We start from the raw sequence: 71,873 nt of genomic DNA on the forward strand, positions 1-71,873 counted from the left end.
GATTACAACGATTCGATTGTGAGTAGAACGGTCAGTGCATCACGTGATCAACTGCTAAATTCAAATGTGCTTTCGCAGTTGGCTGAGCCAGAGACGGACGCGCTCAGCGCTGTCATATTATCACAATTATTCAGTGTTTTCAAATATATGTAAAATACACACTGATGTCTATGGAAGCGGCAATAATAATAAGTCACATTAGACGACACGTTTTATTCATATCATACACATTGTGTAAGTAACTTTAAAGTTAACTCTATTCTTCTCCCAGTTCACCGGCCACTACTTTCATGTATTTCAGGAGAGGTAGATGAATTCACGAGTTGTAAATCCAACAGATCCGATTCTCTGAACAGTGGCAAAAACTAACATGGCGGCGCACCTTGCTCAACTAGCTTATAAAGGTGTTTAACCAACAAAACACTTCCACTTGCACATATTTGACAATCTTAACATCAGATATTTCATGCCATAGCTAACAAATTAGTGAATATTTTGAATAAAAATGGAAATAAAAGCAGATCATCATTCATCAGTCGTTCAGCGCTATTGTGGTGTCACGTGGCCATGGAAACAATAAAATGATCCGTTCTAAATAACGCTCGCCTTGAAAAACTCACGGGGTCAGCCAGAATATTTTAAATGTAGTAGACTACGTTTGTTTTATTAAGTACAGTACTTTTTAAACTTAATATGTTAAGTTCAGTAGGCTACAGTTTTTATTTATTTTTTTGTTTCAATACATTTTAATTTAATCATTATTTAAGTTTTTTATTTACCTGTATGTAAGCAGCACAGTGCAGTGTTAATATTCAAACTGTGTTTTTACAATGTTTAAAGTGGATGACAATAATACATTCTTATTAGAAATAAAACTGCCTCATTTTTGAGCTGTGCATAACAGTAGCTGAATAGTTAAACTTACTACGCTACTGTATTTTCAAAGTTTGAGAACCACTAATTAATATTATCTGCTCCTAAGAAGAAACATTAGGTTATGATATGTTCTCAACAATCTCAATGTTTGAGATATGAAGATGAATCATTTTCCCTCAATAAGTCTTTGGATTCCCCATATTACAACACCATTAGGCTACCTGTCACATCACACTTACTGAGCAATCTCCTTCAGCTGTTTGGGTAACAGGAAGTGACGAAATTGCACAAGAATCATGTCGCTTTATAGAGGTCGGCGGATGGTTGGAGAACATTAGTGGCAGCCCAATTTCATTGATAAAGGTTCATATATTCGTCCGCTCATCTCTGTCTTTCATATAGGGAAGTTACTCCGATCACCTGAGACTATTTTACAAACGGACAGACCTCGGACCAAACAGAGGCTAATTACCGCAGGAAAAGTATTTCAAATAAAGAAACTCGACCTCATCATTGCAATACACTGATCGGAGTTCCAAATAAAGCACCGGGATAAGGACACATAAGGTTTGTGAATTTAACCTTGAGATATGTTGATGTTTTTTTCGGTTTGCTATGAAAACGAGATGAAAAACATGATGTCAAAACCTAGTTTCGCGCCTATGATGCCCAAATGTTTAGGCAGGCAGCTCATAGGATATACGAGACACGGACACAGTGTCTTCGGGGATCACTGGAGCGCCTTTTCAAAAACAACAGAGATCAACAGCAGCAGAGTTTTTAATGAAAATTGTAGGCAGAAATAAATAAATGTTTAATACTAATAATTTTACAAAAGACAAACGTTTTGACTCACTGTACCAGCAGCCGCATAATTTCTCTTGACATCTAAAAGTTTTGATCAGATTTCCGATATAATTCTAAACGATTTTACGTTAGTGTTAAATGGTAGCCTTTAATGGTTTAAGTATAGTTTTGGTCTGGTTTTTTTTTTTTAAGACTGCTGCTTTCATTTCGCCCAGTTGACTAACAATAACAACAGAATGGTAAGATATCAGTGTTACATGCAAATGTCAAATAGCCTAGGTTATTTTATGTGTGCAAATAACTGACGTATGTAGGTGAAACGATTAGTCACCGGAATTTAGTAGAATGTTCTTGACTTTCCAGTACATTCCATGTCTTCTCACACCTGTAAAACATGCTGCATTAAAAGGTCACATATGAACCTGAGTCGAGACGTGCTTGAGATTATTTCCACGATTAGTTTTGATAGTGTTCAAAGAGTTTAACTCTTTAAGACACCACGTTGCTCTTCAAGTACTTTTATTCTTGCAGAACAACATTAGGACAGGGACAAATCTAGAAAAGGAGTTGAAGATTGCTCATGCATGTTTGGCAGAAAGTTTTTCTTTCGGTTTTCTTTTTTATAGAAAGTACCAGCGTTTCTCTTTCTCAGGCTTCCGTTTACATCTGCTATGGATGTGGAAGTGATACTAGCATTCTTATTACATTGAGATAATTAATTACATGTTGATGATGTTAATTAAATGCATTGTTGGTTATTTTGTGAGCTGTTGTTTAAGTGTTGGTCTGCAATTTCAAACTGACATTTTCATATTTATTCATGGTATGGTTAATATTTCTGTCTCATTTTTATTTGAGATCAGAGTTGACAGCATAAGTCTTACATTTCAGTAGAATGGAGAGTAGCCCAAGTGGTGTTTGTTAATGGTCTGGCTTCACTTTCATTTAGAAGTGAATTGCATCACTTTAAATTGTTCAAATCTTTTCATCAGGGATGCAATGCATAAGGTTAGTAGCAAGTTTTGAAATGGCATAATCTGGCAGCCTTCATCTTCAAGTGGCCCGACCAAATTCCCCTTTAATTTTCTGCATGTGCTTTGTCAATGTATCCCAGTGTTTTGAGATTAATGCTATTAAAGGTACTCATCGGTGTAGTTTTTACTTTGAAGAGGTGCCAGTGTTTCATTAACTTCGTCTATCTATAAGCCGTAACTCTATCCACCTTGATTTAAACGCAAGAACAGCCTCAGTTGGTTTTAAACTTTTTGTGTAAGGCTTCTGGTCATCCACTTCCAGTTATTTTAGTTGTAAAAAATACTTAATTAGACTGTTTGTTTTGCGGCTGAGTCTGACAGACAATATTTAGGCCTAGTATATTATATCATCATTATTATCATAAACACATTGGTTTAGTCCATAATATAGTTAGTGTATGGCAGATTTTAATGTTCTGCCAGAATGATCAAATGTAAGATTTTACAGGAAGTTAATATAGCCTCAGCCTTATTTGTTACAGTCCCTCTTTTGGACAAACAAGTTACTCGAGTCTTTGGTTGATGCAGAAAGTTACTGTAAATAAGTGTGTCTTTGTATGTACTGTAGATGAACACAAATGAATGTCGCTCAACTTGTTCAAAGATAGAAATATAAACTTAATTTAGATGTCATTTCAAATTGTATCAGTCAGAAACTTGGTTCAGTTGGCCATAAACCTCAAACACTGGAGGCATCAATCTGTCCTCTGGTTCAGTCTGTCACACACTCTTGCCAAATAATGACTTCCATTGCCCTAGATAGCAATGGCTCATCTGTTAATCGCATTGACAAGTCAAATACTCTCTCTTTCCTAAATTCGCAAAGAAAGAAAAAGAAGAGAAAACAAATGGCCACATGGACAAAATGTTTTGTAATTATTATGGTCAACACCTGGTCAACATATCCAGCTATTCGGTTTGTCGAACTAATCCTTCATCAACACTGTCCATCGACACATCCCCATACTATCATACTGACTTATTTTAGGACTGTACATGTTGTGTAACTCTTTGCCTTTCACGTGTAGAAGTCTAATTTAGCTTTTTAAATCACTAAAACAGTTTTCACTAATTAAAACTGACTAGGCTGTGGTCATTTGGTGCAAGTGTGGCTAGAGTTATTGCAGTCAAGTGATCTGCTTTGAGCTGAGCTGACAGCCTCCTCTTAGTGCCACTATGAGAAGCCAGAGAACAAGCTCCAGAGAATTCCGCAGCCATTTCACATCTGTTTACACATTTGTGAGCATGCCCTGACTGCTGTTTCATGACAAGTAGCAAAGGAATGTGCAACAGATTTTGGAGGAAGATATGGCAGAGGAAAGACGAGGGTGAAGAAGAAGGCACTGCTGCTTAAAAGTATATGTCCATGAAAAGGCTGTCTCAAAAAGGTGGAAAAGATTGACTGTAACATGAGTCAGGAATGTTGGCTGTTGTGCAGTAGGTGTGGTTTTAAAGAAATGCACTTAAAGATCCAAAAGTGGGTGAAGAGTGGACTTGAAATAGTGTGTGTGTGTGTGTGTTGTGAGATTTTAGAGAATTTGCATCTGCAGAAAGTGTGGATCATCAGTCAAAGTTCTTAATCTCTTTCACACTTGTGTTGTAATTTAGTAAATATTTTTTTCTATTTTGATTGTGCTTTCAGCTAAAAACTCTCCGCACAGTTTGTCGTATTTAAATCCATTCCACAGAATTCCTCGGATTATGCCCTAACGCCACCACAGAAGTATTTTGTGAATTATTATTATTATTATTATTAATTTTTTTACAGATTTTCAACCTTATTTTGTCTTAATGGTTGTGGCCATTAATGTTCAGTATTAATTAGTTTTTGTGTTTGTGTACCATTTTTATGAAGTACATCACACTAGTAGATCTTACTGACTAAGCATTGCCAAACATTGTTGTGAAATTTGAGGATGCTGGGGTGATCTGCAGGTGATATAGCCTAATCTTTCTCTCTATGGGACAAAAGTTTAAATGTTAACTTAAATGAAAACCAAGTTCCAAGGTTTAAATGTTGCCAATACAAATCATGTTGTGTTTTTTTTGTGGCTGCATCAACCTGGGTAACCCTTATTTAGCCATTTTAGCTGTACCAATTTTGAACTAATTTTAAGATTGTAATATTGTATTTAATTTTCTTAAAGGGAAATTAATGCCAACCCAAAATAAAGAAATCAAAAAATAGGTTATATTTGTTGTACATATTAATTAATATTAAAGGGATAGTTCACCTAAAAATAAAAATTATTTCATTAAATACTCGCCCTCATGTCGTTCCATATTCATAAGACTTTTGTTCGTGATCGGGATACGAATAAAGATCTTTTTTTATGAAAGCTGAGAGCTTTCTGTCCCTCATAGACAGTTACACAACTGACACTTTGATGCTTCAAAAAGTTCATAAAGAGATCGTAAAACTAATCCAAATCAATTGAGCGGATTAGTCCAAATTTTCTGAAGAGACTCGATCGCTTTATATGATGAACAGATTTAATTAACTTTTATTCACATATAAACATTGATCAGTGAACATAAACAGAAGCTCAACTGAACCTGCTTGATGTGTGAGAACAAACCTCATTGGTTCTAGAGGAAGCTCAAACGTGCTACGAAACAAGAATGGACTTGTGCCCATTAGACAGTCATTGGTTTTCACACGTCCAGTGAACATTTTTGCCCCAATTTGCAGTCTGGAGGAGTCTATGCTGGTGAAAATCAGAACCAGACTGCAGATTTTGTCCAGTCTTGAGTTGACATATTTCACAGAATATTGTGCAGTGTATGATTTGGCACAGACTTGTTTTAGCTTCATAGTATGATTTCATGCAGTCGGAGGATATCATGTATGTTTGATTGAGCCTATTTTGGAACACATATTGTTTTCATTTGTCGTGCATCTCTTGGCAACGAGGCACGTCTTTCTGTGTGAGTCTGTGTTTGGAACGACTTAAGTCTGTTAGTGCGTGATCCTCATTTGTTTGGTATATGATGGCCAGTTTTTCTGACCATTTACAAAGTCGGAAAGTGTGTGATGCCTAGTGTTTTAAAATCTGTTCAGTTGTTAAAAGTTGTGCAGTGTATTCCAGCCTTTACTTGGACAACGTAGAGGAAAGCCAGTGCTGTGCCATCACCTCTGGGCCTGTCCTGAAGGACACTGCAGATATAAATAACCAATGAGATCCAGCTGGAAAGCTATTGGAACTGGGTATTAGGCCCCTGTTTGTTTGAAAGCAGTTGACATTTTGTTCTTCATTAGAAGTTTAGATTTGAGATGACTCAAAGCGGTTTTAAAAAAGGCTTGTAGGTTTTAGGAGTTATATGGGTTATATACAGTAAATGCCGTAAGAACATCTGTAAACCGCTATATGAAAATGATTTATTTATATAATCTATTATATGTACTATGTTCATATCTTATTAGGGTTAAACCAAGCTGGAGTATGGCCATGTAGATTAGAAGATAATAGGATTTCCCAAAGGAAACTAAAATCTTACACAGGAGCCAAGAGTGAATAACCGAATAGTCATGAATCAGTCGGTTCCTTATAAATGCTTTTTATGTAAGAGGTGTAATGTAGAACCATGCTTTCACATGACATGTTGGTTTGTTTGAGGTTGTCCCTCACAGTAGCCACACACACCCACATAGCTACCAAAACACACCCTCTGTTTGTTGGATGTCTTCAACTAGATTTTTCTCCCTCTTTCCAGGGCCACTGCTGAAAATTTGTCATCCAGTGGAGAGAAAAAAACAAAACCTGAGCCATGGGGGATTATTATGAGATCCTGGGTGTGACGAAAAATGCATCCCATGACGATATAAAGAAAGCGTAAGTACTCTGTGTCCTGTCATGGCCATCTATTTTTGTACACGTAGTGCAGTAATGATAACAGTGACTGTGCAACACAGCAGGGGTTAGTTGATACCATCCATGTGAGACCTCTTTGCGGCTTGCGTTATTAATGTGTGTTTGTCTCAATCCATCGCTTCTAATGTTCTCTGTAAATAAAAATCAGCACTTCGTGATAATAGCACTGATGCAGTTTGGCAATAGAAAAAGGCAGACACAGACATGACTGCCAAAAGAAGACCGAGTTTGTGCTCTCTGTGACACTGGTGAGGTCGAGACAGACACTGTGGTTTATATAAAGAGGGGAATACTTTGACAAACTCGCTAACCTCATGCCACAGTTTTATAGTTCTTTTATAGTTCAAATGCAGATGTTATTGGGGGAAGACGGCTACCTATTAATTGCTGCAAAATTCATTTTTCAGCTGCACACCATCAGAAACCATTTATTATTATTTTTTATTTATTTTCATCGTATTTCTTTCTATTAATAAAAAGACCATCTATACATATTATAGAGTATTTAACAACAATAATAATAATAATATTATATCCATGTTATTTTTATTAATATTTGTTTTATTGTTTGTTATATTGTATATTTCTTTCTCTTCTCATTGCTTGTTTTGTGCATAATTCTTTGGCTGTATTGTATGTATCTAAATAGTCATGCCAGTAAAGTACTTTAAAATTTAAATAAAAAATGGACACAGAGAAAGGGAATGGGGTATATGGATAGATGAGGAGCGAACACAGCATTCAGTATTCAGACATGTTGTGTCCTTGCTTATGCCCCGTGCCTTATTCATCTACTACCTTCCTAGAAAAGGGTGTTTAGTCCTTTGTTTTTCAGGTAAGCAAGTATCTATTGAATCCTGATTCTGTAGGTCTTTAGAAATTCCCCTCATAACCATCAGCAAATTCAAAGCACAGAACTACAGAGGGCAAACACTATTAAAAGATGTGCAAAGGACAAATCCCCTAGTGTATGGAGTGTTTGGTTTAGGCCATTGACCCTGCTGTGTCCTGCTGGTCGGGTGTGTATCGCTGACTCAGGCTTAGTGTGCAGAGATGCTGACCTGTTGTCACACCTACCGAAGTTGTATTGTGCAGCATGACCTGTATTGAAAGTGGTTGTTAAGTGGTGCATGACTTTGTAATGCAGTGATGTGCTAGCATCATAAATGAGGACAGTGCAGTACTTAACAATGAACAATTTGTGTCCTTGAACTGTTATGTATAAATATTATGTCTTATAACTGTTATTTTAAACCCATAACAAATGTGTGTCATTTAAGACCATAATATACATGTGTGTGTAAAATTATTCATTGTGTGGCATCAATTAATCATTGTTAGATAACAAAGTCTGGTTTTAAATCAGCATCAAGAATTTTGGTGAAAAACATATATTGGGTCTTGTCACTGGTCACTATTTCTTTTACAACCTCCCATGATTTTAATTGTCTTCACTAGTGCATTTGAAATGGTCTGTTAATAGTTCATAAAAGTTGCATGCATAATAATAATAATAATAAATTAATTAGCAGCATCCAAAAATATTTAACTCCAACTACTTTATGTATATGTTTATTTTTAGATTTTAATTGGCAAAGAACCTTAAACTGAATATGTCAGAGGTTTTATTTTATGACCCTCATATTTGCTGTACTTCTAAATGTTAAGCAATGTTGTTGTAATTTTGGATATACTAAGAATGAAGCAGTCTTTTGTGTTGCCGTTGTTCACTCTTAACAAGACTTGTTTTAATGAGTGTGTGTGTGTGTGTGTGTGTGTGTGTGTGTGTGTGTTTTACAGGTACAAAAAACAAGCACTAAAGTGGCATCCAGACAAAAACCCAGAAATAAAAGAAGAGGCAGAGATCAAGTTTAAAGAGATCTCAGAAGCATATGAAGTCCTGTCAGATGGTATTGGCTATTTATATGTTTGGCTGCACTTTCTTTTAAGGTGTCCATGTTACGGTGTAATTCTACTTCTAACTCATTTAAGCACTGAGTAATTATAATTAAAGGAGAACTCCGGTCAATTTTAACATTGAGCTCATTTTTTTGTACATTTGGAGTGCTGTCAATACAGAGAACAACGACAAAAATCGGTGTTGCCTACACCGAGTTATTCTATTTTTAAAATTTGCACCCTGTTGACTTCAATGGGGCAAGTACTAAACCTGCTTTTAGCCTCTTAACATCCTTGATGTGTCATTACAAGTGCACAGAAAATGTGAGTGATTCCTTCTGAGTGAACACGAGTGGATCTGACTGCAGTAGATGTGAAAGATATGTATAAAAATGATGTTATTTAAGCCAGCGCACATACCTGTATTTACATCCTGTTTTCGGTTGAAGTCCAAAGTAGTCGATTGCCGAGTTCACGCGCATAGGTTTAGTTACCTATGATCACGTGCGTGAACTCGACAATCGATTACTTTGGACTTCAACCGAAAACAGGATGTAAACACAGGTATTTGCGCTGGCTTAAATAACATCAACATCACACCGATTTTTGTCGTTGTTCTCTGTATTGACAGCACTCCAAATGTACAAAAAAATGAGCTCAATGTTAAAATTGACCGGAGTTCTCCTTTAACTACATGTACTTACTATAGGGTTTGATTAGGGTTTGGTTTGCATGTAATTATGTATAATTGATTGTTATTACTACAGTAACTAGATGTAACGCGTAACAAGGACACTGTAAAGTAAAGTGTTACTTTTTTTTTTAAATTGATATTTTTAAAATATGATGGCCTGTTCATTTTTATTTCAGAATGAATGTTTTAATTTACTAACATAAATGAGTGACTTGAGACATTAATGAATTGTTGTAGAAAGAATGCCCATTAGACAGTCCCTTTATGCTGATAAAAACGGCATAAAGCTTAAAGAGCTGTGTCCAGAATGAGCTGTGATAGTCTAATAAGGCAGTCAGTAGTTGAAAAGTTTGATTCATGAGTGTTTTAAACATGTTGTATGGCCACATCCTCAGAATAGGAAGGAGTTTGGAGCAAAACCGGAGAGTCACAATGCCCTGGATTAAATCTTGACTGTACAAGCCAACATTTCTGAACTGTTTGAAAATGGCCAGTTTCATTTGTCCTTCCTTGAGTGGTTGTCCTTGCACATCTGCTTCTGACCTTTTTATTGAATATTATTAGTTGTGTCCTAGCTGAATGCAGGTGATTTATAGATGGATTTGTCATCTTTCCTTTTTTAAGCCCTGTAAAAAAGCTGTATCTAAACGTGCATGGTATGGATTGTCTCACGAGTATTAGAATCAGCTAAAATAGGTTTCCGTAAGCTTGCAAATCGTAACAGTGTGCCTCTCTGAGGTAAAGGTAATATTTGGTGTGTGTATTTACATGGGTGTGTGAAGGCTGCATATGTTGCATTATTTATAGACTCAAGTTCCTTGTGAGGAGATTGCATTTGTTGTTCATGTATGTATAAATGTTTACCTAAGCATAGATCATTGCTTGTAGTAACAATCAACTTACATTGTTATAAACCATAGTTTTGGAACAGAACGGCACCCTTTACTGGCTCTGATGTTGTGAAGGTGTGGTGGGAGGAGTGTGTAATTATTATAAACCTATTAATCTGTGTCTTGTTTTGTGTGAAACTAAAAGCAGCATTTTTCTTTCATACAGAAAGCAAACGGAGACAGTATGATAGATATGGTAAAGAAGGCCTGTCTAATAGAGGTAAGTGAAGTTATTCCTTTGTTGTCGGTTCACATTTTTACCTGTTTTTGGAAATGTGGTTTTCCTGTAATTATTTCTTATTGGGAAAGGTGGCCATTATGACGAGGATTTCATGGGCGGATTCACATTCCGTAATCCAGATGATGTCTTCAGGGAATTCTTTGGAGGCCGAGATCCATTTGCAGATTTCTTTGGTAGGTGCATGCTTAATAATTTATATTGATTTAATGAAGCGAAAAATAAAGGTGGAATAGAAAAAAAGTACATAAAATAATTTGGTAACAATTTCTATGAAGCCCATGCTTATAATGAATTATAGCTCCATTTTATACTTATTTATAATTTAGTATTACTATTCTATAAATATGTTTAGACTCATTAAGACCAATACTGGATTATAAGAACAGTTATAGTTACATTTATAAGTCATGCATTTGGTTTTTCAATGCGCATGCTCATAATCCATTATACACTGATTTAGAAATGTTAATTAGCCAGTCGTATAGTTCCATGAATGTATTTATAAAGATGCAACCTACATTGCTATAATGTTATTATATTATAGTTACAATTACTTTTAGTAATTCAGATTTATTTCTGTCAAAAAAGTGAATATATTGTTATTAATAGCGGTTTTGTTTTCTTATAAATACTTATTGTGAGGAATAATACAGTTACTAACCTCTATAAATGCATCATTGATGACTTTAAGTTAAGTGAAAACATAGGATGCAATTTTCCTAAAGCAAATGTTAAGAAATCATGTTAAGTTGTTTATTTGTAAATGTAACCAATGAACAATAATTACTGTTATAAACTAATTTAAAAAACCAACAACACAGAAATCTTTAATACAAACAGATTTAAAAAAAAAAAAAAAAAAAAAAAAGTATTTTAATGTTACATACTACTATAAGCAATACCATTCGTATGGCTGAGGAGATATAGATTTTAAGTAATCCAAATTACCATTCATGGAACCATTTGACTGGCTAATTAATACTTATAAGTCATGCATTTGCTTTTTCAATGCACATGCTCATAATCCATTATACACTGATTTATAAGCAATTATAAAAAATATTAAAAATGTAACTATAACTATAACTGTTCTTATAATGCAGTATAGGTCTTAATGAGTCTTTACAAATATATTTATAGAAGAGTAATACTCACAAGTATAAATGGGGATATAATTCATTATAAGCATGGACTTTATAGAAAATGTTACCAATAATTTCTCTATTTCAGTTTTCAATGGCAAAAACACATTTAACCTGCATATTTCCAGAATAAATAGGTTATTGTCAGTGAAAAATTAGAACAAAATTCCCAAAGAGAGGAAAAGAAGGTCATTTAATCTTTCACACTGTCTCTGTGAAAGTAATAACATGGTTTGAGTTATAATTAGGTAATTAGGTTTTGCATGAACTTATCGGAGCTTTGGTTCATTAGTCAATTAGCTTTCTGTTAATCTACCATAATTATATTGCTCACTAAAAATATTCACAAAAATTAGCTCTTAACATGGGTGTATTATGGGAACAATTTTATTCACTTTATTAAAAGCTTTTTTTTTTTTTTTTTTTTTTTTTTTTTTTTTAAAGGAGAACTCCGGTCAATTTTAACATTGAGCTAATTTTTTTGTACATTTGGAGTGCTGTCAATACAGAGAACAACGACAAAAATCGGTGTTGCCTACACTGAGTTATTCTATTTGCACCCTGTTGACTTCAATAGGGCAAGTACTAAACCTGCTTTTAGCCTCTTAACATCCTTGATGTGTCATTACATGTGCACAGAAAATGTGAGTGATTCCTTCTGAGTGAACACGAGTGAATCTGACTGCAGTAGATGTGAAAGATATGTATAAAAATGATGTTATTTAAGCCAGCGCAAATACCTTTGTTTTTATATGCGCGTGAACTCGGCAATCGACTACTTTGGACTTCACCCGAAAACAGGATGTAAACAAAGGTATTTGCGCTGGCTTAAATAACATCATTTTTATACATATCTTTCACATCTACTGCAGTCAGATTCACTTGTAATGACACATCAAGGATGTTAAGAGGCTAAAAGCAGGTTTAGTACTTGCCCTATTGAAGTCAACAGGGTGCAAATTTTAAAAATAGAATAACTCGGTGTAGGCAACACCGATTTTTGTCGTTGTTCTCTGTATTGACAGCACTCCAAATGTACAAAAAAATTAGCTCAATGTTAAAATTGACCGGAGTTCTCCTTTAAAAACCTTTTATACATAAAATATATTTTTACTTTGTCATTTCACACAAGTATGCTGTTTAATTTTTTGTTTAGTTTTTTGCTTATAAAACAACACAAAGAATCTCAATTTTGACACTTTTCTTTTTTTGTCTATATAACAGTTAATCATAGACTGTCAAGCTTAGAAAAGGACATAAAAGCACCATGAAAGCACGACTTGTGTGCTACATTCCAAGTCTTCTGAGGATTATCCAAGAATAATGGCATAATACATCATATAAATAGCTTGAGTCCGTAGTCACTATGATTTGATATGTTGTTGAATAACTTCTTAAAAAGCATAAATGCTGATATAGGTATTGATGAACTAGTAAAAAATTGTGTTGTTGGGCTGATCATAGATAACACACTTCAGTTATCCATTAAATACTGAAGTGCTATCCCATGCCCACTGACTCTACTGCTGGGAACACATGGCTCAACGCAGGGCTCGACATTAAGCCTTTTCATGCCTTGTGAAAATATAATTTATTCTGAAGCAATATTCTCATCAGTGTTCAATCAGCTTTGATATACTTAAATCTGCATAATATCTGCACTTTTAAAGCCCCCCCCCCAATCTTATTAAATGTATGCTTCATCTTTCATTTTAAATTCTTAAATTTGATCAGTAAATTCAATTATTTAGGGCTGTAAATATGATAGGGCTGATCAAATTAAATGAAAAATTACAATTGCATTAAATAATGTTATGAGATTGTTTTAAATATACAAATAAGAAACGTTGAAAGAATAACACTTTTAAACATAACACTAAACCCCCAATAGGAGGTGGCAGGCGACCATCTTAATGAGCGAGTCATTGATTTGTTCATTCAAACGACTGATTCATTCAAGAATGATAACACGTTTGAGTGTGGCTGTGAGATGCGTTATGGTTCTGCTGTGATCTTTGTTTGGAACTATTTTCGCTGCTGAAACAGATTGCATCTAAAAATTTAAGTGGCTTAATTTTAAGTGTTTATTGAACTGTTGTATGAAATCAATGTCACATTTTCAATCGTGATGGTATTCAGGAAAACAGCAAGTCGTGAGGTCAATTATATCATACAGTTCTACCCGTCAACTGTATCATATGTTAAACATATTAAAAACTCCACATTTCAATTTAAAAAAAAAAAATGTATCGACAGTATGTTATTAACTGAGTTTCTTGTGCTTCGCTCATTTGTTTCCATTTCTCCTCAAGAGGCTGTGCGAGCCTCAACAGCGCAACCATGTTACTGTCAGTAGGCCTAATACATTTCTTATCCACTATCGATCACAACTTACAATAAATGTAATAAAATCAGAATAATTCTCTCGTTTTAGTGATTTCCTAGTTATTTTCCTATAAACGTTCTAATCAGGCTACTTGTCCCGTCAGGCAAGTAAAATTCTCTTTTACTTGTCCCTTCAAAAAATTCACTCGTTCCGGACAAGCGTTAATGTCGAGCCTTGCTCAATGGCATATGTGTAAAACATACAGGCACTCTAAATATGGCGAGGGCGCTCAGACCAGTGGGACGAGAAGAGACTGTGCATCATCCACTAGGAATGTTCTCAGAAATAGCTTCTGAATAAAAGAGCAGCAAGAGAAAGGGAATGCTTATAGCTCTAGGCCGCTACAGAGAGTGGGAACGAGTTGTGTTCAACAACATTAATGTGTTTGCATGTGTGTTCATCTGTGAGCAAAATGTCAAACTACTTAGGATTATTTCTATACAGCAGTCAAATAGATGTGGGTATACATGTGAATGTTTCAGGACACCATCCTTTATGATAGGTCAATGGTGTTTACTTGTGTTTATGTAGCCATGACAAAGTTGGGGGTGGGTTAGAATAACTGTGTGTGCTGTGCATGTGTTGGAGAAGATATCAGGCATGGTTCTGCCTGCCAAATCAAACTGCTTGAAGGAGCTGGGAAAAGTTCATGTGAAGGTGCTGAGTGCCTGAAAATGGAGAAACTTTGATTTGGGCATGTTTCAGCTGGCATACTGTATCTCTACATTGCATAAATATATAATTTTAGTTTACATCTTGATTATTGTTAGGGGCCAAGCACCAAAGGTGCGGAGGCACCTATTGTATGTGTTCCCGTTCTTATTATTACTATTCCGTTTCCGACTGGGAATCTTTGGCAGCCCATACAACCGCATGCAGGAAAGTTGTAATGGTTTGACATTCTGATAGAAAACAGTCCCAACATTAAATACACCAATTTTGGTGTGTCTAACTCATTCCCTCTAGCACCACCACCTGTTCAAAGTTTCACTCATATTTATGCTAATAACTTTTGAACCGTAAGGCCTATCAACAAATTTCTCATGACGATTCGATTGCATCCTATGACGTCATTTTCCTTCATAAAAATATGTCCACCATTTTGAATTGTCCAAAAAAAACTTTACCGTAAGGCCTATCAACAAATTTCTCATGACGATTCGATTGCATCCTATGACGTCATTTTCCTTCATAAAAATATGTCCACCATTTTGAATTGTCCAAAAAAAACTTTTTCGATCTCGTCTTAGACAGTTTGTCCGATTTGCACGACAAAAGTTAGGGAATTCATGTTGATTCGTCAAACTATTGTCGACTCAGTTTCAGGGCAGCGCCACCTTGTGGTAAAAATGTTATAACAATTTCCAAAAATGCTAATAACTTTTGAATAAATCTGCCTTTTGTAATGACACTGGTCTTAATAGAGACAGAACATATTTAGGCCACGCCCACACCGGGGGGGGGAAACAATCCAACCGTCTCCATTGACTTTGCATTGCGAGAGGCTGCCTCCTTGTCATTTCTTGCTTCTAACATAAGACAGAAAAATGCCTAAAAGCTGCTGTGTGACAAGGTGTACAGCAAACAAGCTAAAAAACCCCCCAGAAATAAGTTTTTATTTGTCACTTCACTCCGGCCATATCACATCGATTTCGTAACTACGCCACCTATTGGTCGAAAGTGATAAACCATTGAATCATCTTATAAGTTACTGTATATGATTTTTCAGCCATTTGCCCAGAATCATCTTAAAATTTATTTAATTGCTCCTTGCTGCAGTTGGTCTGACACTCCCAGCCAAGTTGGCATGTCTTGTTGTCTTGCGCTTGGCCCAGATAATTGCTGCTTGCTGCTATATTTATTGTTATTATTATTATTATTATATATTTTTTTAATTAAAAAATTGTAAGTCACGCTGTGGCCCCCTTGGAAGTTTGCTGAGGCCACCTGTCAGCCTCAACCCTCTGGCTATCCTGTTCATCAATAAATAATCAGGAATTCATTTTCTTTACTTTGTTGTAAAGAGGTTCTGTAAAACATTATTGTGCTGTTGGCGAATGTTTCAGTGGTCTTTGATATCTATCAAGCATGTGAATCTGTTGTTCAGTAGTTCTTGATTAATTGTTCATCTGAAACCACTTTATTGTAACATTTCTTACATTTACAGTCATGACAGTATTTCACTTTTTCTTTTGATTTAGCTGATGACCCCTTTGAAGATTTCTTTGGTGGTGGGCGGCGTCACAGGGGTGTGAGCAGGAGCAGGACGACAGATTCATTCTTTCCTGGATTTTCTCCATTTGGTCCTGCCTTTTCTGGGTTTAACACTGGTATGTTAATCTGTGTGTAGCCAGTGAAAATTTAAAAGTACTTCTGTGTAAGATTGCCATACTTTTTTTTTGTATATTGAACATCATCTGTCATCATCATCTTTTCTGTAGGATTCACCCCGTTCGGCCCAATGGGTGGGGGTGGGGGTGGTTTCACCTCATTTTCCTCCTCTTCTTTTGGTGGTGGAGGTGGAATGGGAAACTTCCGCTCTGTCTCAACATCCACCAAATTCATCAATGGAAGGAGGATCACCACCAAACGGTAACAAAGAACATTCTGTAATGGCCTCTAATTTTGACTCATAACTTCAAGCATGTTACGCAGTACACTTTTGCATAAAGTTATTCAGTTACCACATATCTATGCAAATTGCTCATAAATCGTTGCTTATTTGACTAAGCCTTTACCACTAGATATGGTAATTATAATCTCACAGTTAATGTGATCTCACTGTACAGCTAACTTTTGTGTCATTGCAGTATTGTAGAGAACGGTCAAGAGAGAGTGGAGGTAGAGGAGGACGGTCAGCTCAAATCTCTCACAGTCAATGGTAAGGAGTAGCTTCTACAAAGGGACAACAAGAGATCTCTGAACTCTGCAGATGAACATTCAAAAAGTTTAAACCCAAACATTCCTAAAGATAAGCAACCCTCACGACCAGGCTGATGGCTACCAAAGCATCTGCTCTCCACTAGTCAGCAAACCAAGGGTAGGTCACATGTGACGCATCCAAGCGATGTGATGCTGTTACCCTCCTTGCAGTGAATTGCAGACATAAACAGGGTTAAACACTCATTCCAACGTGAGCATTCTTTTTTTTCCTTTTTTTTCTTTCTTGGGGACCATTTATTCCTCACAAAACCTGGAGACCTCAGTTTGAACGAGCGCAATTCATTCCTTTCTGTCAGCTGATGGCTGTTCTTTCATCCATAAGGGCTTATTGTCTGATTGAAACTGGAGCGTAACACGTTGTATCTGCTTTCTGCTGTTGAGCCATTCAACTGTTCCAATGAAGTCTTGACCTCTCCACTCTAAAATATTTAATATGATCTAACCAATTTCATATAGCTACCATTTGTTGATAATATTAGGCTGTTGACAAATTACTTTTCTTATTTTGCTTCACAACTAACTGTTGCATAACCTGAGACCTTTCCATTAAAAATAATATTGTGTGACTTATTTATATATGCTGGAAATTTTGTTCTTTGTAAGAAAAAAGCAAAGATGGATAAAGTTTCAGGTTCAATAAATCTCACTTTCACATCTTTGGAATGTTGCACTCAGTTTCTTTGCTGTGGCTTCACAGACTCGTCTCTAATTTGTATGTAGTTGTGTGTCCTTTTGCTTGGCGTATGCATGTCTCATCCCAGCACTCACAAAATTAAAAAGAGTAAAACATTGTCTTTCACATCACTTTATTATTACTAGCCTCCAAAATATCCACACATGCATGTGCACATACCTGTACTGTACTTCACTGGTTTTATTTGGTTTCTTCTGTTACGTGCAAATTAATGCACACAAATACAAGATTTCATCTTTGATTAACTACAAGTATATGTAAATATTAAGTGCTTCTGCACACTTTAACAGCCATGAAAAGCTCAACACATCAGCAGATGTTAATCCAAACCTTGTCCCTTTCATATTGATGTAATTAACCTGAATAATCATCAAAATTGTGAATGAAGAAGCTAGCTATCATAATAAAACGGAACTCTTTTCTAGATGTAAAGATTGTCTTTAGAAACTAGGCTCACTTTATGACTAGCTCATACACATAGTGCATGGCATTACAGTATGAGAACAATGGAGAATCATAAATATAAATGATTTACTCTAAATCCATAACTACACTTAAAGGAACAATTTCTTCAAGATCTGAAGTTGTAGATAAATATGTGCTTGATCAAACCTCATTATTTTGTTAATTAGGTTAATAGTTAAAAATGATTCTTCTGACATATTACAGTTAAGCTATACTTGTGAGGGCCAAATGTCCTTACTAATATAATGACATATCATGAAAACCGACTTCAAGGTATTCAAAACTGGTCCAGGTATTCCCTTCAAAATGTTTGTCCCCATGATTAAAAAAGCTTTACATTTTATATAGGGGATAGAATATTATTATATGATAATATATATATTATTATATAGGGGATAGAATATACCATTTCAAACTGTACAGTTTGTACAGTATAAAAATCTATGGTATGTCCCCATAAAACACGGAAACCCAACGTATGTGGTGATTTTTAAGGTAAGCTGGAAAGAACTGTTGTGTTGAACATGAGCAGATAGCTATTCATGCAAACGCTATCTTCCTTTCCTTTGTATTTTGATGTAATGTTTCTCTGTAGAATTATAGAATTACAGTATTTATTGATCTTTGTTAAGGTTAGTTAATAAAAATACAACTGTTCATTCTTTGTTAATATGGACCCACCTGAGCTAACATGAACTGATGCAACTTTTGATTTTAATAATTAACATAACATAAATAGCATTTAACATAAATGCTTAGTGATTTTCATTGATGTTAATGTTAAGTAATGTTAACAAATGGAACCTTATTGTAAAGTGTTTTTGAAAGCATGGCTGCATTAATTTGATCTAAATTATAGTGAAAACAGTACTATTACAAAACATTATTACAATAACAGTTTTGTATGTTTTAAAATTTAATTTATTTATGTGACGATAGCTAAAGCTGAATTTTCAGCAGTCATTACTTCAATCTTTACTGCCACGTGATCCTTCAGGTCAGAAAAATATGTTGTGCTGATTTGGTGCTCAAGAAACGTTTATCATTATTATCAATGTCGAAAACAGATGTGCCGCTTAAAACTTTGCTAGATATTTTATTTTTTAGGATTCTTCAATTAATTTAAAGTTCAATAGAACAGCATTAACACCATCCTTACTAAATAAAAATAGTAATTTCTTTCAAAAAAATCTTACTGACCCCAAACTTTTGAACGGATTTCAGTGAGGGCACTGTCCGACAGGAAGCGGATGAAGCTGAAAGCTGTGCTGAGTAGGCCTAGTTTGTTTGTGGTCCACTGGCGCCCCCTGTTATCTACATGTTACACTAACATGCCTTTCCATCCCTCAGTCTTGCCTTGTCCTTTAGTAAAAGTAAGCTAAATAGATTGGATTTTCTAATTATGAATGCCCTTTTTTGGGATGGTGTAATTTTCACCACATATTGTCAGCTGAAAGGAAAATGTAGCCTAGTGTCTAACCCTCCAGGGGTGCTTCTCGTTTCTTAATTGTGCATCCTCGTTTCCTTTCCTCGCGTCTTAGCTCCACCTGTCTATCCTCGCTCGTGACCCTTCAGGAAGCAAACTTGCTAGAGATGCCCTTCAAGATGGCTGAATTCGATTGGTCACGGGCTGGAGGACAGAGGAGCGAGGAAACGAGGAAGCATCAGTAGTATTGAGAAGCACCCTAAAAAGTCCACTTTCGAGATCTTTCCTGCAAAATTGAACTGAAACCGTAATCAAACACAACTCTACAAGCTATTCAAGATCTTCAGTATCACTATAAAATTACAGGCAGGTGAGTTTAATCAGGGTTGGAGCTAAATTGCAGGAATGTGGATCTTGAGGGGCCAGAGTTACCCAGCCCCTGTCGAATGAGTAGTGACAGCACTAGAGGGCGCCATTTCTTCAGTGATATCGTAACGTATTTGATGTTCAGAAAGTCTGTTTATAACAGGGTTAGAAAGATGAAGTTAACTGAAACCTTTTAACAGACAAGGTGTGGCAGAAATGACTGACCGTGTGTGTGTGCGTGTGCGTGCGTGTGTACCGGTGTGTGGGCCTACAGGTTTATATTTAATTGTAGGGAGTAGCCTAAAACCTGAGATCACATTGCGGGGAGCAGACTACGAGGGAAATGGCTAAATAAACATAATAATTATAAGGTTATACAAATAAATTTTTTTTTTTTTGAAAATGTAAAAATGCAGGAAGATTTCTTTGATGGGTAGGTTTAGGGGATAGAACAGTTTGTACAGTATAAAACCATTACGCCTCTAGTCCTTTTTAAAATTTCTCTTATAAAAAAAAAAAGCTTATCAAATTTCATATTTTCATGAAATGCAGGTGTTCCCAAACATTTTTGTCAGCCAAACCTCTTTTGACCTAATTTAACAACACATTTGGATATTCATGGTTCTCTGATTAATTGTCATATGATATTTATTTACAAATAAAGTATTTAATCTTTTTAGTATCTGATGTTGATTTGTTTATAGTTAGTTTATAAGTTTATAATTTGTTTATAATTTGTTGATTAATTATAATTAGACATTTTTTTATGAGACTTAATGAATTATTAGCTTTTCATGAACTCACTACTCTGCTTGCAGTTCCTTTACAAACCCTGTCTGCAAACCCTAACGTATATTGTAATGTTTAATGCCCTTAATGGAAAAAATAATAATATTTGTTTAGCTTTTATATAAGATTTATATATACTATAAGTGTTTCAATCAGACCCATTACCAAAGGTGTATAAAATCAAGCACCTAGCCATGGAGTCTGCATTTTCAAACATTTGTGAAAAAAATGGGACGTTCTGAAGAGCTCAGTGAATTCAAGCATGGTACTGTGATAGGATGCTGCCACCTTTGCAATAAGTCAGTTTGTGAAATTTCATCCCTGCTAGATATTCCACCATCAACTGTATGCTGTATAATTGGAAAGTGGAAGTGTTTAGGAACAGCAGTAACTCAGCCATGAAGCGGAAGACACAAAGTCACAATGCCAAGTGTCGGATGGAGTGATGTAAAGCACTGGACTCTGGAGCCGTGAAAACATTTTTTGTGGAGTGACAAATCACGCTTTTCTGTTTGGCAGCCTGATAGCTGAGTCTGTGTTTGGCGGATGCCAGTCTGACTACATTGTACCAACTGTAAAGTTTGGTGGAGGGATAATCGGTCTGGGGCTGTTTTTCAGGGGTTGGTCATGGCCCCATACTTCCAGCGAAGGGAAATCCTAATGCTTCAGCCTAGGTAGACATTTTGGACAATGCTATATGCTTCCAACTTTGTGGAAAGGCCCTTTTCTATTCCAGCATGACTATTTTCCAGTGCACAAAGCAAGGTCCATAAAGACATGGTTGGATGAGTTTGGCTTGGAAGAACTTGATTGGTCCGCACAGAGCCCTGGCCTCAACCCTATTTAACACATTTGGGATGAATTAGAACGGAGATTATGAGCCAGGCCTTCTGGTCCAACATCAGTGCCTGACCTCACAAACGCTCTACTAGATGAATGGGCAAAAAATCCTAAAGAAGCACTCCAAAATCTTGTGGAAAACCTTCTCAGAGTGGTTGTTGTAGCTGCAAAGGGTGGGCCAACTCCATATTAATGTATTTAGAGTGCAATGTTATTAGTACAATCCCTGTATATATATAGTATATGTATATGGATATAAACCAAAAATCACCATACTGTAGTTCAAATGAAAGCCACAGATATAGATTATATAGAAAGACAAATCTCTGTAGACAAAAATAGATGTTAATTTCCTTCCTTCATTTTTTCCTTGCCTCTTTCTTTGATGCATTATCCAAATTTGATCAAAAAGATCCACAGCTGTGAAACCGGAAGCTAAAAGCATCCAAAGCCTGATGAAGAATGTTTCCCCTCGTGTTTTACTGCTGTCCTCCCAATGTTTATTAAAGATGGTAAAGATAGGAGTGATAGAAGAGAAAAACATAAGGTTAGCTCTGGGTTTCTGTTAGTGCCTGCTGTGGTGCTATCAGAATGTCAGAACAGTGGGAAGTGGTTGTTGACTGTGGTCTCATTTAAAGATGGTGGTAGTTGCTTTCCTGGCTGTGTGAATGATTTTTGGTATTGCAGAATGGATGGAAGAGTGCTCAGCTTTACCGCAGAGATCCAGTCTAATTTCTCAGTGACCGCCATTTATTTTTTGTTTGTTTTTCATATCACTTAAAAGGTGTAATTTTTTGCTTTTGTTGCACTGGCTAATATGTACGGTGACGCATTGCTGCCACATACATATTATTTTTTCCCCTCAATTATGTCGTAATAACGAGATCTTATGTCGTTTTAACGACATCTTTTCTCGTAATAACGAGATCTTATGTCGTTTTAACGTCATCTTTTTCTCGTAATAACGAGATCTTATGTCGTTAAAACGACATCTTTTTCTCGTAATAACGAGATGTTATGTCGTTAAAACGACATCCTTTTTTGCCCTTATAAGGACATGTGTAGTCATGTACAAAATATGCCTTTATAAAATTGACAGCCTATAGCGCCTTTATCACACGTTCAAAAAGCTTAAGCAAATAGTAGTAGCCCCCAACCATGCAAAATTAATCAATGAGGCTCTTTTTGAAAATATATTTTAAATAGGCCTGTAAGTTTTTTTTATATATATTATATATAAGATTTATTTTTGTTAATAGGCTATATATATCTTCATTCATTACCTAGAGATATAATTAAACAAAAAGTCAAAACGCATCTAAAAGAAAATTTTACAACATTGTGTTCTTATTTTGCTTAATTAACGAAATGTCAATCTTCGCCTTTATAACAGAAGATACAATACAATACAAAAATCTTCAAGATACAGCCTACAATCTTCACATGTATAACGGATTGTCACCGTATAATTTAAATTTTATTTTATTATTTTATTAGTTCATTAATTATGCTAACTCAGCTAATTAAATGTGACGAGCTGATAATTACTAATGAAATAATGTCAAATATTAAATGTAGGCTATTGATTAGAGTTGCCATAGACTAAAGGATTTTTCTAGTCATTAATTTAAGCAATTAGGACTAATCGCACGTTTATATTTAATCCTGGGTGCATGTAGGCTATAGCCTATATTCCGCGCTCAAGCGCATGCATAAAACTTGCCGCAAAGCACCAGCAAAAGTAGGCTAATGATATAATAAATGTATCTGAAAAAAATAACGAAACATTTTAATTGTTTATTAATTAACTAGTCTTTTCTAAATCAGTGTAGGCTGCCTGCATACATATCTCCATACATCTCCGCTGTAATGTAGCCTAGATGCGCCTTTATTACGGACAGGATTACTTAATCAGATAGTAGCTACCGTATTTGCTTTCGATTGGATTTTTTTTTCGTTGGTGGGCATTTTTTTAATTAACTTTATAGTTATATTTCTCATGTCTTTGAGGCTTGTCTATACACTGTTTGTCAGTTCATTTTTGAGGCGCGCTCCAATTCACAGAGATCATGAAAGCGCGCCCTGTTCGTTTTATTTTGTTTTACAAAGGCACACCGTTTTCTTGTTGTTGTGAGTTTACACAAATAAAAGTAGTTGCGACTGATGTATTATTATGTTCTGTATGACCAGAAATGATGGAGTATTTTAAGTTGTTTCCACTGTTGATAGGAAAATGCGAGTGATGGCACCGGCGCCTTCATCCATGTCATAGTGCGCGCTCCACACTCTGCACAAACACTCTGATATGCGCTTCATAATAGCAAACATTTATCTAGGTTAACGTTAGAGCGAGCGGTCATGCCAGACAGATAATCCTCTTCATGTTTAACTAATCAAATTCTGTTGCATTTTATTGCGCCAGTTTGAAAAGGGCGGCTGAAACACTAGCCTACAGATAAACGCCCATCGCTGGTGTTTTTCTTTAAACAAATTCGTTTAGACTTTAAAATAAATATTGTTTATGGGCTAATTAATGCCACAATAATTTGTTTATTTTATTGGCTAATTGTATTTTTCATTTTTGTTTTGCATTGAATACCATTGAATATTTTCATTGAATGCATTGAATATTCGCTGTGCACCGCAATATCACCCTCCCATAGAAAAACACGTTAAGAGCCACCTATTTTCTTTATAATAAAGGGAAGGAAAACGCTTAATGTATAATTAAATGCATTGCGTTCATATTCTTTATAACTGAAGCGTTTTCTTTATTATAAGGGTGTATTATTCCATTAAAAAAGGACTGTTTATAAGGTGACAATCCGTTATACATCTTGAAGATTTTTGTATTTTATTGTATCTTCTTATAAAGACGAAGATTGACATTTCGTTAATTAAACAAAATAAGAACACAATGTTGTAAAAAATAAACAACTCAGGCTATGTTCTGTTAGATGTGTTTTGAATACTTTTTGTTTAATTATATCTCTAGGTAATGAAGATATAGCCTATTAACAAAAATAAATCTTATTAGGCCTATATAATATATCATATTAAAAAAAACTTAGCCTATATAAAATATATTTTTAAAAAGGGCCTCATTGATTAATTTTGCATGGTTGGGGGCTGCTACTATTTGCTTAAGCTTTTTGAATGTGTGATAATGGCGCGATAGGCTTTCAATTGTATGTGGATAAAGGCATATTTTGTACATGACTACACATGTCCTTATAAGGGCAAAAAAAGATGTCGTTTTAACGACATAAGATCTCGTTATTACGAGAAAAAGATGTCGTTTTAACGACATAAGATCTCGTTATTACGAGAAAAGATGTCGTTAACGTTATTACGAGAAAAGATGTCGTTAAAACGACATAAGATATCGTTATTACGACATAATTGGGGGGAAAAAATAATATGTATGTGGCAGCAATGCCTCACCGTAAATATGGATGCATAATCCTGCAGAAGTTTTTCAGCCATTGAAGACAAACGTAACTAGCATTCTGTTTCATACTGACCCATGGATGACAAATACCAACACAGTCATGAGGGATGCCACCCATCTGAAAAAAAAAAAAAAAAAAACTTTAAGACTGCTCCTGACTCACAGCATGATGAGCAGCAAAACTGACCTGGCAAAAATGTACAGAGAAGCACAAATAGCGACAGTGCAGATGTCCGTCAATGAGACTCTTCTAAAGGCAGCCCATGAAGAAGTGATGGGCCTAGTGGAATGACAAGTTAGACCCCAGGGCAATGGTTCCCTGCTGCTTTGTAAGCCAGTGTAATCCTCTCCAGTATCCAGTTAGACATCCTCTGCTTCGACACAGAAGCAGCTTTTTTCACACCACCATAGCAGACAAACAGCTGGTCTGACTTGAGCATTTGTCTCCACAAAACACCTCAGGGCATGAACGGGACACAAAAGTTGAGCACTAGAATCAAACCCTGAAGATGTCTGAAAAGAGGCCAGCTCAATGTGCTGGTTTAACTGAGGACCATCCCGAAGCCATCCAACAACAAACGCAAGCATAACTCGCTAACCGATTGTGCGTGCACTCACTGATTTGATTTGCAGAAGCAACAGCCAACAAAAAAGCAGTTTTCAAGGACATCCATGTCATAATTGCAAGATCACAATGCTCTAGTGAATGGTCAGTGACCAGACCCAAAGCTGTAGACGAGCTGCATCTGGGTACCAGATTTCTGCCCTCCAACTGGGACAGGAGGACCTTCCTGGGGGGAAGCTTCCTAGGATTACCTGTGTCAGAAGTCACAAATCAAACCATGGTCTGGGTGGCCATTCTGGTGCCATGACCCTGTGCTTGCAATGAGAATGAAGCTTCTATTCTCCTGGATGTAAGCATCCCTGGAAAGAGCATCCGCTGTTTGGTTGCATTTTCCCAAAATATGAGGCACCTCCAGTAAAGTCATGATCTCATAAATAAGCTGGGAAGAAGAGCGGGATTTCGTGCCATCCTGGTGGTTCAAATGGAACACTGTTGAGGTGTCTGGCAAGAAATAACTTAGAGCCATAAATACTGCACATATTTCCAGAAGATTTATATGTTCTGATATTCGTCTATACAATACAATACAAAATACCTCTCATCCAAAGAGGAGACAGAGCTGTGCTCACACCTCAAAATACATGTATGAGTAGTTTTAAGCTGGTCATGTGACCTCAACATGGCAGTCCCCATAAGGGGACCTGATCCATGTAAAATAGTACAGCTTTTGCTACTCAAATGACTGGAGTCTTCATCCATGCGTATACACACAAACTTTTATTTTAAACACATTTTTCTTTAAAAATACTACCAATTTCTTAATGTGTAAAACCTTAGTGAGGAAAAACACTTGGCTGCACATTTAAAGGAACACTCCACCGTTTTTTGGAGTTTTTATTCACCTTCTTTCCTACATTTAGAAAGGTGGGCAAATGCATTTTTGTCTCAGTGCATCCATTGTTTTAGTTTGACAGGGTCGGTGTGAGCTTAGCTTAGCATAATGAATGGAATCCTTTGTTGCCAGCTAGCATGTCCTGAGTAAAAGTGATCAAAAAAAAAACAAAAACACCTAATTACTTCTTGTGCCCTGCGTATTCACAACGAGTACAAATAGCGGTGCAGATTAACACTAGGCGATTTCCTAGGCAGATATTGACTTGGGACTATATTAAGGGGAAGCACAGGCGAAGCACTGCTACTTGGGCGCAGAGATATCACGCAACACATCACGCTCATCTTGATCTGACGCGTTAAGCCTGGTCATCGATGGCAGTAACTTGTCCCACTTGCCACAGCATAGACACTCTATTTCAGTCAGCATAGATTGGCATATTCCCCCACATTCACACCACCAGTTCGTGTTGGCTCTCATCCTCACGTCCTCAGGCTATCGAGCGATCGCAACCTCCTCCTCCTGTCGTTCTATTTCCAAAGCACGCAGCTCCTCTTCTGAAAACTCTGGTTCATAGAGGTATGGTTCTGGATCGTGACTGTCTGAGAAGTCACCCTCTTCGTCTCTCACAAAATCAGCCATGTTCATCGCTATTCATGTACTGTAGGAAAAATAGCCAGCTACTATTCACGCGGGTATGTTGACGGAAGTCGTGGGATTTCATGTGTCGTGTGATATCTCTGCGCCCAAGTAGCAGTGCTTCGCCTGTGCTTCACCCTAATATAGTCCCAAGTCAATATCTGCCTAGGAAATCGCCTAGTGTTAATTTGCATCGCTATTTGTACTCGTTGTGAATACGCCATTCATTATGCTAAGCTAAACTCGCGCCGACCCTGTCAAACTAAAACAATGCATGCACGGAGACAAAAATGCATTTGCCCACCTATCTAAATGTAGGAAAGAAGGTGAATAATCTCTATTTCAAAAAACGGTGGAGTGTTCCTTTAAGAAAACTAACAGAATTATTTTAGACTTCATGGGTAATTTTATCAAACCCCAACGCGCATGGTAGTGTGCCATTTGCAGCTCAAACAACAAAGCATATCTTCTTTGAAACAAGCCATGTAATGAAAAAAAAAAAAGGATTTGAACAGAGAAAACATATCTTTACTAAATTGGTATTAAAAGCTTGTAGTTAATTAATTGTTCCCGCCAAAAATATTTATTTCACCACACAGCGTAATTAAATGATAATGGATTACCACAGGGATAACCAGTAACCACCATAATATACTGATCTGAAAGCAAGGAAGCTTTCAAACAATAAAAACACCACCTTGAATACGCCTGCTTCTTGAATACACCAGGCTTGCAAAAGCCTCTCTATTTCCTTTTTTATTTCCCCTCCATATTTAAAAAGCTAGATATGATCTCTCCCGCTGCCTTTCATGGACGAATAAACACTGCTTGTTATTCAAAGCTCGACGAGGATGAGAAACCTTAACGCCAAGGGTTTTTACTCCACTGAGAGCTAGTGAACGGGACACTTATTTTCCATGTACAGTCCCTGACTGGGATTTAGACAGTGCGCCTTGATTTGCGTGAATGCACATGTTTGCAGGGACATGCGCCTTCGGTAACAGACTGTGATTTTACGACGACCCCGGGTAATAACACATCCATACAATCATTTGCGTGGACATTGAGACTGCTTTTGTCTCTCTGTTTTACCATATACTCATTACGCTTTGTGCTGACATTTGGGCCTCTATACTTTTCTCACTGTCACGTTCTCTCGTTTATATCACTTCCTTCATCTTTCATTTCATGTGTCACTCTCTTTTGCCATTTTCCCCTCTACTGAGCCTTCATTTGTTTTCTTTTTAGAGATACATGAGCAAATTTCTATTGGTTTTGATTAGTAGGCTTTTGATTAGAGGTCTTTTGCTGCCCTCACATGCTTGTTCCTACATCCCAAGTTGCATTTAGAAGTATATCACATTTTATGTGATAGCAAGATGGCCAGTTTCCTATTTCCTGAGTATATTGTCCAATACATGTACTTGTTTTGTGCAACAGTGTGCAACAGACATTCATTAACACATATACATAAATGTATATGACCAAAACTGCAACAGCTAACAAGGTAGCTATATTTACAATATTTAATCATTAGCAATCATTCACTGCTGAAACTGTCCTCTTTTGTGCCATGTTGAAGGTTTTCATCCACTGGAATATCAAAATGGTCTCTGATGTTCCCAGTCGTAATTACGATTCGAAGGGGCTCTCATGCACATCTTGTTTAAAACAAAACTTTGAAATGAATGTGCCAGTTAACTCAAAAAAGAAATGTCCCAGTAAACTCAATGTTCACCAAAAGGGTTTGTTAGCAACTTTCTTCAAAATATCTTCTTTTATGTTCCTCGGAAGAAAGTCCAACAGGTTTAGAATGGCAGTTTTCATTTTTGAGCGAACTATCCATTTAACATAGTTCTGAGTGTGTCATTACCTAAACGAATGAACTTGTTTATGCTAAAAGCTTTTATAATATCCATATACTACAAACAATGACATTTTCCAGTGTCACCTTAGGCAGCTGCTGCTGTGGCCCGGGTCACAGTGATCCCCTACTCCAAGCTCAAATACAAGAGTCCGCCAGACAACAAGAGATGTGGTAAAAGCAAGTGGCTTGTCCTCTAAATGTATTCTATTTTTCATCTTTTCTTTGGGGGATTGTTGGTTGGTAGAGGAGGGTGTTGCAGCAGACGCAGGCCTTTTCCGGAGATGAAAAACGGTTTGGTAGTTTGAGAAGCAGCATCTGTCCCTTTTCTTCTCCTCTCTCCCCTTTAATTACACAACACAATAGCCACGAGATGTGCCCATAATCTGCACACATAATCAGCCTCTCTTTTCTCTCTTCCGAGCCCCTATTCCGTACGCTAATTCAATATAAATGTAAATTAACACGCGAAAAGAATAAAGAAATCTCAATCTATTTACATGACTAATCACAATAAACGCGTTCCACATGAAATATGAATGAATGCATCTCGATTAAGGGGAAAAAGGGGGTTGTGGGTGTCAGGCAAGGAGCACTTAAGGAGCTGTAAAAAAAAAAAAATCTTTTTTTTTTCTTTTTTTTTTACAGTTTTCTCACACACTTTTGTGTTTGTTGAGTGTCTGTAAAAGGCAGGTTAAGTGTGATATGAAAAAATGTACAAGACTGTGTTATTCGTATCATTGGAGACAACACTTACAATAGTGAATACAAAGTCTGGTGAATATAACCTTAACTTAGGATCATGATGGATTAAATAATTATATAAAAAAGAGTCATATTTTTGTCACAGTCAGATAGTGTTACCAGCGTTACTCCTTGCTAAACTGCAAAATTAATAAATTGAAAGAAAAAGAAGATACAATTTCTCCAAACGTCATGGTTGAACTGATATCTGAGGTACTGGGCTACAACAAGAAGAACTAATGATTGGATTAGTAGAATTATTTGATGGTCATGGATTCAAATCTTTAAAATACATTCAGAGTTAGTTTGAGGCAATTAATAAAACTTGGGGTTTGCTTTGTTTTATGCCTGTGAAATTATCAGTACTTATTTTTTAGAATGATGGAAATTTTGATCATCCTATATATATATATATATATATATATATATATATATATATATATATATATATATATATATATATATATATATATATATATATATATATACTGTATATATATATATATATATATATATATATATATATATATATATATATATATATATATATACTGTATATATATATATATATATATATATTAGTAACGTTTCCAAACTTTTGACTGGTACTGTATGTATATATATATATTAAATACTGTTATGGTATCATCTGTGTCAGATTTACCCGTTTCTAAATGGTAGATAAAAGCTAAATAAATGGTGATGATCACTTTATTTGTCAGATGGACTGTCAGGCGGTCAGTGTGACATGATCAGTGTGTCAGGCGGTCAATGTGACATGATCAGACTTTATTATGATAGTCAAAAAAAGAACAAACTTACTGAAAATGAGGATTGTGTGAAAATAAAGCAGCACAATACAACCACACAGAATATTGTCAGTAAAATGATAAACACATTTTGGTAACTTTGAACAGAAACAGAAAACTTCTCAGTCAAAAAATCAAAATATAAAACAAATCCAATATAAAACAAACTCAATACTGTATTATAACAAACAACCATAACTTGTTTCAAAAACTTAATTTGAGGGACTAAGCAGGTGACAGATGAAATTTAAGAAGTTTTTTATTGATGAATTATTTACTGTCAGATTTACTTATTTTGCATCTCACAACTTTTGCCTAGAAGCACGTAATGGAATCAGTTCAGTATAATAAATGGAGGTGGTTTGCCACAGAGAGGAATGATTCAATGAGAGTAAAGCCTTGCATGTATCATAATGACTAATACATGCAAGGCATGATCTGATATAGATAAAACTGATTATGCTTTTCTGAATCAAGCAATATTTCTGATTTGTATGCTTTTTGGACATCTCAGGAATTCAATAATAATTTACTTGATCATGTTTGTTTTATGACTCTAGGTGAGCACTGACAGATTTTTCACATGAATGAAACATTAAACCCAATGTATTTATTATAAACTGCTAATGTTCCATATCATTTGTCTGTTTTATTCGGTACAGTAAGTTGCAGTGATTAAATTAACATAATTCATGAAGGTTGACTAAATGATTGATTGTGTATTGAATATTATCATCTCAAATTATGATGGAGTAGACATTGAATAGTTTTGTCTTGTTGTGTTTGTTGTTACACTGATGTCATATAAAAATGATGTTTTTCTATTCGAGTTTAAGCCCTCTGTCTACTTTTGTTCATAAACAATGCAGAAAAATATGAGAAGGAATTGACGCCCTGAAGTAAATCGAATGATGTCAGATTTTAGAGAAATAAATAACGGCCCAGAGATCACAGCGGAGCCTGTGCTTACATAAAAACTGCATTTCAGCAAACACAACACCAAGCTTGTTTGGGTTTGCTTGTACTATTAACCAGCCACAGAACTCCTACAGTACATCTGCTTGTAAACCACATATTGATCTTTACTGATCTCAGTATTATGTTTTTTCTGAGGTGTTATCTGTAACACATTTTCATTTTAAGTACTTGAAGTACTATGACTTTCGATGACTTAAATAGCCTTTGGCAACTTTACTGACAGAAGAATTCTTGTAATCCTAATGACTACATTATAAATAATATTAGGTGTGTCCCAGTTTGCGTGCATTTAAAGCATGTAAATAATAATAAAGAACATAAATAGGCAATCGACATTTAATGCAAATTCATCTGAACTGTGTCTGGTCTTGCTCACAGGTATTTCTGATGACAATGTATTGGAGGAAAGCCGCAGACAGAATGCTCTCTCTAGCACCGCCCCACACAACCGTTACCTCCGAAATGTGGCCCAGAACCCTTCAGAGGAGGAGAAAGAGGAGGACAGAGGCCTGCAGAATCTGGGACTTGCCAAAGGTTTGTGTCCCAGCTGGACGCTGTGGTGGAGTCGGCACTTACTCATGATGAAATGTATTTCAGCAGGCATTTTTTTAGCCAATACAACTTGCTTTTGACTGCTTTAAGCTCTCAACAGTATCTGGAAAAGAATTTCAAGGTTAGAAAGATGTTCCAGTTATTGATTTAAAGTAATTGAATTCTTCCCTTCTGTTTCCTAGAGCCACGGTTAATATGTTTTCAAGTATTAGTCAAGTTGTTTTTATTCATTTTGTGGTGTTGTTTTGTGGACTTAATAAAAGTCAAAGCTCATCAGATTCCCTCATAGTAACTAACTTTCATTTCTATAGGTTTTTTTGACACTAGGAGAAAGAAACTATTGCTGAAGGAGTCTGACACCAAAAAGAAGCGGATGCCAAGACTGGCTCCTCGGATTGGGGTGTGGTTCTAACAATTTTTACAATATACAGTATATTTTGTGTGTGTTGTCTTTACTGTTCATTTTCTAAAATAAATTAGGGGATTTAAAGACATGCCTATTAAATACTGTCACACAAATTATTCAAATTATTCTTTTTAAGTAGCCCACATAGAAAGCTTCTTTCTAAATGTTCTGCTTTGACATGTTGAATTCATGTTGTGTTGTCAAAGTCTGTATGGCCCACTATAAATCGTTATCACATCTGCTTAGTGTAATTATTGAAACCTTTTCTATTGTGTTTTGTAGCAATGCCCCGAATTTGGAACAAGCCAAGTTGCATTTCACCAACTCATGATTTTACCACTCTTTCATTATCCTGATCTGATGTATAAAAAGCAATCACACTCACTTTTGTACTAACTTTATTCATGGTTTTTAAGCATATTGTAGGGCATCCCCCTCCATCGTTGTGGTGTTGAAAACAGTCCGTTCATGAAGGGGCCTAAACACATCACTCATTAAATAATTAAACCCAACTTTTTAAACATTAAACAGATCTCTTCATTATTCTGTAAAAGTATGTTCAAGTTACTTGCAAGTCTGTTTTCAGCACTTTGATATATTTTTGATGAAGAAAATAGTTCATTATAAACATAAAAGTGAGGCACTTTAAAGTTTGTGTTTGCTGGTGAATTATGCATTTTGTATTAAATGATGGAGTACAAGCTCAGGATTGACATGTGTAAAAGATGCTTGGAAAAGTAACCATGGAAGTGACAAAAAGAGGCAGGATGATGAGAGAAGGTAGAACAGGTCGGACTAGGGTACTGAGGAAGGAAAGTGAGCAGGACAAGGGAGAAAAATAGAGGGAAAGGATTTTTAAATTATTCATTTACCAATGTGAGAGAACACGTTTTCACCAGTCTGCCTTTTGATCCAGTCTTAAGCACTGTATGAATATTTCAGAAAATACTCCAGATGTGGTATGTCCTACCAGAACTGGGAGCATGGCTTTAATTTGACTCTTACTACTGCATGTGTGTTCCGTTTTGTTTTTCAATATGAAACAGAAACCCAAATCTGTGCAAAAGCTTAGTTCCCAAACTTCCCATATAAAAAACAAATTAAAGAGATTAAGAGCTACATAGACACATTTTTAGTAATACACTGAAAAGCTTCTACTCTGATGTGTTATAGTACATTTTTGCTGATGCCTAATTAATATGTATTATTTGTTGATACATATTTATGCTGTTAATTGGTATTGGTGTGAACTGAAGCACTTTGTTTTAATCAAATGCTGTTTCATTTTCAAAGCCATGAATGTCTGTTCATGCTGTACAGAAATAACTAATAAATTGTGTTTTGGGGAAAAAACGCTCAACACAAAACATTTTAACCATACTAGAAAATGGCTTGCTGTTTACTTACAGCTGTGAAGGTTTTACTTTGTAATGTTGACAGAAAAGGCTTATTTCGGATGCGTGTGTGTCTGGTTATTTCCTTTTTTAACATACACAAATAAAGCTTAAAGTTGCACAATTTTTGTATGTTCTGTAAATGTATGAACACTAATTTACAACAAAAAAAAAATCAAAATTTTTGTGTATTACAGAATATTTATAATTGCCACTGTATTAAAGCAGCTTGTGGAGTGCAGTATTATTCATGGAAGGTATGCGCACATGACCTGTAGAGTAATTTGGGTCTGGTTTGGTTGACTGAAGTCTCACAGGGCTTAATTATAGCATAGCACCAGCTATATCAGTGGCCCACCTTCCATTGCTTTCAATTTGCAAGCTGTCTCAACTCAGATTAATATAGATCCTGATGGGAAGGAATGCTTCAGATTCAGGTGGTTCTTACTGATTGAAAGAAATCAAATGTACTGGTCATAAATATGCCATGCATGGACCTTTGAAGTGGGTGTTTGATACGGTCACGGATTGTATGGACTTGAGTTTATCAACACACACACACACACACACACACACACACACACACACACACACACACACACACACAAAAACACACACACACACACACACACACACACACACACACACACACACTTATTAATTGAAATGAGTGAATGTAATACACGGGTGCTTCTGAATTCTTATTTGTGCATCCTCGTTTTCTTTCCTCACGTCTCAGGTCCATCCCCTGTAGAATGCGAGGGAAGGCTGCAAGGAAAGAAAATGAGGATGGAGGGATCGAATGAAAGCTTATTTGTATATTGGAATATTGCACTCGAGCATCACTTCACTGCATCATCAGCTGCTCTCAAAGGATCTGCCCTTATGTTGTTAAAGTTTGGTTATTTAAGAAATTAATAAATAATAAAGATGAAGCAAGATGCCCTGTTGATATATGTGTGATATATGATGTATTTAAATTGCAAAGGTAAAGCATAAATGAAAATTATTTCAGATGTGAAGAGGGAGGAGAATTTATATGTGCGTCAGGTTTCTCGACAAGAAAGACTTCCGCATAGGATACACCTCGCTCATAACTCTGGAAGCTTCCTCACTCCTCGTTCCTCGCCTCCTCGTGGTGCAATTAGAGAATTGAGATGTCCTTCAAGATGGCAGAGCTCGATCGGTTTCCGGGTCATAGGATGGAGGACGGAGGAGCGAAGAACCGAGGAGGGATATTGAGAACATAGACAGTAAAAGAAATGGACACAGCGACCCCATGGACTTCAACGGAGACGAGTGAAGTCAATTAGAAGCACTCACTTTCTGATGGCTGAGCGTACTGCGCAGACTCAAGCTGAGCTTGACGACCTAGATGTGACGTGAGCAACCTGTCTGACAGTTGTAAGTCTTCTAGTAGTTGTGCCAAAAGAAATCTGAATCATTCCCTTCCGAATCTTGCAGAAACGGAGAGCGTGAGTAGGAGCTGTCCATGAGCTAGGAGCAGGAGCAACTTTATGATTCTCTATGGGCTTCTCCCTTGACTTTATCGGACTTTATGCCTCCACATCCCCCCGATTGCCTGCGAGCTTCTCCTCGTGTCTATACGGTAATTTCTCTACTGTGCGACAGTTTTTACAAAAACGGCTTCTACGGGGCCATAGTGTAAGATTCAAGGTAATGGAGCCTTTTATATGGACAAATGGAGTCTTTAAAGGGGTGGTTGAATATGATTTCACTTTTCTAACTTCAGTTAGTGTGTAATGTTGCTGTTTGAGCACAAACAACATCAGCAAATTTACAACGTTCAAAGTTCAAAGCAAAGGGAGATATTTGCTTTTAAAGAAATCGCTTTTTAAGGACTACAACAAACGGCTGGTAAGGACTACACAAGTTTCCTCCCGAGTTAGTGACATCACTAACCCTAAAATTTACATAAACCCTGCCCCCGCAACATGATTTATAGATTATCAAGACAGAATATGCTAATCAATGACAAGAAGATAACTACACATAAGCTACATAAATTCACCAACTAACCATTCAGAAATGTTGTCTACATGTTGTCACTTCTTCTTGAGTCTCCATCTTTCTGATTCCGGTTTGAACATGAAAAGGCTAAAAGTTTTTGAAATTTCCATTGCATGTGTGTGTGAGGTAAAAGGACACAAGCTCTTGAAGCTCCGCCCTCTGTGCTGGGAGCAGCAGCTCATTTGCATTTAAAGGAACACACAAAAACGGTGCGTTTTTGCTCACCCTCAAAAAGTGACAACTTTAACATGCTATATAAAAATATCTGTGGGGTATTTTGAGCTAAAATTTCACATACACACTCTGGGGACATCAAAGACATATTTTACATCTTGTGAAAAGGGCATTATACCACCCCTTTAAACGCCTCAAATGTAAAGTTATTCGCTGTCAAAGTGACGCCAAAATGAATGGGACTCAATGGAATGCTAACAGCAGGTGATGGCTTGTTAGCCAGTGGATGCCCCCATAGAAGGTACGCTTTCCGGGTGCTGGATTACCCCCTTGATTGAGAAGCACCCCCTGTTGTCTTTATGCAGTATTGTCTGTCCCATAATTTTAGAGCTCCAACGGGGAAATGGTGGCAGGAATCTTTGGTTCCACTAAGGTTGGAATTCTTCTATTTATTAATTGAGCGTGGCTGTTTCAGGGACAATGCGGCCGAGTTGCATCTGTTATTTCCTGGTCAATGTATTGTAAATTATATCATCTGTTGCATAAGAGAGTATATTATTTATTTTGAACATTATGACAAAATGTTTCTTCTAGACTCTATATTTATGGGAAAATGTGTAACATGTTGTATTTGAGTTTGTCCCTCCCCATGGGGTAATGGTGTTGGCTGCCAGAATAAATTTGCTTGTCTTTGTTTAATGGAGTTAGTCTCTGTTGGCTGCTGCAGTGGAGAGTGTGGCCTGAGTGCTGCAGGTATTTTGTACTTTGTTGACTTTTCTTTTTTTTGTGTTCTTTTTGGTATTTTTTGAGGAAGTTATTTTCGGAAAGTTTGTATTTGGCATTATTGCCAAATAGCAATTATTTTGTTTAATTATTCCATTAATGTTATATTTTTGGGTTAGGATTTTTCATGTTTTTGCAAGTTTGAATAAATATTAATTTATACTTAAACTTTTTGTATTCACTCATTATTGTGTTTCTATTACAAATGGTGTCAGAAGTGGGATGGTCAGAAGAGTGCAAAAAAAAATACATAATTCATAATAATATTTTCGTTGTAGTTTTTATTTTTTTACTCTCCACTGCAGGCAACAGTGTTGGCCCAGAATGGCTCCTAAAAAGGTGCGGTCGGTGCGAGAAGAGGTTGAGACACCTGCTAGAGCTGAGATGGAGGGAGATGATGGTGAATTTGGGAGCATCACTGAGGATGTCTTACTAGCGGAGCTAAGAAACATGTACCGATCCCATCTCGCACTGCACCAGGCTCGAGGGCACTGCATTGAGCAAGAGGCTGGCCAACAGGAAGTTTGATGGAGAGCAATGCAGAATCAGTTCTCTCTACTACAGTAGGAAGTGCACGTGAGAGTGACACCAGATCCACGGCCTGGCAGTGGTATCCAATATGGCCTTCCATTACAACCAACAGTCCAGCGAGTACCCTCAGTTTTACAGGATGGTCCAATCAGCAGACAGATGGCATCACCAGCAGCAAGGCCATCTAAGTCAGCTGAGAATTGAGAGGGAGCCATACCTGCAACAACTGAGTGAGACGATATAGAGCATTATTTAGCTACATTTAAAAGAATCGCTATGGCGTGTCGGTGACAAACAACCAACTGGGCAGTTAGGTTAGTGCCTAGCTAGGGCAAAGCTAGGGCTGCATATGTGCACATGGACATGGTAGACTCCCTTGATTATGAAAAGGTCAAGGCAGCCATTCTTGCTAAGTATGATATCAACTCAGAGACTTATTGTCTTCAGTTCCACTCTACAGAGCTGAAGGAGGATGAAACTTCAAAGGAGTTGTATGCCAGACTTAAAGAACATTATTCCAAGTGGGTGCAGCCACAACATCATAGGAGGAGATTGGAGAGAGAATTGTTTTGGAGCAGCTTTTGCGCACGCTGGCACCTGATCTTCAAGTCTGGATTAGTGAATGAGATCCTGGCTCTGGTGTTTAAGCTGCAAGCTTAGCAGACACCTTTGTAGCAGCTCGACTCAAGACTCAGCTATGGACATTCAAGCGGTGGAAGGAGAGTAAAGACCCAAACAAGCTCCAGCACTCCTTCCCGACTACAGATCGAGCCATCAATGAAGGCAAGTCTGTGAGTGATAAGGTTGGTTCTGTCAAACAAAGCCCTGGTTTAAAAGTTGGTGTGCGTAGGAGTCTTCTACCCAGGCCAATGTGTGTACCATTCCAAGAACTAGCTGATTTAGTTAGCTAGGTTTTATGTTGATTTAGTTCTTAATGGACAAAAGGTTAGGGCACTTGTAGACACAGGAAGTAAGCAATCACTGGTGCATTGCAGCTGACTTGGTACCTGTAGTTTTGAGGAGTCATCTGTAGAACAGATATGTTGTGTTCATGGAGAGGAAAGGCAGTACCCCACTGCAAGTATTGAGGTTAATATACAGGGGCAGGCGGTAGGCGTAGGTAGGTGTAGTGGATGGTTTACCATATCCAATGATTTTGGGCAGAGACTTACCTTTTTTAGTAGATCTACTCACTGATGGCAATGAAAGCATTGGTAAGGAATGCAGTGTAGCTCTGAGCCGGGCTAGGGCTCAGAAACAAAAGGCAGATGTTCAGGACCTGAGTATGTTACCTTACTTTGGGGCAGATTTGGAAGCTCAGCCAGGTAAGCCTATGAAACTTAGAGAAACTCATTTTTGCAGCAGCACATGGTGATGAATCTCTTGTAGAAGAGTGTATGGGCCCAGTAGAAATCCATCGGGGGATTGGGATGTTGCAGCAAGAGGATTCAGTGATTGGTCCCATATATAGGCAGGCTCAGGAAGAATTACAAGACAATGACGCTGCATCAGGTAATTTGGAATCTGCTGTTTATTAAGGATGGTGTGCTGTATAATAAAAAGGGAATAGAAGCTCGAATAGTGGTCCCCTGGAAGGCAAAGGATATTGTGCTTGAGTTGGTCCATTCCATTCCCTGGTCCGGCCATTTAGAAAAGGGCAAAAGATGTCAGATCAGATTAGCCGTCTTTTTTTTTTTTTTGCCAAATATGAATACAGATGTGTCAGAATTTTGTAGAACTTGTCCTCAGTGCCAGAAGTCTGTCAGTAGAGGTCATCCTAGAGCCCCGTTAGAGTCACTCCCAGTAGTTGGTGTGCCCTTTGAACAGTTAGGGATGGATGTGGTAGGGCCATTAGAGTGAAGTAAAGCTGGAAATTGCTTTATGCTGGTAATCACAGATTACGCAACCAGATATCCTGAGGTTTTTCCTCTCAAGAGAGTCAAGGCTAGGACAGTTGCAATTTGTCTTATGCAGTTGTTCTCGAGGGTGGGTTTTCCCCAAACTATATTGACTGATCAAGGATCAAACTTCATGTCCAAGCCTCTACAAAAAGGGTACCGTTTGCTAGGTGTTAAGGGCCTTAACACCCGCAGACTGATGGTCTGACAGAGAGATTCAATCAAACACTTAAAGAAATGTTGCAGAAGTATGTGAGTGAATCTGGAGCTGACTGGTATCAGTGGATTCCCTACCTATTGTTTGCTTACAGGGAGGTCCCTCAGTCTTCTACTGGCTTCTCACCTTTTGAGTTGCTATTTGGCCGGGAGGCGCAAGGTCCTTTGTCCCTATTGAAGGAGAGTTGGATGGGTGGCCTGGAGGCCCGAGAGACTCAACATGTTCTCTCTTATGTTCTCCAGATGTGGGAGAAGTTGAAGAGCATGCCTCAGCTAGCCCAGTCAAACCTAGTCCAAGCACAGCAACGTCAGCATCCATATTATGATCGAGAGGCCAAGGTCAGAAGTTTTGAGACTGGAGAAAAGGTGTTGGTAATGTTACCCAGTGAAACCAGCAAGCTGCTCGCTAAGTGGCAGGAGTCTTTTGATGTGGTCCGTAAGCTTGGACCCACCACTTATGAGGTTGCCAACTCAGGAAAGTGGCCCTCAAGTCAGGTACTGCATGTTAATTTGCTCAAGAAATGGCATGAGAGGCTGCCCCAAGGGGCTGATGTGTTTATGATTCATCAGGTGGAGGATGAAGATGAGGTGGAGAAACAATACTTACCACTTCCTTCAGCAAACACTGTTGACCTCAATCACCTCTCACCCCTTCAACAATCACAGCTTCATAAGATTTGTAGCATAGGGGTGTGCCAAGAGAAACCAGGGCACACCACTCTGATTCATTATAACATCACCTTGCATGAAGGGGCTGCCACTCGACGTAAGTGCTACGGTATTCCTGAAAGTCTACTACCAGTGTTGAAGGAAGAAGTGAATCAAATGCTATCCATGGGTATCACTGAGCCATCTAGAAGTCAGTGGTGTAGCCCAGTAGTCTTGGTACCTAAAAAAGATGGAAGTCTATGCTTTTGTGTGGACTTCAGATATCTGGGGCCGTATGTATAAAGCCACTCAGAGTAAAATTTTAGTCTCAAGTCTGTCAAAATTCTAAGAATGACGTCATTTTACTTTTATTCCTAGACTTAAGAATAAGTGTGATTCATAAAGGTTCCTAAGTGTCAAGACTAGGTCTCAGCTCCTAAATTACTTAAGAGAGCTGAAGAGGTCTCTTAACCTAGTTAGGAGTAACAAGATGGCAGCAGAGAGGAGGAGGCCATGCACTTTTCAATGGAAATATGATGTATTGGTTGCAGTAAATGATGACGGAGTTCATTTTATAGCAATGAAATAAAAAGGAAAGTAATAATTACATTGTTGCTGACTGGAAAAAAGCAGCAGTACACCCGGTGATGACTTGAGCTCATCATTCCACAGTAAGCAGGGTCTCAATAGTAATATTTTGGCACTGACCACACCAAACACATTGGTAACTAAAAGTGATGTGCAGAGTTTTTTTATTGTGTTTTTTTTATAACCCTACAAGTTTGCTTAAACCATCAAAATATAAGGAAAATAAAACTTAGTGAAGATATTTATCTGACAAAATTATTTCAAGTCAAGTCACTTTTTACAGTACAGATTGTTTCAAAGCAGCTTTACAGTGATAACAGGAAATAATGCAACAAAGTTAGTTTGGGCTGTACAGCAGCTCTAGAAGAAAATAGTGTCATTTTGCAGCTTAAGTAAGTTCAATGATGATTCATTTCCATTGTAAAAGATCATTAGTTATCTCATTTAATTCATTATACAGCCACTCTGAGAAAACAGTGATGTCTTCGTTCAGCTCAGTTCAGTTCTCAGACAATGGTGTCAATCCAGGCAGATCAATAATATTGTTGAAAAAAGGGCAAACTACAGCTACAGGTTTTTTTTAAAAAACTAAAAAGCTCACAGGAGAAGAAAATAGTCATACATTGTCTGCAACATACTGTAGTCAGTTATTGATATTTCATTGTCCTCTCTTGTTCATTTGTTTGACAGCCTTGGCTAAAAATGTTGTCTGTACAATTTGACATGTTTCATTGTGTTATCACAAATAAACAATTGACTCCAAGCACAACTACACAATATGCGTACAAAATCTTTAACACATTTTTAATACTATTTGAATAAAGGGTGAGTCTGTCAATTTTCCTTGGCCTCACTTTTGGCCAATACTATATGGCAGTTCTTTGACTTTCCAATTGATCTTCAAATCTCGCAGTAAAATAAAGCCACTTTATTGAGTATTTCGGGCTTTCCTGAGTTGTTGGATCCATTGATGGAACTCATGTTTGCATAATTGCTCCAAATGTAAATGAGGAGACACGCATCAATAGAAAAGGGTTTCCACAGCATAAATACTAATTGGTGATAATTTTACACAATGCACTGCAAAGCATTTTTTTTAATACATTTAAATATTAAAGCTTCAGTGTCTTAATTAAATTATTTTGTTATAATTAGATTAAATGATTGGTGTCATGCTGCAGTGACCTCACCCTTGCAGGCTCACTATTGGCTGATTCAGTGGTTGAGGGCGGCCATTTTGGGTTGACATCACTGTAGTCCTTAGTTCACAACATTTAAGTCCCACTTCAGTCAGCACTTAAGAATCAGTCTTATACTTTACTGAAAGTTGCTTTTAGCTGCTTTATAAAAGTCTCCTACTCTTAGAAAAGTCCTACTCTTTACTAAGTATTTTCTGACACTTAAGTCAAAGCTTAAGACTATTCTTAAGAGCATTTCTTAGAAGTTTTATACATACGGGCCCTTTGACTTAAGTGTCAAAAAATTCTTAGTAAACACACACACACACACACACACATTTGTCCAGTGTCCTGCCGGCGACGATAAATGTTCGCACAACGAGGACGTTCATTTGGCAAATTTGAAGCCTCGAGTATAGTTGGTGCTGCAGGGAGTAATGCCATAATAATAAAAGTATAGTGGCAACGATATGCGTCTGTTCATTCATTCTTGTCAAAGCTACCCGCCGAATTGACAACACGCTGACGTCAGACGCACGTCCGTTTACAAACCAATCAATGTCAAGATGCAGCCCATATAGATGATGACGACAGGACGCATGTATGTCATGTAAAGTTCTTTAGTGCTCTCGCATAATTGCAATGTGAAACCAAACCAAAACTAACCAAATGTATACAATGTATCAAAACATGAACTTTGGTTCGGACCTTGATGCGGACTTTCAGGTGTGAAAACGCCCTAAGAGTAGGAGACTTTTATAAATAAACTAAAAGCAACTTTCTAAGAAACAAAGTCTACAAAGTCTAAGACTGAATCTTAAGTACTGACTGAAGTTGGACTTAAGTGCTGCAAACTAAGGACTACAATGATGTCAACCCAAAATGGCCGCCCTCAACCACCAAATAAGCTAATAGTGAGCCTGCAAGGGTGAGGTCACTGCAGCATGACACCAATCATTTAATGTATTATAATAAAATCATTTAATTAAGACACTGAAACTTTAATATTTAATTTATTTATTTATTTTTTTGCATTGTGCAAAATTATCACAAATTAGTATTGATGCTGTGGAATCCCTTGTGGAAAAGTGAGGCAAAGGAAAATTGTCAGATTCACCCTTTATTCAAATAGTATTCAAAATGTGTTAAAGATTTTGTAAGCATATTGTGTAGTTGTGCCTAGAGTCAATTGTTTATTTGTGATAACACAAACATTCCAAATTGTACAGACATAATTTTTAGCCAGGCTGTCATACAAAGAAATTATGAGCACATGAAAAAACAAGAGATGAAAATGAAATATTAATAAATGACTATGTTGCAGACAATGTATGTTTTTTTTTCTCCTGTGAGCTTTTTACTTTTCCTAAAACCTGTAGCTGTAGTTTGCCCTTTTTGTCACTTAATATTCAACAATATTATTGATCTGCCTGCGTTGACACTATTATTTGAGAACTAAACTGAGCTGGACGATGACATCACTGTTTTCTCCAGAGTGGCTGTATAGAAAAAATATATAATTAATGATTTTTACAGTGGAAATGAATCAACACTGAACCTACTTAAGTTGGACAATGACACTATTTTCTTCTAGAGCTGCTGTACAGCCAAAACTAACTTTGTTGCGTTATTTTCCTGTAATCAATGTAAATCTGCTGTGAAACCATCTGTATTGTAAACAGCACTGTAGAAATATAGGTGACTTGAATTGAAATAATTTTGTCAGATAAATACCTTCACTAAGTTTAGTGTTTTGTTTTTACCTCATATTTTAAAATATTTAAAATATATATATTTTCCTCATAATTTGATGGTTCAAGCAAACTTGTAGGGTCATTAAAAAATAAAAAAATAAATAAAAACCTCTACACATCCCTTTTGGCCACTACTGTATGTTTGGTGTTGTCAGTGTCACAATAGTGCTGTTTCAGACCCTGCATACTGTGAAATGATGATGAGCTCAAGTCATCACCGGTGCACTGCTGCATTCTTCCAGTCGACAAAAATGTATTCTTACTTTCATTTAATTTCATTGCTATAAAATGTCTTAAAGGTTAGTTTCAAAAAGAATTCCTTGATGATCAAACTTTTATCGTTTGATCAACTCCGTCATCATTTAACTCCAGTACATCATATTTCCGTTGAAAAGTGCGTGGCCGCCTCCTCTATGCTGCCATCTTGTTACTCCTAACTAGGTAAGAAGACCTCTCCAGCACTTTTAAATAATTTAGGAGCTGAGACCTAGTCTTGACACTTGGAACCTTTATGAATCACACTTACATTATACTTAAGTTTAGGAATAAGAGTAAAATGATGTAATTCTTAGAATTTTTTAGGGGTTGCACGACTACTGATTTCTGCTAGTCGATTTCTTATCAAAACAATACTCGAGTTACTCGACTACTCGTGGTTCATGCTACTGTAAATGAAAAGACATGAAATAGCTAGATCTTATCAATAAACATTTATTAATTCATAGCCTAATGCAACAATTACATAAGTAAACTCTCAAAACATTATAATTATGATATTTCATTTTAAAATTTTCATGTAACAGTCTAAAGCCAAATAAATAGCCGTTCTTGCCTTTCATTTCAGACGTCTGCTTCTAGGGGCCGTTCACATATCGCGTCTTTTTCGCGCTCAAGGTCGTTATTTCAAATGTAGGCGCGCGGCCGCAGCGAGCACGTATGGCAAGCCAAAGTATTCATAAACGCCTGGTCGGGCGTCTGATTGCACACTGACACGTCAAAAGCGTGCGTTTCGACCGCCAAACGCGCGTCCCTGACGCGCGATTTGCCATAAAAGCGCACGTTCTTAACGCGCGCTTTGTGGTCACGGAAAACGCGCGTCACAAACGCGCGGTTTTTGCATCAAAACGCGCGTCCTCGACGTGTGATCTGCCATTTAAAACGCACGTTTGAAACGTGCGCTTTGGGGTCACCGAAAACGCGCGTTTTTGACGCGCGTTTATAATAACAAAAATGGGCGTTGAAACCGTGTGTTTTGACTAGGACAAAACGCACGCTTTTGACGTGTAAACAGTTAACCCAAACAGGCAGTACAAACGTGTGTGAAGTTTCCAACCAGGCGAAAAGGACGCGTCAGTGTCATTGGCTCCTGAAGGCTTGGGTCTAACCATTTCTGTGGGCTTAGGGGGGTTTAGCTACTGTTCATAGACTAGGCTACCACCATTTAACATGCCATAGATCAGGTTATTCAGCCTATCTATTTTGTCCTTTTTTTGTAGAACTTATAGAAATAATATATTTAAATTGCAGTTTTATCAAAATTTAGATAAAAATAAAATTGCCTTGTTTTTCTTCGCTCATGCCTTTTTGTAAATAAACACATTAGTGGTCATTCTAGCTCTAACATGAAATAATTAACATTTGTGTGGGAAAATCAGTTACGGTGGAGGTAAGCAATCAATGCAGGTTAATCAGTATCTGTCTTTAGAGAACAACGTGGACTTTTGTTGTGCTTACATTTGAAGGTATCACAAGCAGGTGGCGAAACTTTTTTGTTCAAATATTGTGCGCTCAACACAGACAAACAGTAATTAAGTACAGAGGTGATATTATCCATTTATTTTTTTTAAGACTTAGTGTTTAAATAGGGTATTTTATACTTTATAGAAGTATTTAAGACTTACACGATTAGAATGAGAGCTTGTGCTCAGGGCAGGACATATATAAGAACTTAATTTGTCCCTATATTTTTTCCATTTTCTTTTTCTTGTGTAGGCCAAAGAAAATATCTAGATTGCAATTTTATGAAAACATTTTTTTTTTACCAAGATAAGATTGCCTTCTTTAGCACATTAATACCATTCTAGCTGTATATCTATACCTCAAGTTTTCAAACTTTAAAAGTTAACATTTGATTGGGGAAAAGCGTACAGATGTGGTTCTTGATCGATGCAGTTGTAATGAAAATTTGTTAAGCAACATAACCTTTATATATATATATATATATAATGACTATAAAATGTATCACTATTGCGAGCAGAGTGCCACCAAGATGCTTTACAGGAACCAAATTACAGAAACATCCGATAGTTCACTCAAAATTCAAAACATTCTGTCTACATTTATTCACCCTCATGTTATTTCAAACATGCACAAGTCATCCTAATTTTTTAGATTTAACATATGCTTTTTATTTATTTTCTTAAATGTGAGCAATGGTAACAGAACTAATTTACATCCTGGGATCAATCAATTATATTTTTTATCCAATTTATTTTCTACAAATGTGATGCACCTTACCAGGTTTCAAATATAAATAAATATATGATTTAAGGCTTATGTTATGAAGTCTTCACCTCATTTAGCACCAAATAAAACCAGTCAACCCATTAACATGGATAATCCATCTCTACATCTCTAGATAGATGGATAGTCATCTACATCTAGATCGATAGATAGGTTTATTTTCAAATAAAAGTGGCTAAATCCCTCAGTGCGCAGGCCGTGATTATTCCAGCGACGGCGTAAAACTCCAAGATCCCTGTTTATTCTCGACAAATACAAGAGACATGCAAACAACAACTCGTACAAGAGAGAATATTTCTAAAAAATAAAAGAAAAATATACTTAAATACATCAAGTTAACTTATTTGTTGTTGTCACTTAATTTGATTAAGGATACTAATGGCATTCAGAATAAAGGATTTTTTAAAAGTACTTTTAGCCAGAGGCACTCTGAAGGGCCTCCCGGACTTCAAAAGTTCAAACTCACTAGAGAGAGGGTGAGTACTATCTATTGTGATCTTTCTTGCCTTTTTACTCATTCTGTCAATGTATATTTGAGTCAATTGTTTTTGTGGTTTTCCTATCTTACTAGCCATTAACACTATCTTGTTAAGCTTTTTCTTAAGCTTACAGTTTAAATGGCCAAACCAAGCAGAAAGATGAAAAGTTAAAACACTTTCAATGTGTGTGATATACACAAGCTCAATAATCTTAGTACTGACACCCAAACAGTTCAATTTTCTGAGCAGACTTAGACGTTGTGTGTTAAAAGTTCCCACTGTTTCAACTACTTGACCATTAAGTAACACTGGCTTTGTTATTATGTCTTGTTTTTTACAGAAAATTTGCTCATTTGTCTCATTTGTGACCCGTTCAAATGGATGATTACATGCAAGCATGTTTGATTTATGGGCCAAGTTTTCGTACCCCGTTCCAGGGGGCGCTGTCGAGCCCCCCCGCCACGCCCGGGTACCAGCTTCAGCCCGGCCCTGATGGCCGCAGGTTCTGACCCGTTTGCAAAGTTTAAAGAGTTTTCGAGCATGTTAAGGGCCCCAAAAGTGCCTGAATAGTCGTAAGAAAAATAATAATAATAATAATAATAATAATAAATAATCCTAAGGAAAACAATAGGGCCTTCGCCCTTTCAGGGCTTGGGCCCTAAAAACATGGCACATAAAGTTAAACTAATGATTTTTGGGTGTGTGTATTGTAAGTTGTATACCATTTCAATACGTTGGGTTCGTCTGCAGCATGCTGCAAAGCACACAGTACTCCTCTGCATTACCTATATATTTGTTAACATTAAAAAGTTAAATGTGAATTCTTTGGGCAATCATAGTGTAGCCTACTAAATGTCAACATACACGACATGAAAAATACTATCTCAGAACGGTTCTGAAATTACATTAAATCATTCTTGCATTACTTTTTGTAACCTTCAAGTTATTTTGATGTATATCTAGATTGTATTTTTGTATATTTGAATATTCTTACTTGATTAAATACATTTTTAGACTGAAGATAGCATCTAAAGAGGTGTAATATGACATACTGTACATTGAAATACTGTACATACATTACCATTACAGAATTAAAATTAAATTAAATTAAAAATGGAGCACCCCAAACAAGTAATTATCAAAAGAAATGACAGCAGTAGATAAATACCAATAGATTCTTCATTTGTGATGTGGAGGCAAACTATAACTCGGGCTTTGATTCTTTCCGTACATTTTTATATGTGTTTTAGAGATTGAATTCAAATCAAATATTAACATTACTGCCCTAACTATTTCTGAATAGGATGTCTACTTCATACATATTTGGAATAGTATGGAAATAAGGTTCAGATCACTAAAAACCATACATGGAAGTCGAAGATCTCATCAGTGGAGTCTGGATGTCATCTAGTGGAAAATTTTGGTACTGCGCACAATACAATCTTTCCTAAAGCTCATTTATTGAGACATCAACCTAAAATCTGGCCCAGAACTTGTCCAGATATTTAACATTGATTTTCTTGAAAATTTAGGGTTGAAAATGTTTTGTAAAAAAGAAATAAAAATAATTATATATATATAAACAACATTATGTATTGTATACATTTAAAATGTTCATAAACTTAAACTACTTTAACAACTTTGTTTTACTTTACTAATCTGAGAAGTGTACCCTTTTAGTACCCTGTTAGTTCGCAGTGCATTAAGTAATGTTAACAACAACTTTTGTTTTAATAGTTTAATAGTTTTAATTAGTAAAGGTTGAAATGAAATTTGAAATTAACATGTAGAAGTGCAGTTCATTATTAATTCATGTGAACTAATGTACTTAATGTATGAAACCTTTTTGTAAAATGTTACCAAAATTACAATTGGAAAATAAAAAAAACGTTGTTTTTTCTCTCTTTCTTTTTTTAAACTTAAATGATAACTATTGGATTATAATAACTCACCAATTATAATCCCCTCCTCTGTAAAATTTGCCATCGATAATTCCATGCTGTTTTGCTTGGGTTTAATGATAATACAAGAGACCAAAACCACATAGGGACAAAGGCAAGAGTGAAGAAAAACAAGGCAATTTTATTTTTATCTAAATCTTGATAAAACTGCAATTTAAATATATTATTTCTATAAGTTCTACAAAAAAGGACAAAATAGATAGGCTGAATAACCTGATCTATGGCATGTTAAATGGTGGTAGCCTAGTCTATGAACAGTAGCTAAACCCCCCTAAGCCCACAGAAATGGTTAGACCCAAGCCTTCAGGAGCCAATGACACTGACGCGTCCTTTTCGCCTGGTTGGAAACTTCACACACGTTTGTACTGCCTGTTTGGGTTAACTGTTTACACGTCAAAAGCGTGCGTTTTGTCCTAGTCAAAACACACGGTTTCAACGCCCATTTTTGTTATTATAAACGCGCGTCCAAAACGCGCGTTTTTGGTGATCCCAAAGCGCACGTTTCAAACGTGCGTTTTAAATGGCAGATCACACGTCGAGGACGCGCGTTTTGATGCAAAAACCGCGCGTTTGTGACGCGCGTTTTCCGTGACCACAAAGCGCGCGTTAAGAACGTGCGCTTTTATGGCAAATCGCGCGTCAGGGACGCGCGTTTGGCGGTCGAAACGCACGCTTTTGACGTGTCAGTGTGCAATCAGACGCCCGACCAGGCGTTTATGAATACTTTGGCTTGCCATATTTTTCCAGGCGGGTTTTTCCTTGTCATCTCCAGAAATAGGCTATATCTAGTAGTAAAGCTAATGCAAGGGCTAGAAATTAATTAATCATTTGCTGATACTTCGTCGTCGTCAATCATTGAGACCGCAGTTCATAGTTGCATAGCAACGACAGACGGCATGGGCGCGCATCTGGGGTCTGAGGGGTTTTTGGGGTCCTTGAGATGTTCTGACATGCCCTGACATTTGTGTTTTTTTCAGTTGCTTATAAACATATTAATGGCAAAGGTGTAAATTCACTCTATTTAGCACAAACAGGGCTACCATATGTGAACAACTTGCATGTACATGTTTGTATTTTTGATAGAATAATGTTTATGCATGTTTTTTTCAAAAACAAAAAACTAAAGTTTCTGAAATAAGGCCATAAAACATATTCTAAATATATGTAAATAAGACTTCTGACTAATGGATGACGTTGCCTAGAATTTTTTCTTCAAAATTATGTGAAAATCATCCTGCCTAATCATTCACATAACACAATACATTGATTTAAATCTTGTAAAACACTTTTTGTTTGGAAAGGCCATATGCGGGTGGGCGTGATTCACACCTGCGGAGACAATGGGGCCCGCATAATGAGGCTGCATACGTAATGAGCCTTTCATTCAGGTGTGTGACTCAGCCACAAGAATGCAAGGACAATATATAACTGGTTTGTTGTTTTTTTCCACAAATTTTGCTTGCAAATTGTACAATATCCAAGGTAAACATTTCTAGAAAATGTGCAGTTAATTGTTCTCATACTGTATTTTCAGATTTGGAATATATTCTCTTCCCAAATGTGTCACTAATAAAGCATAATACAATTATTTAAAGAGAAGGCTTATAATGACCTTTTAAGATTTTGTTTACATCTATCCTTATATATATATATATATATATATATATATATATATATATATATATATATATATATATATATATGTTTTTTGTTTGTTTGTTTTTTTAAGGTTATACAATTACAACAACATTTAAAATTGTAACAATATTTCCAGTGTAATCTTTCTTTGTATTCGCGATTCATATTAAAACAGTATTTTTGCCAGCTGTAGTAGCTCCACAACAGCGCGCATCTGTGCGCTGTTTCATTCATTCATAGAAACGCGATTCATATTTAAACAGTATTTTTGCCAGCTGTAGTAGCTCCACAACAGCGCGCATCTGTGCGTTCGTTCGTTCATTCATTCATACACAGAAACGCGATCAATATTTAAACAGTATTTTTGCAAGCTGTAGTAGCTCCACAACAGCACGCATCTTTGCGTTCATTCATTCAGATTAGAACAAAGCAAACAGAACTGACCTTATTCCTCAGCGGGATCCGTTTGCTCCTTGAAATGATACTTCCAGAACTTCTGAGGTAAATTTTTGCAGGATTATTATCAAGATAGTATTATTCCTCACAGCATCGTAAAGTACATAAGTCTGAAAGTGAACTCGCGGTGTGTGTTATCCAGCTGATGTGGGCGTTTCACAGGTTTGTTTGGATCGCCTCACATTTGCATTTGAATAGCGCGCGCTCTCCGTGGGCGGAGCACATTAAAACTTAATGAGTTGAGATGAGAAAGACTGACATCTCTCTCTTTGCATGCATATTACATAAACTGTGAATATTTGTTTTTTATAAAAATTACTTCATTTTAAAGAAGAGAATTCAAGCTTCATGCCTGTGTGACTGTATGCCTGTTTGACTGAGTATTCGCTGAGTTACAGTTCATTTTCGGACGCGTTTCAGAATTGACTTCACTGACGGAGAGTAGGCAGAACTCGCATCATGTTTATTTTTCTTTATTTGGCGAAAAGCACAACACTTTGTTTTTATTATGAGCATACACAAAAAAATACACACTAAACAGGATCGATTGATGTATAACACAAGCATATAAGATAAAAATTAATATTTTTTTTTAAATTTTTTTTGCACTCATACGGAAAAAAACGAGCCTATCGCGCCGGCGCGACAGCTGACCTCAGGGGGTTAAACAACGTGGGGCAGGACGTGAAAATGATAAGTGCGTCGGACTGAAACTAGCAAAAAACACTTGCGTCACGCATGGCGTTGCATTGCGCTGGGTGTAAGATAGGGCCCATAGTTATGCAAGGTCAACAATAGTGTTCTGTGTGAAAGTGTATTAGTACTTACTCCTAAGTTCCTTTTGTAGCAACTCTATCTATAGTGCAAAAACATTATTTCAAAAGTCCCTTTTTGAAAGAGACTAGGAACAGTAGTAGAGTAGTAAAGATTACCATTTTGTAGAATGTTTTTGTATTTTACTTTTACTTGTTCCCATGTTCTAGTGGGTCCTGGTGGCTCTATCAGAGAGGATAAAGTAGTTATTCGATTTTTAAAGTGTACATAATATATACTTTAATAACATGATAAAAACATGTAATATAGTCAGTATTTACGCATTTAATTTGTCTGCAACTTTTTACCAGCCCTTTCTCCTGGCTTTTGCAGCTTTCAAGTTGTTCCCTGGCGTTTTAATGAAGGTTTGGAATTCTGCATAGCCTTCCAGAAAAAGCTCTTGTTCTGCCGCAGAGAAAAACTGAGCGCGCTCTTTGGCCATTGTGAGCAGCCAATAGCAGCATTCCTGATCAGTTACTCTACTATCGATACAAAGCCCCTTTAACTCCATCCAGATCATGATTAGCGCGATGATATCATCTTGGATGTGTCATTTAATCTCGGATGTAATAAGCAACGTACGAAGAACGAGCCCCTAGTCTTATCACTTAGGAACCTTTATGAATCACACTTATTCTTAAAGTCCAACTGAAATCAAAATTGACCCTATTTACTTTGTTAGCGCCTATTACTAGTCTTGTGGTGAACAATTAATCCGTGCAAGTTAATACACAGAAAAAAATTGTTTGCCATCGTAATCTTTAATCAAAGTCTGAAAAGTTACTTCCGGTCTGGAATGGCGTTCCTTCCCTGATGACGTAGGTTTGACGGCTTAGTTTGGGAAACGCTTAACCACTCCCCTCAAACCTTTAGTCTGTAATGAGCTAGAGATGGAGAGGAGGAGCGCTAGAGTAAAACCCTGCCCTCTGTTCAATATTCCTTTTCACTGGGAAATACGTCACAACACTGGAGAAAAGTCGTTTGCAACTTCCGGTTCACGCGGACTTTAAGTCTAGGAATAAGAGTAAAATTATGTCATTCTTAGAATTTTGACAGACTTAAGACTAAAATTTTACTCTGAGTGGCTTCATACATACGGCCCCTGAATTTCAAAGTGTCAAAATTTGACTCCTATCCTACCCCACGAATTGATTGATCATCTTGCAATCTTAATCCTAATCTTAATCTTAATCCTAATCCTAATCTTAATCTTAATCCTAATCTTAATCTTAATCCTAATCTTAATCCTAATTTCAATCTTAATCTTAATCCTAATCTTAATCCTAATAATAATCTTATTCCTAATCCTAATATTAATCCTAATCCTAATCTCAATCTTAATCCTAATTTTAATCTTAATCCTTATCTTAATCCTAATCTTAATCCTAATAATAATCTTATTCCTAATCCTTATCTTAATCATAATCTTAATCCTAATTTTAATCATAATCATACTCATAATCATAATCATAATCATATTCATATTCATATTCTTAATCTTAATCTTAATCATAATCTTAATTAATTCGTTCACTTTTTGTTCAGAGCATTTTGCTGATATTTCTCAGGGTTACCTGCAGTATTCTGGTTCAGTATTTTACAACATATACAGTGTGTGCAGAATTATTAGGCACGTTGATTTTCTGATCATATTTTATTTCCAGGAACATTTTGCCAATTCCAAACCATATTAAACTTAATAACTACTATTAATTTTCTATTTAATCATGTATAAGTGATATATAATTGTTCATGAAGGCTGGAAATGAAAAATGTCTTATTTTCAGGTGTGCAGAATTATTAGGCAAGTTTTCTTTTACAGATAAAATAAGCCAAAAATGAGATTTAACAAAGACTAAAAAGTCAAAAATTATTAAATCCCCATGAGAAGAATGCAAAACTAATGCAATACTAGAGATTACAGTTAAGGCATGACCATTGGACAGTGAAATGCTCATTGGGTCAGCAGGGTCAGACAAAAACAGGTGGAGAAGAAAAAACACATGTTAACTGCAAAAGAATGAAGAATTAAGGTGAAGAATTAAGTGTGAAACCATCAGGAACCCTTTAGTCTTCAGCGCCACCATTTTCCAGAACTGCAACCTACCTGGAGTCTCCAGAAGAGCAAGGTGTCAGGGTCTCAGAGACTTGGGTTAGGCAAAGAATCCTAAAAAATTACCCCCTCTTAATAAGAATCACAAGCTGAAGAGTAGTAAAATACATGAAGACTGTTTTTTTATAGGCTTTATAGACAGACAGATTGAGAGTGACTCTTGAAGGACCAGCACCACATCCTCTTCTACCACTGTTTGAAGAATTCATCTTCCAGAATACATTTTAATACGTTTTGGGAGTTAATTTTTAGTCCATCTCTGCAAAACGGACTTCAGGGTAGGAGATGGACTAAAAATAAACTCACAAAACGTATTAAAACGTATTCTGGAAGATGAATTCTTCAAACAGTGGTAGAAGAGGATGTGTTGCTGGTCCTTCAAGAGTCACTCTCAATCTGTCTGTCTATAAAGCCTATAAAAAAAACAGTCTTCATGTATTTAACAACACTTCAGCTTGTGACTCTTATTAAGAGGGGGTCATTTTTTAGGATTCTTTGCCTAACCCAAGTCTCTGAGACCCTGACACCTTGCTCTTCTGGAGACTCCAGGTAGGTTGCAGTTCTGGAAAATGGTGGTGCTGGAGACTAAAGGGTTCCCGATGGTTTCACACTTAATTCTTCACCTTAATTTTTCATTCTTTTGCAGTTAACATGTGTTTTTTCTTCTCCACCTGTTTTTGTCTGACCCTGCTGACCCAATGAGCATTTCACTGTCCAATGGTCATGCTTTAACTGCAATCTCTAGTATTGCATTAGTTTTGCATTCTTCTCATGGGGATTTAATATTTTTTGACTTTTCAGTCTTTGTTAAATCTCTTTTTTGGCTTATTTTATCTATAATAGAAAACTTGCCTAATAATTCTGCACACCTGAAAATAAGACATTTTTCATTTCCAGCCTTCATGAACAATTATATATCACTTATACATGATTAAATGGAAAAATAATAGTAGTTATTAAGTTTAATATGGTTTGGAATTGGCAAAATGTTCCTGGAAATAAAATATGATCAGAAAATCAACGTGCCTAATAATTCTGCACACACTGTATAGTACTTGGTTTAATACTACTGACATGACATATTTAAGATAAGGTCTATATGGGCTATAGGGTAAATAAGTTTGTTTATATACCTAAGTTTTCATATAGTGTTTATTTCATGAATTTATGATCACTGACACTACTTAAAATAAGACCCTCTGGTGGTTTCATGTTTTACAGCTGAACAGTTGAACAGCTTCTTTAAGAAATAATATTTTCTCCAGACTAAATTCATTAAACACTGCCTCTCATGACTTACAGCTCTCTTAAATATATGATTCTGGATGGTCAGTTGCAGCATTTGGTACCACAGCACGATAATTAAAATGTAAGAGTAAAAGTTTTTGCAAATGTTTTCTGTACACTATTGACACTTTTGTGCTCCACTTAAAGTATACCAACAGGCATTTGGCATAATCTGAAAACTGATTTAGAATGATCTCCTGTTGTAAACTGGGCGATGACTAAGACAGTCTGGTCAGCGGATAGCAATAACTGCCGTAGGCTTACAATGTTTAAAAAAAACATTGCCTTTGTGAGATGGAGAATGAGGGAAAGACAGATACATATGAGTAGTCTGCCCCCTCACCTCCCACACATCGACCCATCTCAGGTAAACAATGCTCTAACACACAGCTCTCCGGTGAGATCTTTCTCTCTTACTCCTGTTTGCTTTCATTCTCTCCATCCTCCAGAGTCTTTTTTCTTTTCTTTTGCTTAGTCTCTTTTCTCCCCACCTTTCTTTTGTCTATGCCTGAGGACAATATGCTTCTACATTATAACCCCAATTGGTTTCAACCATCTTCAGATCTCTTTAGCATACACACACGTTTTCCATGTGAAACCGCTTTTGAAAGAAACAATCTCTGTATAGTTTTAATCACACTGTAACAGGTCTGAGCTACACTGATACCAGTGTCCAGCTCCAGATCACTGATCTATATAGACCTTATGTAACCCCGCCCCTTTTCAGCGCTGCGCTCATTGTCTTTTGACTTCTGGTCTGTATTTTCACAGCGATTTTGCGTGTTTATTAATGAACGGCTCGTTTTAAAATCTTCCCGGTCGACTGACATTTGTTAAGTCATCTGCTTTAAACATTACAGTCCTCATGATAACTTTCGTTAACTTTACATGAAGTAAATACACTTCAAAAGCTAATTAATCCTGGACAGCAATGCAATAGGAATATACCAGTAAAGGAATATACAGAGCGGCCGCAAAAACGGAAGTTCAGAGACAATATTCTAAAGATGGCGGCGCCCTTGTTTCTCTGGCGCATAAGGTCTAGAGAATGACTGGATAGCTCATGACGTCATGAAAAGTGAAGCCACCGCGCCGCTATATTGGTATTAGTGAGCTCACGTGTTCTATTGAATCAATAGGAAATTTTATGATTTGACTGAAAAAACATTGCCTAACCAGACACAGTTTTTAAATCTAAAGTCTCCCTGTACATTTTCACAACACAAACATCCTAAGCATTTAAATGGGTATTTGTCGGAATTTTTTCCTATTAAAAAACGGCAATTTCTTTGCAAAAGGAATAAAAAGCTGTACAGAACACTTGTCGTTATAATAATTTGTTCCCTCGTTTTACTATATTGTGGCCATGTTGTAATTCGTTAAATCAAAATGAGGGAGGGAATTAGTTCAACATGTCCACGATTTATTAAAACGAGGGAACAAATAAGTCGTCGTAACTATTTAGATCATGGGACAGGGCGCATAAGAACAAGCAGAGAGAGAGAGAGAGAGAGAGCCCCGGCTGCGCGCGCGCACTCTCACCGCCTTCAAATGCCACACGAGCGCTGTATTGCTCTCTCCCTCGCGCATATCAACATCAATTGACACAATAGTAAAAGGTCGGAAGACCGATTGTGTTTTATAGATTAGTAGTTTGTTCATATAAGGTGTTTGATTTGCAAGTACATGTTCAGGAAATGCATAATACAAATTGTATGGGTTAATGTAACGGTAAACGGACTCTGCACGAAGCTCTTTTGAAGCTGTCAAATGGTGTCGCTATTGGACACTTAATTGTGATTATTGCTGCTCTGAGGTTTATAGGCTACTGTTGACTGTTTTATCATTGTTTTTTGAAGAAGCAGCAGCATACTCTTGCCTCGGAGAAAACAACACGGGCATAGCGACAATTTTGCATATAAATTACTACTTAAGGCTTGAATTACAACCTGTGGGCAGTTTTTCTACATCCTTTTGTGAACATCGTTTTACACTTGTATGCTGCACAGCGGGTCATCTTAAAAGTGCCGTCGGAGCTACCAATCTCTGTATAACGGGCGTTGGAGCCCTTTGCTGGTAGGGAATCGTAAGATGGCCACTCGAACACTTCCGGTGGCTTCACTGCCTAGTGGCAGTTTAGAACGTCATAAGCTATCCAGTCATTATATAGAACAGTGGTCCAGATGCTTCCTTGTACCTACCCAAATATTATATCTTAAAGGAACACCCCACCGTTTTTTGAAATAGGGCTTATTCACCGTCTTTCCTACATTTAGATAGGTGGGCAACAGTGCTTTTGCTTTTGTCTCAGTGCATGCATTGTTTTAGTTTGGCAGCGCCGCCGCTAGCTTAGCTTAGCATAATGAATGGAATCCTTTGTTGCCAGCTAGAATGTCGTGAGTAAAAGTGAAAAAAATACTTCTTGTGGCCTGCGTATTCACAACGAGTACAAATACCAATGCAGATTAAGACTAGGCGATTTCCTAGGCAGATATTGACATGGGACTATATTGGGGTGAAGCACAGGCGAAGCACTGCTACTTGGGCGCAGAGATATCATGCAACACCTGAAATCCCCCAACTTCCGTCAACATACAGGGGTGAATAGTAGCTGGTTATTTAGTGAATGGCGATGAACATGACGGATTTTGTGAGAGACGAAGAGGGTGACTTCTTTGACACTCAAGATCCAGAACCATACCTCTATTAACCAGAGTTTTCAAAAGAGGAGCTGCGTGCTTTGGAAACAGAACGTCAGTAAGAGGAGGTTGTGATCGCTCAACAGTCTGAGGACGTGAGGATGAGAGCCAACACGAACTGGTGAAGTGCTGCAGCCCCCCTCGTCATAGCATCAGCACCCCCTGGTGGGGGGCTGTGGACTAACATAATATTGTACTTAAAAAAACGTGGAAAAAAAAAGGACAGTGTTAACTAACGCTCTTATGCCTAATGTAGTGAGTGTTCAAGCTACGGAGAAAATGAAATAAAGTTTGAATTTGTCATGCTTTGTTCCGATCAGAGCATGTGAACAGAGATCGAGCGCATTTCTGAATATTCCACTCCGCTCGCTCAACCCAGAATGGCCTGCTGGTTCGAAAATATGTGGAATAAGGGCTGCCTCCGACTACAGTTTTTTTCTAGTCGACTAGTAGTTGTTCATTTAAGCCATTAGTGGACAAATCGCCCCTTTATATTAATTGAATTGCTTAAATAGGCTATATACAGGATAATGAGCGTGTACATAATATAGCCGCACTCAGGCGCACAACCGCACGCATAGCCTAAAGCTTGCCACAAAGAACCGGCAAAAGTATGAATGTGTCAAAAATAGCAAGGAGACATTTAATTGTTTATTAATAAACTGGTGTTTTCTGTGTCGCTGCAAAGATGAAGTTGATGATGTGGACTCGCCATGAACGCCAGAGAGAAATGCACATTTCATATGGATTACATAATCAGAGAGTAGCCTATTTCTTTTCGTTTTGAATAGTATCGCTTAAAAGTAGACATTTCAAGCCTTCTATAAGATAGCCTATATTTAAAAAAACTGTGAGGCACAAGCTGAGTTTCGGCGCCCTCCAGTTCACGTACAATGCAAGTGATCGTGCCGGCGCCTTATTACATTGTCTGCTATATATTTGCTTCTTATTTATTAAATACAGGCAATTGATTGATAAAACATTGATAAAAATTAAGATACAATTTATACAAAACGAAAATCTTTAAAAAATAGTCTTTCTACAAAACAAAACTCAATGAAGTGGTCAAAATCATGTCTTACCCACTCCATGTCTCCAGACATATTGCACATCTCATGATGTATTATTATCTTTCTCATGCTGCATGCTCACTTTCATAATCAACATTTATTAAATTAAAAAATAACATTAGCCTATAATATTTAAACATAAATATGAAACTAAAAATGTTTTCTTTAATGGCTACAACATGTATACAGTACAGAGAAATTTCATGTCTTGTCGTCAGCCACAACATAATGACGTCACATTTTCCAACCCAGCCCTCAGCCCCCAGCCCCCCTTGCATGAAACAGCTTCCAGCACGCCTGACTGGTGATGTGAGTGTGGGGGAATATGTCAACCTATGCCGACTGAAATAGAGTGTCTGTGCTGTGGCGAGTGGGACAAGGTACTGCCATAGATGACCATTCTCAACGTGGGGGGATTTCAGGTGTTGCGTGGTATCTCTGTGCCCATGTAGCAGTGCTTCAACCTGTGCTTCACCCCAATATAGTCCCAAGTCAATATCTGCCTAGGAAATCACTGAGTCTTAATCTGCATTGCTATTTGTGAATACGCAGGCCACAAGAAGTAATTATTTTTTTATCACTTTTACTCACGACATGCTAGCTGGCAACAAAGGATTCCATTCATTATACTAAGCTAAGCTAGCGGCGGTGCTGCCAAACTAAAACAGTGCATGCACTGAGACAAAAATGCGTTTGCCCACCTATCTAAATGTAGGAAAGACTAAGCCCTATTTCAAAAAACGCTGGAGTGTTCCTTTAAAGATTTCACTGGATGCACACATTTTTCTTTTACCCCAAATTAAACAAACAAAAAGAAAGACAGACGATATGTGCACACACACACACACACACACACACACACACACACACACACACACACACACACACACACACACACACACACACACACACACACACACACACACACACACACACACACACACAGCTGAGAAAATCATTAATTAATATGGTCACTTTAGCAGAAGAAAAATATAAATAAATTAAAAGTAATTTCTTTAGCACATACAGTATTCAAAACGAAGTCAGCAAAAATACAGGCTTAAAGTCTGTAAAGTCATTTTCCCTTAACCAGTGTTAAGATTGTACCCAAATTACCACATTATAATGTGCATCTTCATTAAGCCATTAAGCCAACTCATGAAACAAAGGCCCTAAAAACTCCCTAAATAGTGTTATCTGTGCTTGTGCCTTCAGTTACGCTTTTATTTACTGATCCTTAATAGCAAGCATTGCATTAATTTGTTTTTGCATGTCTCGTAGTTAACACACTCGTGCAAAAGAAAACGTTGACACAGCATCTCATGAGGCATTAGTTCAATATGAGCAGACATGATTTATGAATGGGTTTAACACAGTAATTAGCTTGCTGTTTTATGTATCCAAGGGGAAACGGCCTGCCGTGGCCACAGCTCAATTCACGATGTGGAGGAACAGCTAAAGTGCTACACTGCTATGGGAAGTCTGATCTGTGACTCAACATTTCTCAGTAACATACTGTATGCTTCAGGGAAATAAAATATTTGAAGATTAAATGCTATCTTAAAAGATAAAATGAGGTAACACTTTATTTTGGTCAACTTCTAACTATAACTTTTCAACTACATGTCAACTAACTCTCATTGAGTATTCGTAAACTGTCTCTGCTTTATATCTGCTAACACTTTATTTTGATGCCCTTCCAGACATTCTACTGACTAAGTAACTTTGCAACTACGTCAACTTATTTACTACCCTAGTGAAAAAAAGTATACTTTATTGTATTTGAAATATATTCCCTTTTTCAATAGTACATTGCAAATATACTTGTACTATCTTTAAATATATTAAAAGTATATGAGGATCATGCTTTTACCTATTTTCACAATACAACTTTCAGGAGACTTGAGTTCGAGAACCGTGGACCTTCCCTGATCATGTCCCTCCTCCCCCCCCTCACTGTAAAAAAAAATTACATCCCCAAGTCAAAAATTTCAAGTGAACGATAACATCTAAATTTTTCAATTAGTCTGACGTATTATTTCTCATTGAGCCAATGTTAACAGACTATTGCAACAAGAATTTCACTTGGACCAATTGAAAAATTTAGATGTTATCGGTCACTTGAAATTTTTGATTTGGGATGGTTAGAAATTTTTTACAGTGCTCTCTCTCTCTCTCTCTCTCTCTCTCTCTCTCTCTCTCTCTCTCTCTCTCTCTCACCTCACTTCCTTTCTAGCTACTGTCCTATCCTACTAAAAAGCGAAAACGCCAAACATAATATATATATATATATATATATATATATATATATATATATATATATAAATACACTTATTGTATATTGCTTGTATGTTTCGAAGACACTCAAAATGAATTTGTATTGTATTTGTAACACAAATAAAGTACAATTTAATATCACTAATCATGTAATTAGTCCCTACACAGGCATATACTTAAAGTATGCTAAGTATACTCGAAGTTGGTCCAATTTAGTATACAAAAGTACACTAAATACACAGTTATGCTTTACTACAATTTAATTACAATTAAAATATACTTAGTACAAAATTAGTTCAAAATAGCACACTTCAAGTTAACTAATCATTAACACACTTGAAGTATACTGATAATTAGTCTGGCTGCAAGTATACTTAGTATTTTCACCAGGGTAACCTGAACCCAAACACCTATCCCTAACCTAACAGTCTACTACAGTCTACTAATACTCTGATGAGAGTTAGATGACATGTAGTTACAAAGTTACGTATAGTTAGTAGAATGTCTAAATTGGACCATCAAAATAAAGTGTAACCTAAAAGGATTTTAAACATTTAGCGCATTATGCAGGATTGGGGAACTCTGTTGTGTGTTACAGTATTAGAAGGAGTGAAAGATCTTGTCCGATGACCTGAAGGTTCAAAGTTGACAGGAGTTTTTTCTTTCTATAACATACACTATTTCATAGATTTCCTTTTAATTTGTTTAGGAAAACAATATGCAAAATTGATTCAAATGATTTGATCAAATACATAAAAGTTGTGTCTGCTATTTTACTTTTCTAAAATAGCGTAATGATCACAAACAAACAACCATATTATATTAAAACATAACATAATAAGTTCCAAAAGCTTTAAATAGCTTCAGCATATATCAATATCGCTTTGTCCTGTTGTGTGACACTTCCTAACGATTTAATTTTGTGCTTTATTCTCTCACAATTGTGGGGAAGTTGCAGTTGCTACTGGGGATAAAAGCAAAAGTGATCATGCATAGACTCAATTATTGTCTGAAACACCAGTCACTCATGAAATTGCGATAATTGACATGATAACCATAGCAACGCTTTGAGTTCTCACAGCCACCATAAACTACAAACGAGAATGAGGTCCAAAGCAGTCACGTCACTGCAGCAATGCTGGTCCATAGGTACTTAGAACAGAGCAGCTGAACTATTTTTAAAGCACAAACAACTTTTTTGTAAAATTCACATAACCCCTCAAGTCCTACTTGCCTTGCTCTGTGCGGGCCTCGAAGCCAGATCTGGGAGGTCTGCCATGGGAGGACAGTTTCTAGCATCAGTTGGTAGAGCACCTCTTGAGATCAGGGGAGTGAGTTTTTTTTTTAACTCACACAGCTCTTACTAGCTGGCCTCCGTTACACATGTAGGGCTCAGTAAATCTGAAATCATTGACAATTAACATAATAATAATAATAATAATAATAATAATAATAATTTTTATAATGCACTGGAATTCAACAAAATGTTTATTTTTTTTTTTTATAAAATGACATTCGTTGTAGGATTGCCATTTGTCACATTTTTTTGCTATGATTGAAGCACTGCTTTAGTTTGATTTCATTTCTGTTATAGTACTTCAACATGCTGGAACAATATTTACTTGTGATTTAACGTTGTTGAAGCTCTTTGGTGGTTGACTGTCCCGATTCCATCGTTTTTCGAGTCTTGTAAATCTGCACCCTCCATATGCTTTATTATAGAACACAGTTTAAAACTGTCTGTATCTCGCTGAAAGTGTCAAATCCTTGATGTGCGTCCAGACCCTGAATACCTTTCCAGTAATCTATAGAGTTTCATGCATTTGAGAAAATTTTTCCAATGGAATTATCAAAATACATTAGTTTAAAATGTGATTCATTGCTTCTCTGTTTTTCCAAGTCTCTCATGAACAGCACATTAATAGTAAATCTTTGTTCATCATTAGCATAAATGTTTTTGAATATTGTTTGCAAGTCTTTCAGCTAGTTTTATTTCATTTAAAATACAGTGGGGAAAATAATTATTTGATCCCCTGCTGATTTTGTAAGTTTGCCCACTTACAAAGAAATGAAGGGTTAATAATTTTTATGGTAGGTTTATTTTAATGGATAGAGACAGAATATCAACCAAAAAATCCAGAGAAAAACATTATATAAAGGTTATAAATTGATTAGCATTTGATTGAGTGAAATAAGTATTTGATCCCCTTCTAACCAGCAAGAATTCTGCCTCCCACAGATTGGTTATGTGCCCATGTGAAACACAGATTAGCCCTGTCACTTTAAGAAAGTACTCCTAATGTCAGCTCGTAATGTGTATAAAAGAAACCTGTCCACAGAATCTGTATCTTCCATTCCAACCTCTCCACCACCATGGGCAAGACCAAAGAGCTGTCAAAGGACATCAGGGACCAGATTGTAGACCTGCACAAGGCTGGAATGGGCTACAAGACCATCAGCAAGAAGCTTGGTGAGAAGGAGACAACTGTTAGTGCCATTATTCGGAAATGGAAGAAATACAAAATAACCATCAATCACCCTCGGTCTGGAGCTCCATGCAAGATCTCACCTCATGGGGTAAGGATGATCATGAGAAAGGTGAGGGATCAGCCCAGAACTACACGGGAGGAGCTTGTTAATGATCTCAAGGCAGTTGGGACCACAGTCAGATGAGACCAAAAATTAAGATCTTTGGCATCAACTCAACTCGTCATGTTTGGAGGAAGAGAAATGCTGACTATGACCCCAAGAATACCAGCCCTACAGTCAAGCACAGAGGTGGAAACATTATGATCTGGGGCTGTTTCTCTGCTAAGGGTACAGGACGACTTCATCATATTGAGGGGCTGATGGACAGGGGCCAAGTACCGTAAAATCTTGGACGAGAACCTCCTTCCCTCAGCCAGAACACTGAAGATGGGTCGTGGATGGGTCTTCCAGAATGACAATGACCCAAGACATACCGCCAAGGCAACAAAGGAGAGGCTCAAGAAGAAGCACATTAAGGTCTCCAGATCTTAATCCTATAGAAAATCTGTGGAGGGAGCTGAAACTTCGAGTTGCAAAGTGACAGCCAAGAAACCTTAAGGATTTAGAGAGGATCTGTAAAGAGGAATGGACCAAAATCCCTCCTGAGATGTGTGCAAACCTGGTGACCAACTACAAGAAACGTCTTACCACTATGCTTGCCAACAAGGGTTTCTCCACCAAGTTCTAAATGATGTTTTGCTTGGGGATCAAATGCTTATTTCACTCACTGAAATGCAAATCAATTTATAAAGTATATACTGTATAATGTGTTTTTTCTGGATTTTTTGGTTGATATTCTGTCTCTGTCCGTTAAAATAAACCTACCATAAAAATTACAGACCCTTCATTTCTTTGTAAGTGGGCAAACTTACAAAATAAGCAGGGGATCAAATAATTATTTTCTCCACTGTACAATCAGCTTTCCATTGTACATTATACTGTACCAGGACAATACAACTTGCCAGGATTGAAAAGGATCAAATTGATGTTGTGCAAAAAGATAACCTGGAGGGTCACCTTTAGAAATTAGACCTTCTTGGTGGTCCTGGCCACAATGACTAAAGCTAACATTTTATTTTCTTACAGATATCTGGATTTTTACTGCACAGAGAGAACATGACCAAAATAAATAGGCTACAATAGTCTATAATCCACAAACTCCTCAGGCCAGCTCCACATTTCATGGTGTAAAATATCTCTTGTAAGACAGGGACAGTAATGACTGCATGCAACTGCTTGGTTAGCGCCAGTTGCGACTGGTGGTTGCCAAAAACACCATAGATAAAATCTGATCAAAGTTACACTGGCTGGAACCCAATATGGTGAACAAACTCTCCCTGCTGTTTAGATGTGTGGTTGCCTCTGAATAATATCAACTGACCAAGATTCTTTATTAATGTCCTGGCTGATGGACTAGTGTACACTGCAACATCTGTACACCTCAACTTTACCACCTGCGGATAGACAGGATGGGTGTGACTGCATGGAACCTCATTTGTCAAGATACTGTACACATTTATAATCCCTTTATAATTAATGCCTTTTGATATTTGCATTTATCATTGTTTTTCCCCTGCTGTCTGGCTGATCAGAAGAAGCCTGCATTTCGGGGTCTTCAGAAATCTTCACATTCAGTTAACAAATGCAGTGCTTTAATTTTCATTGGAGAGGGAAATTGCTGATGTGCGTTGTTCTGGTCTTTTTGACATATGGTTAATGACATATTTTTAACAGGTCAAGTGGTCCAGAAAAATATGAATTATCAGAATTCATTATTCTGTACTAGCGTTGTGTGTTCCTGTAAGATCTTAAATAGTCCTACAATAAGATGATATAATATTTCAACCAGTATTTATGGACAAAAATACATACAGTACTGTGCAAAAGTCTTAGGCATTTTAGTATTTTCACAAAAAAAAAGGTTTTAAGCCAGTTATTTATATAGTTTACTGTAGTGTGTAAGTAGGAAATACCAATTTACATTTCCAAACATTTCTTTTGCCATTAATTGTAATAATCCAGTGAGATTTTTGTATGCACAAGGAGTCTGAAAAACAATTTTTTTTGTATCCACACGGAGATCTGATCTCACCATCATCTAGTCCATCTATGATTACATGAAGAAACAGAAAAAAACTGACACAGACTAAATCCAGAGGAACTGCGGCCTTGTCTCCAAGACATTTGAAGAAACCGACCTGCAAAAATGGTCACACCAAATATTCATTTGATTTAGTTAATAGAAGCTAATCAATAAATAAAAATCTACTTATGACATTAGTTTTGAAATCATCCTCACGCACTTTACACAAGTGTCTAAAACTTTTCACAGTACTGTAGATTTGCAGGAAGGTTTCTTCAAGCGTCTTTGAGACATTTCCACAGTTCTTCTGGATTTAGTCTGTCTCAATTTTTTCTGTTTCTTCTTGTAATCCCAGATGGACTCGATGATGGTGAGATCAGATTTCTGTGTGGAGGATACCGGCTCCTTGTGCATAAAGAATTTTCACTGGATTATTACAATTAATGACAAAATGAATGTATGGAAATGCAAACTGATATTTCCTACTGACACTACAGCAAAAGATACAAATAACTGTCTAAAAAACATTTTTTGGGCTGAAAATACTAACATGCCTAATACTTTTACACAGTAAACTGTATATTTATATTGGTCCTATCAACCCAAAGATGAACTTAATGTTTTACTTTTTCTTTTTTTAATTTTTCTTTTCCAAAATTTTTTAGCCTTTAGTTTGGAATGTCCTGCAAAGTCATCAAACACTGGAAATGCAGCAGATTAATTGTTTTGAGTATGATGACATTATGTACTGCAAATAACCATTATATATATGCATACAATTATTATATAAATATTATATATAATTATATAAATGGCATTGATATAATAACATAGTAATTACATCAATATGTATATAATTTACAATTTATAACATAAAACACTAGTCTGGCTATCACCAGACCAAGCTCAATCTTTTAAGATTGAACATTAGTCTGGGGAGTCTGCTCTGTATTTCTACTGCACAAGAGGCGTGATCAACAGGTATAGTTCAAATGACTCTGTATGCAATTGGATAGTCCTTCAACCAATCAGACCAACGATCCAGGTGACATACTTTGCAGCGAAAACTCCAGGCAGGAAACGTGTCAACAAACATGTTGGTTTGGAGCATTGATCAGCGGTTTGCAGAAGCAGCAATGGCATCGAGCGATTTTTGCAGGTTGTGCAAAAAAACAAACATTAAAGTGAGTGTTATTGACACCCACTCGAGCGATTTGTTTGCTAAACTAAAGAAGCCATTGAGCATCGTCGAGAGGTTAAAAAGAACTGGATTGGATTAAACCCGCCAATAGTGCGCCAGGTGGATAAGCCAGTTTTTGATTGGTCCCCGCAAATTCGTAATGGAAGCAGGATAGAAAAATTTACTGGTTACCAGTCTGAGCTGCAGGGTGAAATCAAATCGCCGCCAGATCGGGCTGGGTTTACCCAGTATAATAAAACATTATAAATCAGTAAATATAAATCAACATGCTTGAAACCTTTTATTTGGTGAAAATGTTGCAATGTTCAATACGTAAATAAATGTGATGTGTCTTCATAAATGTTGTGTAACCCACGGTCATTTTGTAATGGACACATATCTTAAGTGATTTATACTCACTTAAGATGAATCCTACTTGAAATTCACTTTTCAGGGCACTCTTGGACGAATGGAACACACCCTGACTGTGTAGCAGTTGTCTAGAAAAAACATATTCTCCCCTTCACTCCTCTCCTCTCTCACCCTATTGGTTGAATTTGATGAGATTTGAAAGTTCCCCATAGGCTGAAAGCCGAGTGGCGAGTTGTTGCTGTTGCTAGGTTCCTGCTACTAGGATGGGCTGTCGTGCCGGAAGGGGGGTGGGACACACACAATGAATTATGGATGAATGATTTTTTTCCCCTCTTTTTTATGCAGAGTAGAGAGAGGACTCATCTGTGATGCAGATGAGAGGGGGAGTAAGAGAGAGAGAGAGAGAGAGAGAGAGAGAGACAGAGAAAAGGGGGGTGTCTCAAACCCTAGGGCAGGCGTTTGGCAGAGACCTGGTTGCTGTGGTAACCAGCTGCAGAAAAATGATGTTGATTCTCATGCAAAGGCGAGGTTCAGAGTTCACTATCTGTTATTTGTTCAGCAGGAGCACCAGAGAGTTGGCCTCTTGATCTTACCTGACCTCCACTAACCTAAGAGATTAGCCACTGATGAGTGACAAGGCACTGAGAGAGGGAGAAAGGACAGTCAGATATGAGAGGTCCAGAGGAAAATTGGGGAGGAATAGGGATGAAACGAGAGGAAAAAACATATGGAGTACGAAGAGAGAAGGATGTGCCTAACAGCAAATGTGAAATAGGATGAGACCCTAATTTGACCACTTTGGCTGTCATTATGAAGAGCAAAGTTACACATAACATAATGTCCTCCACATTTAGCCGAAACAATTGTCTGAGAATCAGAGCAGCCCTTTCCAGTGTTTTATGCAACTTTGTCAGAATGCAGATATAGTTGTTGCAGCTTATTGTTTGGCATGACACATTTTGTTTTTCAGTCTTTTATTCACCTTTTTCTTGCCGTGAATCACAGTCTCATTAAAATGCGTAATCAGCTCTCCACCTCGGTCTGAACGTGCGGGTCGTCTTTACAATGGCTGCGAGCATTTTTAATAACACGTTATTGAATTTTCGCACAATGAACATAGGGAGGGATTTTGCCGTGACAAGCGCATGATATTTCATCCTTTATATAAGAAAAGGAAAACACACACATGCTTTGATACAAAGGTTTTTTTTTTTAACTAGTGCAGCTGTTCCCCAATAAAGCATTTGAACCTTTCGTATGGAATCGGGCCGACTCGCCTCCTGTGCTGAGAAGGTACAAAAGCCATAATTACCATAAACAGATGAAGGACAATATGGAGCCTGCTGTTTCAATGTCACTAACACAGAAACACATGCACACCTACACGGTGACAGCACATGGTCTCACAAAAAAAGCTTACCAAAAAAAAAAGAGCTCACTTGCAACAGTAGGGGGGAGAATAAGGTCACGCACGTATTGTAAAACCTACTAATTATCTGGAATACAGCCCCATATTGAAACAAATAGTGACACATGGAAAAAAAGGCAGCAGGAACATAATAATTGCCAAAATTACACATCAGCTTCAGTTTTTCAGTTTCTGATTTTCGTGTACTGCTGCTGCTTATGTATACTGCTGCTTGTTTGGTGTTTCTGCAGAGTCACAGATCTTACCATATATGATAATTTGTTAAAGGTGCAGTATGTAATATTAACAGCTAGCGGCTGAAATGGGTACTGCAGTCTAAATTCAAAATATTGGAGAGAGTTGTTTCCCCCGCCACCACCTCCTCAGACTTGACGCTCATGCGGGTTGCCAGATTGAGGACATGCAACAGGAACAAATGCTATTGACAATGGAAGGCAACGAGCACTTACACTGTAAGTTGAGTTGATTTATCCGTGTTTAACCCTCTAGGCGCCACGGTCAAGTTTACTCGACAAGATGCGGCACTGAATAAAACGGCCGATTTTGTCAAATAGGGTGTCAAATTTCGTTCGACCTCCCCTCTACTAGACTGCATACATGTCATACTTCATCCCCGACTCAAAAAAAAGTCATGCTTCTATACAAAATCTTCGAGCTAGAGCGCATTGAATCAGTGCGAACAAAAGCGGAGCTAGTGTGCGAGTGAGCCATTTTATCAGAGCAATATAGTCAACGTCAGCGAGTATTTGCATTAGATTATTATTATTATTATTATTATTATTATCTAATGGCATCAATAAACCCGCAATGAAGTGTTGGGTCTTCTATTCGCGGACCCTGATTCTGAAGGGGAATATCTGCCTTCAGAAGATGACGGTGATTCTGAAAGTGAAAGTATAGCCCTACACCAAGCACAAACGGTGAATCATTTGACCAATGTAGATTGTCCTTTGCCCAATGTCAGTGGTGGGAACAATGTTTCCCGGGGTCGGAGTGTTCATCGTGAAGTTAGCAGGCGTGTTAGTGTTGTGGGGAACGAGGCGGGAGATTTTTACCGATTTTTACCGCGCTAGCCAGCTTTGTCTTCTGACTGTGTGCCTCTCCGCAATCGCGGCGACAATATTGTGGTGGAGACTTTGTCTAATGCCACTGGGTATGTTAGACAAAGTCGAAGTATTCATAGGACAGTTAGGGGGCAACGTGGAGGCAGGGTGGGGAGTCGCAATGACAATGACAGTAGTCCGAGCTGTGCATACTCATAGCAGGAGCAGAGGCGGTGTGACACGGGGCAGAGGGGCTATTATGCATAGTCTATCGCAAGCTGATGGGAATGCTGGCTTTGTGTGTCTTATGAATAATATATATGTGCCCCATACATGGAATCAGAGTGCCTATTGTATGTAGTAAATGGAAAAATCTACAGCAAAAGGCCAATTGCATTTTATCATTTAAACGTGACTTTTTCATGAAAATTCTATAATCCAAGATGGCCGCCACCATATGACGTCATAATATGCAAATTAGATGGGAAAATGTAATCACTAGATGAACTTTGGGTCATCCTTAATATTTCTCTAATTTACAGAAAGTCTCTATCTTTTATCACTTTTAAGATATAGCCTTTTGAAATTAAGATGTCAAAATCGAACGTTTTAGGAAAAAACCTCTGCCGCCTAAAGGGTTAATATGCGCCTAAAGGGTTAATATAGACATTCTGACAAGGAACACACATTTCAAAGTAGAATATCTGGCTGTAGCATTGCTTTTTCTGTGAAACGAGTAAGTGAACTTAGTGTTTCATAAATATCTGCAAGCATATTACAATATTTTTATGTTTTGGTACAGTCAGAAAATTACATACAGCACCTTTAAGTTTCAGAATTGTAAATAACCTCTTGAGCCTCCCATATCATCGTTGACCTCTGACTTTCAACTACAGAATCCATATCATTTAGGTGTCTAAATGCGTCTGTGACACTAATATACCATGACATTCTTGTTAGCGCCGCTCTTTATCGTTGATAATTATGCGAGCACAGGGCGACGCCTCCTCGACTCAGAGCAGGAAAAGGAGGGAAAAGCCAATCTCAGTATGCAGATGGTTAAAGTCCCTGTGGAGAGGCTGGCCGATTAGATGTGTGTTGATAAACTCACTTACTATGAGTGACAGTTTGCAATATTGGGGTCACGGAGGTGACCTCCGTTGACGACACTGATGAAAACGAGGAAAAAAGAGGAGACAAAATGCCAGAAGTGTCCCCTGATGCATGATGGGATAGAGATGAAAGCTTGTGAAATGTCAGTCTGTTTTTTCTTTCTTTCTCCTTGTTTGTGTTGTCAGACCCTCCTTGTGCTTCCTCCATGGTTAATAACCGTGCGAGAGCATGATGTGTAATGAGAGGAGATTCTTATTCAGATCAGGAGATTACCCTTATCCAACTCTCACTTGCTCAACAAGGAAGTCACCTTGGGTGTAAAATCATCTAGTGTAACGAGAATGTATATACTGTATATTTGCATGAATGCATGATTTCTATTTTAATATATTTTAAAATGTTATTTATTCCTGTGTTGACAAAGCAAAAACTCAGTGCCACGTGATCCTTCAGAAATCATTCTAATATTAACGATTCTTAATATTTCTTAGCATTTTTTTTGTGGAAACAGATACATTTTTTTTTTTTCAGGATTCTTTGATTAATAGAAAGTTCAACAGAACAGCATTTATTTGAAATAGAAATATTTTGTAACATTATAAATGTCTTTACTGTTACTTTTGATCAATTTAATGCATTCTTGATGTACAAAAGTATTAATTTCTTTCCCAAAAACTTTTTGGAATTTGGAATTGGTTATAATGGAAATGTTATGTTTTTAATAAACCTGGCTATGTAATAATACCAATAATACTAATACAACTAATGGTAACACTTTATTTTAGGGTCCAATTCGCACTATTAGTTGCTTATTAGCATGCATATTACAAGGATATTGGCTGTTTATTAGTACTCATAAAGCATATATTAATGCCTTATTCTGCACGACCATATTCTACACCCCTTAATCCTTCCCAATACCTATACTAACGGTAACACTTTATTTTACAGTGTCCTTGTTACAAAGGTACATGTACTTACTATAGTTATAACAGTTAATTATGCATATTTACATGCAACTAACCCTAAACCAAACCCTAATCCTACCCAAACCCTATAGTAAGTACATGTAGTTAATTAATATTACACTGTACTTAAATATATAATTACACTGTAACAATGACACCTTAAAATAAAGTGTAACCCAACTACCTTACTAACTATTAATAAGCAGTAATTAGGAGTTTATTGAGCAAAAGTTATAGTTAATAGTGAGAATTGGACCCTAAACTAAAGTGTGACCAAATTAATAATACATTTTGCTAACCTTTTTTTTTATAATTCTAAAATCAACCTAATTTGTTTTGTATTACACTGTCTCTAAAAGAGTCTGTTGAGGGCATGAAAGA

At 36.9% G+C, this 71,873-nt stretch overlaps 1 protein-coding gene across 2 annotated transcripts; it reads left to right on the forward strand.

Moving 5' to 3' along the window:
* Window positions 1–1,138: 1,138 nt before the first annotated feature.
* On the forward strand, window positions 1,139–34,600 carry dnajb6b (DnaJ heat shock protein family (Hsp40) member B6b). 2 transcript variants are annotated; one of them, XM_081359540.1, is made up of 11 exons: window positions 1,139–1,443; window positions 6,432–6,550; window positions 8,390–8,499; window positions 10,239–10,292; window positions 10,382–10,486; window positions 16,043–16,171; window positions 16,283–16,433; window positions 16,652–16,722; window positions 31,685–31,840; window positions 32,170–32,258; window positions 34,398–34,600. In XM_081359540.1, exons 2-11 carry the CDS (start codon window positions 6,486–6,488, stop codon window positions 34,410–34,412), a joined length of 945 nt encoding a protein of 314 aa, XP_081215666.1. In that variant the 5' UTR covers window positions 1,139–1,443; window positions 6,432–6,485; the 3' UTR covers window positions 34,413–34,600. The 2 variants fall into 2 exon arrangements, with proteins under 2 accessions (XP_081215666.1, XP_081215665.1); XM_081359539.1 differs by lacking the exon at window positions 34,398–34,600 and adding an exon at window positions 32,547–33,784.
* Window positions 34,601–71,873: the final 37,273 nt, after the last annotated feature.

This window comes from Scardinius erythrophthalmus (assembly GCF_964197995.2).
Source record: "Scardinius erythrophthalmus genome assembly, chromosome: 2".
Taxonomy (NCBI): Eukaryota; Metazoa; Chordata; class Actinopteri; order Cypriniformes; family Leuciscidae; genus Scardinius; species Scardinius erythrophthalmus.

Bases quoted from the DNA above. Each gene is read 5' to 3' on its own strand.
- dnajb6b (XM_081359539.1), top strand. From the start codon at position 6,486: ATGGGGGATTATTATGAGATCCTGGGTGTGACGAAAAATGCATCCCAT. The intron at 6,551-8,389 runs GTAAGTACTCTG...TGTGTTTTACAG, and splicing joins CATGACGATATAAAGAAAGC to GTACAAAAAACAAGCACTAA. The intron at 10,293-10,381 runs GTAAGTGAAGTT...TTATTGGGAAAG, and splicing joins AGAAGGCCTGTCTAATAGAG to GTGGCCATTATGACGAGGAT.